This window comes from Chiloscyllium punctatum, chromosome 23 (genome assembly GCF_047496795.1).
Source record: "Chiloscyllium punctatum isolate Juve2018m chromosome 23, sChiPun1.3, whole genome shotgun sequence".
Classification (NCBI taxonomy): Eukaryota; Metazoa; Chordata; class Chondrichthyes; order Orectolobiformes; family Hemiscylliidae; genus Chiloscyllium; species Chiloscyllium punctatum.
Window position 1 is genome coordinate 47,221,110 of NC_092761.1, and position 72,089 is coordinate 47,293,198.

Consider the following 72,089-nt stretch of genomic DNA (forward strand, 5'->3'; position numbering starts at 1 on the left):
GCCAGTTTCTGCTGTGTGAATGAGTTTAATTATTGACCTGTACCTGCCAATGTCTGCTGTGTGAATGAATTTAATTATTGAGCCATACTTGCCAGTGTCTGCTGTGTGATTGAGTTTAATTATTGACCTGTACCTGCCAGTGTCTGCTGTGTGAATGAGTTTCATTATTGACCTGTAACTGCCAGTGTCTGCCGTGTGAATGAGTTTAATTATTGACCTGTACCTGCCAGTGTCTGTTGTGTGAATGGGTTTAATTATTGATCTGTACCTGCCAGTGTCTGCTGTGTGAATGAGTTTAATTATTCATCCATACCTGCCAGTTTCTGCTGTGTGAATGAGTTTAATTATTGATCTGTACCTGCCAGTTTCTGCTGTGTGAAGGAATTTAATTATTGAGCCTTACCTGCCAGTGTCTGCTGTGAGAATGAGTTTAATTATTGACCTGTACCTGCCAGTTTCTGCTGTGTGAATGAGTTTAATTCTTGATCTGTACCTGCCAGTGTCTGCTGTGTGAATGAGTTTAATTATTGACCTGTACCTGCCAGTTTCTGCTGTGAATGAGTTTAATTCTTGATCCGTACCTGGCAGTTTCTGATGTGTGAATGAGTTTAATTATTGATCCGTACCTGCCAGTTTCTGCTGTGTGAATGAGTTTAATTATTGATCTGTACCTGCCAGTTTTTGCTGTGTGAATGAGTTTAATTATTGATCCGTACCTGCCAGTTTCTGCTGTGCGAATGTGTTTAATTATTGACCTGTACCTGCCAGTTTCTGCTGTGTGAATGAGTTTAATTATTCATCCATACCTGCCAGTTTCTGCTGTGTGAATGAGTTTAATTATTGATCTGTACCGGCCAGTGTCTGCTGTGTGAAAGAGTTTAATTATTGACCTTTACCTGCCAGTGTCTGCTGTGTGAATGAGTTTAATTATTGACCTATACCTGCCAGTGTCTGCTGTGTGAATGAGTTTAATTATTGACCTGTAGCTGCCAGTGTCTGCTGTGTGAATGAGTTTAATTATTGATCCATACCTGCCAGTTTCTGCTGTGTTAATGAGTTTAATTATTGATCTGTACCTGCCCGTTTCTGCTGTGTGAATGAGTTTAATTATTGACCTGTACCTGCCAGTTTCTGCTGTGAATGAGTTTAATTATTGATCCGTACCTGGCAGTTTCTGCTGTGTGAATGAGTTTAATTATTGAGCCATACCTGCCAGTGTCTGCTGTGTGAATGAGTTTAATTATTGACCTGTACCTGCCAGTTTCTGCTGTGAATGAGTTTAATTATTGATCCGTACCTGGCAGTTTCTGCTGTGTGAATGAGTTTAATTATTGATCTGTACCTGCCAGTTTCTGCTGTGAATGAGTTTAATTATTGACCTATACCTGCCAGTGTCAGCTGTGTGAATGAGTTTAATTATTGACCTATACCTGCCAGTGTCAGCTGTGTGAATGAGTTTAATTGTTGATCTGTACCTGCCAGCGTCTGCTGTGTGAATGAGTTTAATTATTGACCTGTACCTGCCAGTTTCTGCTGTGTGAATGAGTTTAATTATTGATCTGTACCTGCCAGTTTCTGCTGTGTGAATGAGTTTAATTATTGATCCATACCTGCCAGTTTCTGCTGTCTGAATGAGTTTAATTATTGATCTGTACCTGCCAGTTTCTGCTGTGTGAATGAGTTTAATTATTGGTCTGTACCTGCCAGTGTCTGCTGTTTGAATGAGTTTAATTATTGAACTGTACCTGCCAGTGTCTGCTATGTGAATGAGTTTAATTCTTGATCCGTACCTGGCAGTTTCTGCTGTGTGAATGAGTTTAATTTCTGACCTGTACGTGCCAGTTTCTGCTGTGTGAATGAGTTTAATTGTTGATCAGTACCTGCCAGTTTCTGCTGTGTGAATGAGTTTAATTATTGACCTATACCTGCCAGTGTCAGCTGTGTGAATGAGTTTAATTATTGATCTGTACCTGCCAGTGTCTGCTGTGTGAATGAGTTTAATTATTGATCTGTCCCTGCCAGTTTCTGCTGTGTGAATGAGTTTTATTGTTGATCTGTACCTGCCAGCGTCTGCTGAGTGAATGAGTTTAGTTTTTGATCTGTACCTGCCAATGTCTGCTGTGTGAAGGAATTTAATTATTGAGCCATACCTGCCAGTGTATGCTGTGTGAATGAGTTTAATTATTGACCTGTACCTGCCAGTTTCTGCTGTGTGAATGAGTTTTATTATTGATCCACACCTACCAGTTTCTCCTGTGAATGATTTAATTATTGACCTCTACCTGCCTGTCTCTGCTGTGTGAATGCGTTTAATTATTGATCTGTACCTGCCAGTTTCTGCTTTGTGAATAAGTTTAATTATTGATCTGTACCTGCCAGTTTCTGCTGTGTGAATGAGTTTAATTGTTGATCTGTACCTGCCAGCGTCTGCTGTGTGAATGAGTTTATTTATTGACCTGTAACCTGCCAGTTTCTGCTGTGTGAATGAATTTAATTATCGATCTGTACCTGCCAGTTTCTGCTGTGTGAATGAGTTTAATTATTGATCCATACCTGCCAGTTTCTGCTGTCTGAATGAGTTTAATTATTGATCTGTATCTGCCAGTTTCTCCTGTGTGAATGCGTTTAATTATTGGTCTGTACCTGCGAGTGTCTGCTGTTTGAATGAGTTTAATTATTGAACTGTACCTGCCAGTGTCTGCTATGTGAATGAGTTTAATTCTTGATCAGTACCTGGCAGTTTCTGCTGTGTGAATGAGTTTAATTTTTGACCTGTACGTGCCAGTTTCTGCTGTGTGAATGAGTTTAATTGTTGATCAGTACCTGCCAGTTTCTGCTGTGTGAATGAGTTTAATTATTGACCTGTACCTGCCAGTTTCTGCTGTGTGAATGAGTTTAATTATTGATCCGTACCTGCCAGTTTCTGCTATGTGTATGAGTTTAATTATTGATCCATACCTGCCAGTTTCTGCTTTCTAAATGAGTTTAATTATTGATCTGTACCAGCCAGTTTCTGTTGTGTGAATGAGTTTAATTATTGATTCTTACCTGCCAGTTTCTGCTATGTGTATGAGTTTAATTATTGATCCATACCTGCCAGTTTCTGCTTTCTAAATGAGTTTAATTATTGACCTCTACCTGCCAATTTCTGTTGTGTGAATGAGTTTAATTATTGATCTATACCTGCCAGTGTCTGCTGTATCAATGAGTTTAATTATTGACCTGTACCTGCCAGTGTCTACTGTGTAAATGAGTTTAATTATTGACCTGTACCTGCCAGTGTCTGCTGTGTAAATGAGGTCAATTTTTGACCTGTACCTGCCAGTGTCTGCCGTGTAAATGAGTTTAATTATTGACCTGTACCTGCCAGTTTCTGCTGTGTGAATGAGTTTAATTATTGATCTGTACCTGCCAGTGTCTGCTGTGTGAATGAGTTTAATTATTCATCCATACCTGCCAGTTTCTGCAGCGTGAATCAGTTTAATTATTGATCCATACCTGCCAGTGTCTGCAGTGTGAATGAGTTTAATTATTGATCCATACCTGCCAGTGTCTGCAGTGTGAATGAGTTTAATTATTGATCTGTACCTGCCAGTTTCTGCAGTGAATGAGTTTAATTATTGTTCTGTACCTGCCAGTTTCTCCTGTGAATGATTTTAGTTATTGTCCTCTCCCTGCCAGTCTCTGCTGTGTGAATGAGTTTAATTATTGCCCTGTATCTGCCAGTGTCTGCTGTGTGAATGAGTTTAATTGTTGATCTGCACCTGCCAGCGTCTGCTGTGTGAATGAGTTTAATTATTGACGTGTCCCTGCCAGTTTCTGCTGTGTGAATGAGGTTAATTATTGATCTGTACCTGCCAGTTTCTGCTGTGTGAATGAGTTTAGTTATTGACCTGTACCTGCCAGTTTCTGCTGTGTGAATGAGTTTAATTATTGACGTGTACCTGCCAGTTTCTGCTGTGTGAATGAGGTTAATTATTGATCCGTACCTGGCAGTTTCTGCTGTGTGAATGCGGTTAATTATTGATCTGTACCTGCCAGATTCTGCTGTGTGAATGAGTTTAATTATTGACCTGTACCTGCCAGATTCTGCTGTGTGAATGAGTTTAATTATTGATCTGTACCTCACAGTTTCTGCTGTGTGAATGAGGTTAATTATTGATCTGTACCTGCCAGTTTCTCCTGTGTGAATGAGTTTAGTTATTGACCTGTACCTGCCAGTGTCTGCTGCGTGAATGAGTTTAATTCTTGACCTGTACCTGCCAGTTTCTGCTGTGTGAATGAGTTTAATTATTGCCCTGTACCTTCCAGTGTCTGCTGTGTGAATGAGTATAATTATTGACGTGTACCTGCCAGTTTCTGCTGTGTGAATGAGTTTAATTATTGATCTATACCTGCCAGTGTCTGCCGTGTCAATGAGTTTAATTATTGACCTGTACCTGCCAGTGTCTGCTGTGTGAATGAGTTTAATTATTGATCTATACCTGCCAGTGTCTGCCATGTCAATGAGTTTAATTATTGACCTGTACCTGCCAGTGTCTGCTGTGTAAATGAGTTTAATTATTGATCTGTACCTGCCAGTTTTTGCTGTGTGAATGACATAATTATTGATCTGTACCTGCCAGTTTCTGCTGTGTGAATGAGTTTAGTTATTGACCTGTACCTGCCAGTTTCTGCTGTGTGAATGAGTCTAATTATTTTTCTGTACCTGCCAGTTTCTCCTGAGTGAATGAGCTTAGTTATTGACCTGTACCTGCCAGTGTCTGCTGTGTGAATGAGTTTAATTATTGATCTGTACCTGCCAGATTCTGCAGTGAATGAGTTTATTTATTGTCCTGTACCTGCCAGTTTCTGCAGTGAATGAGTTTAATTATTGACCTGTACCTGCCAGTTTCTGCTGTGAATGAGTTTAATTATAGACCTGTACCTGCCAGTTTCTGCAGTGAATGAGTTTAATTTTTGATCTGTACCTGCCAGTGTCTGCAGTGTGAATGAGTTTAATTATTGACCTGTACCTGCCAGTTTCTGCAGTGAATGAGTTTAATTATTGATCTGTACCTGCCAGTTTCTGCTGTGAATGATTTTAGTTATTGACCTCTACCTGCCAGTCTCTGGTGTGTGAATGAGTTTAATTATTGATCTGTACCTGCCAGTGTCTGCTGTGTGAATGAGTTTAATTATTGCCCTGTACCTGCCAGTTTCTTCTGTGTGAATGAGTTTAATTATTGCCCTGTACCTGCCAGTGTCTGCTGTGTGAATGAGTTTATTGATCTGTACCTGCCAGCTTCTGCTGTGTGAATGAGTTTAATTATTGCCCTGTACCTGCCAGTGTCTGCTGCGTGAATGAGTTTAATTCTGGACCTGTACCTGCCAGTTTCTGCTGTGTGAATGAGTTTAATTATTGCCCTGTACCTTCCAGTGTCTGCTGTGTGAATGAGTATAATTATTGACGTGTACCTGCCAGTTTCTGCTGTGTGAATGAGTTTAATTATTGATCCATACCTGCCAGTTTCTGCTGTCTGAATGAGTTTAATTGTTGATCTGTACCTGTCAGTTTCTGCTGTGTGTATGAGTTTAAATATTGATCCATACCTGCCAGTTTTTCTGTGTGAATGAGTTTAATTATTGATCTGTACCTGCCAGTTTCTGCTGTGTGAATGAGTTTAATTATTGATCCATACCTGCCAGTTTCTGCTGTCTGAATGAGTTTAATTATTGATCTGTTCCTGCTAGTTTCTGCTGTGTGAATGAGTTTAATTATTGATCTGTTCCTGCCAGTTTCTGCTTTCTGAATGAGTTTAATTATTGATCTGTACTTGCCAGTTTCTGCTGTGTGAATGAGTTCAATTATTGACCTGCACCTGCCAGTTTCTGCTGTGTGAATGAGGTTAATTATTGATCTGTACCTGCCAGTCTCTGCTGTGTGATTGAGTTTAATTATTTTTCTGTACCTGCCAGTTTCTGCTGTGTGAATGAGTTTAGTTTTTGACTTGTTCCTGCCAGTGTCTGCTGTGTGAATGAGTTTAAGTATTGATCTGTACCTGCCAGTTTTTGCTGTGTGAATGAGTTTAATTATTGACCTGTCCCTGCCAGTTGCTGCTGTGTGAATGAGGTTAATTATTGATCTGTACCTGCCAGTTTTTGCTGTGTGAGTGAGTTTAATTATTGATCTGTCCCTGCCAGTTGCTGCTGTGTGAATGAGGTTAATTATTGATCTGTACCTGCCAGTTTCTGCTGTGTGAATGAGTTTAATTATTGACCTGTACCTGCCAGTTTCTGCTGTGTGAATGAGGTTAATTATTGATCTATACCTGCCATTGTCTGCTGTGTCAATGAGTTTAATAATTGACCTGTACCTGCCAGTGTCTGCTGTGTAAATGAGTTTAATTATTTATCTGTCCCTGCCAGTTTCTGCTGTGTGAATGAGTTTAATTATTGATCCATACCTGCCAGTTTCTGCTGTGTGAATGAGTTTAATTATTGATCTGTACCTGCCAGTGTCTGCTGTGTGAATGAGTTTAATTATTGACCTGTACCTGCCAGTTTCTGCTGAGTGAATGCGTTTAATTATTGACCTGTACCTGCCAGTTTCTGCTGTGTGAATGAGTTTTATTTTTGATCCATACCTGCCAGTTTCTCCTGTGAATGATTTTAGTTATTGACCTCTACCTGCCAGTCTCTGCTGTGTAAATGAGTTTAATTATTGATCTGTACCTACCAGTTTCTGCTGTGTGAATGAGTTTAATTATTGATCTGTACCTGCCAGTGTCTGCTGTGTGAATGAGTTTAATTATTGCCCTGTACCTGCCAGTTTCTGCTGTGTGAATGAGTTTTATTATTGCCACGTACCTGCCAGTGTCTGCTGCGTGAATGAGTTTAATTCTTGACCTGTACCTTCCAGTGTCTGCTGTGTGAATGAGTTTAATTATTGATCTGTACCTGCCAGTTTCTGCTGTCTGAATGAGTTTAATTGTTGATCTGTACCTGCCAGTTTCTGCTGTGTGTATGAGTTTAATTATTGATCCATACCTGCCAGTTTTTGCTGTGTGAATGAGTTTAATTGTTGATCTGTACCTGCCAGTTTCTGCTGTGTGTATGAGTTTAATTATTGATCCATACCTGCCAGTTTTTGCTGTGTGAATGAGTTTAATTATTGATCTGTACCTGCCAGTTTCTGGTGTGTGTATGAGTTTAATTATTGATCCATACCTGCCAGTTTCTGCTGTCTGAATGAGTTTAATTATTGATCTGTTCCTGCCAGTTTCTGCTTTCTGAATGAGTTTAATTATTGATCTGTACCTGCCAGTGTCTGCTGTGTGAATGAGTTTAATTATTTTTCTGGACTTGCCAGTTTCTGCTGTGTGAATGAGTTTAATTATTGACCTGTACATGCCAGTTTCTGCTGTGTGACTGAGTTTAATTATTTTTCTGGACCTGCCAGTTGCTGCTGTGTGAATGAGGTTAATTATTGATCTGTACCTGCCAGTTTCTGCTGTGTGAATGAGTTTAGTTATTGACCTGTACCTGCCAGTTTCTGCTGTGTGAATGAGTCTAATTATTTTTCTGTACCTGCCAGTTTCTGCTGTGCGAATGAGTTTAATTATTGATCTGTACCTGCCAGTTTCTCCTGAGTGAATGAGCTTAGTTATTGACCTGTACCTGCCAGTGTCTGCTGTGTGAATGAGTTTAATTATTGATCTGTACCTGCCAGTTTCTGCAGTGAATGAGTTTATTTATTGTCCTGTACCTGCCAGTTTCTGCAGTGAATGAGTTTAATTATTGACCTGTACCTGCCAGTTTCTGCTGTGTGAATGAGTTTAATTATTTATCTGTACCTGCCAGTTTCTGCTGTGTGAATGAGTTTAATTATTGACCTGTAACTGCCAGTTTCTGCTGTGTGAATGAGTTTAATTATTTATCTGTACCTGCCAGTTTCTGCTGTGTGAATGAGTTTAATTATTGATCTGTACCTGCCAGTTTCTGCTGTGTGAATGAGTTTAATTATTGACCTGTACCTGCCAGTTTCTGCAGTGAATGAGTTTAATTATCGACCTGTACCTGCCAGTTTCTGCAGTGAATGAGTTTAATTATTGATCTGTACCTGCCAGTGTCTGCAGTGTGAATGAGTTTAATTATTGACCTGTACCTGCCAGTTTCTGCAGTGAATGAGTTTAATTATTGATCTGTACCTGCCAGTTTCTGCTGTGAATGATTTTAGTTATTGACCTCTACCTGCCAGTCTCTGGTGTGTGAATGAGTTTAATTATTGATCTGTACCTGCCAGTGTCTGCTGTGTGAATGAGTTTAATTATTGCCCTGTACCTGCCAGTTTCTGCTGTGTGAATGAGTTTAATTATTGCCCTGTACCTGCCAGTGTCTGCTGTGTGAATGAGTTTATTGATCTGTACCTGCCAGCTTCTGCTGTGTGAATGAGTTTAATTATTGCCCTGTACCTGCCAGTGTCTGCTGCGTGAATGGGTTTAATTCTTGACCTGTACCTGCCAGTTTCTGCTGTGTGAATGAGTTTAATTTTTGCCCTGTACCTTCCAGTGTCTGCTGTGTGAATGAGTATAATTATTGACGTGTACCTGCCAGTTTCTGCTGTGTGAATGAGTTTAATTATTGATCCATACCTGCCAGTTTCTGCTGTCTGAATGAGTTTAATTGTTGATCTGTACCTGTCAGTTTCTGCTGTGTGTATGAGTTTAAATATTGATCCATACCTGCCAGTTTTTCTGTGTGAATGAGTTTAATTATTGAACTGTACCTGCCAGTTTCTGCTGTGTGAATGAGTTTAATTATTGATCCATACCTGCCAGTTTCTGCTGTCTGAATGAGTTTAATTATTGATCTGTTCCTGCTAGTTTCTGCTGTGTGAATGAGTTTAATTATTGATCTGTTCCTGCCAGTTTCTGCTTTCTGAATGAGTTTAATTATTGATCTGTACTTGCCAGTTTCTGCTGTGTGAATGAGTTCAATTATTGACCTGCACCTGCCAGTTTCTGCTGTGTGAATGAGGTTAATTATTGATCTGTACCTGCCAGTCTCTGCTGTGTGATTGAGTTTAATTATTTTTCTGTACCTGCCAGTTTCTGCTGTGTGAATGAGTTTAGTTTTTGACTTGTTCCTGCCAGTGTCTGCTGTGTGAATGAGTTTAAGTATTGATCTGTACCTGCCAGTTTTTGCTGTGTGAATGAGTTTAATTATTGACCTGTCCCTGCCAGTTGCTGCTGTGTGAATGAGGTTAATTATTGATCTGTACCTGCCAGTTTTTGCTGTGTGAGTGAGTTTAATTATTGATCTGTCCCTGCCAGTTGCTGCTGTGTGAATGAGGTTAATTATTGATCTGTACCTGCCAGTTTCTGCTGTGTGAATGAGTTTAATTATTGACCTGTACCTGCCAGTTTCTGCTGTGTGAATGAGGTTAATTATTGATCTATACCTGCCATTGTCTGCTGTGTCAATGAGTTTAATAATTGACCTGTACCTGCCAGTGTCTGCTGTGTAAATGAGTTTAATTATTTATCTGTCCCTGCCAGTTTCTGCTGTGTGAATGAGTTTAATTATTGATCCATACCTGCCAGTTTCTGCTGTGTGAATGAGTTTAATTATTGATCTGTACCTGCCAGTGTCTGCTGTGTGAATGAGTTTAATTATTGACCTGTACCTGCCAGTTTCTGCTGAGTGAATGCGTTTAATTATTGACCTGTACCTGCCAGTTTCTGCTGTGTGAATGAGTTTTATTTTTGATCCATACCTGCCAGTTTCTCCTGTGAATGATTTTAGTTATTGACCTCTACCTGCCAGTCTCTGCTGTGTAAATGAGTTTAATTATTGATCTGTACCTGCCAGTTTCTGCTGTGTGAATGAGTTTAATTATTGATCTGTACCTGCCAGTGTCTGCTGTGTGAATGAGTTTAATTATTGCCCTGTACCTGCCAGTTTCTGCTGTGTGAATGAGTTTTATTATTGCCACGTACCTGCCAGTGTCTGCTGCGTGAATGAGTTTAATTCTTGACCTGTACCTTCCAGTGTCTGCTGTGTGAATGAGTTTAATTATTGATCTGTACCTGCCAGTTTCTGCTGTCTGAATGAGTTTAATTGTTGATCTGTACCTGCCAGTTTCTGCTGTGTGTATGAGTTTAATTATTGATCCATACCTGCCAGTTTTTGCTGTGTGAATGAGTTTAATTGTTGATCTGTACCTGCCAGTTTCTGCTGTGTGTATGAGTTTAATTATTGATCCATACCTGCCAGTTTTTGCTGTGTGAATGAGTTTAATTATTGATCTGTACCTGCCAGTTTCTGCTGTGTGTATGAGTTTAATTATTGATCCATACCTGCCAGTTTCTGCTGTCTGAATGAGTTTAATTATTGATCTGTTCCTGCCAGTTTCTGCTTTCTGAATGAGTTTAATTATTGATCTGTACCTGCCAGTGTCTGCTGTGTGAATGAGTTTAATTATTTTTCTGGACTTGCCAGTTTCTGCTGTGTGAATGAGTTTAATTATTGACCTGTACCTGCCAGTTTCTGCTGTGTGACTGAGTTTAATTATTTTTCTGGACCTGCCAGTTGCTGCTGTGTGAATGAGGTTAATTATTGATCTGTACCTGCCAGTTTCTGCTGTGTGAATGAGTTTAGTTATTGACCTGTACCTGCCAGTTTCTGCTGTGTGAATGAGTCTAATTATTTTTCTGTACCTGCCAGTTTCTGCTGTGCGAATGAGTTTAATTATTGATCTGTACCTGCCAGTTTCTCCTGAGTGAATGAGCTTAGTTATTGACCTGTACCTGCCAGTGTCTGCTGTGTGAATGAGTTTAATTATTGATCTGTACCTGCCAGTTTCTGCAGTGAATGAGTTTATTTATTGTCCTGTACCTGCCAGTTTCTGCAGTGAATGAGTTTAATTATTGACCTGTACCTGCCAGTTTCTGCTGTGTGAATGAGTTTAATTATTTATCTGTACCTGCCAGTTTCTGCTGTGTGAATGAGTTTAATTATTGACCTGTAACTGCCAGTTTCTGCTGTGTGAATGAGTTTAATTATTTATCTGTACCTGCCAGTTTCTGCTGTGTGAATGAGTTTAATTATTGATCTGTACCTGCCAGTTTCTGCTGTGTGAATGAGTTTAATTATTGACCTGTACCTGCCAGTTTCTGCAGTGAATGAGTTTAATTATCGACCTGTACCTGCCAGTTTCTGCAGTGAATGAGTTTAATTATTGATCTGTACCTGCCAGTGTCTGCAGTGTGAATGAGTTTAATTATTGACCTGTACCTGCCAGTTTCTGCAGTGAATGAGTTTAATTATTGATCTGTACCTGCCAGTTTCTGCTGTGAATGATTTTAGTTATTGACCTCTACCTGCCAGTCTCTGGTGTGTGAATGAGTTTAATTATTGATCTGTACCTGCCAGTGTCTGCTGTGTGAATGAGTTTAATTATTGCCCTGTACCTGCCAGTTTCTGCTGTGTGAATGAGTTTAATTTTTGCCCTGTACCTTCCAGTGTCTGCTGTGTGAATGAGTATAATTATTGACGTGTACCTGCCAGTTTCTGCTGTGTGAATGAGTTTAATTATTGATCCATACCTGCCAGTTTCTGCTGTCTGAATGAGTTTAATTGTTGATCTGTACCTGTCAGTTTCTGCTGTGTGTATGAGTTTAAATATTGATCCATACCTGCCAGTTTTTCTGTGTGAATGAGTTTAATTATTGAACTGTACCTGCCAGTTTCTGCTGTGTGAATGAGTTTAATTATTGATCCATACCTGCCAGTTTCTGCTGTCTGAATGAGTTTAATTATTGATCTGTTCCTGCTAGTTTCTGCTGTGTGAATGAGTTTAATTATTGATCTGTTCCTGCCAGTTTCTGCTTTCTGAATGAGTTTAATTATTGATCTGTACTTGCCAGTTTCTGCTGTGTGAATGAGTTCAATTATTGACCTGCACCTGCCAGTTTCTGCTGTGTGAATGAGGTTAATTATTGATCTGTACCTGCCAGTCTCTGCTGTGTGATTGAGTTTAATTATTTTTCTGTACCTGCCAGTTTCTGCTGTGTGAATGAGTTTAGTTTTTGACTTGTTCCTGCCAGTGTCTGCTGTGTGAATGAGTTTAAGTATTGGTCTGTACCTGCCAGTTTTTGCTGTGTGAATGAGTTTAATTATTGACCTGTCCCTGCCAGTTGCTGCTGTGTGAATGAGGTTAATTATTGATCTGTACCTGCCAGTTTTTGCTGTGTGAGTGAGTTTAATTATTGATCTGTCCCTGCCAGTTGCTGCTGTGTGAATGAGGTTAATTATTGATCTGTACCTGCCAGTTTCTGCTGTGTGAATGAGTTTAATTATTGACCTGTACCTGCCAGTTTCTGCTGTGTGAATGAGTTTAATTATTGATCCGTACCTGCCAGTGTCTGCTGTGTGAATGAGTTTAATTATTGACCTGTACCTGCCAGTTTCTGCTGTGTGAATGAGTTTAATTATTGATCCGTACCTGCCAGTGTCTGCTGTGTGAGTGAGTTTAATTATTGATCTGTCCCTGCCAGTTGCTGCTGTGTGAATGAGGTTAATTATTGATCTGTACCTGCCAGTTTCTGCTGTGTGAATGGGTTTAATTATTGATCCATACCTGCCAGTTTCTGCTGTGTGAATGAGTTTAATTATTGACCTGTACCTGCCAATGTCTGCTGTGTGAATGAGTTTAATTATTGACCTGTACCTGCCAGTTTCTGCTGTGTGAATGAGGTTAATTATTGATCTATACCTGCCATTGTCTGCTGTGTCAATGAGTTTAATTATTGACCTGTACCTGCCAGTGTCTGCTGTGTAAATGAGTTTAATTATTTAACTGTCCCTGCCAGTTTCTGCTGTGTGAATGAGTTTAATTATTGATCCATACCTGCCAGTTTCTGCTGTGTGAATGAGTTTAATTATTGATCTGTACCTGCCAGTGTCTGCTGTGTGAATGAGTTTAATTGTTGACCTGTACCTGCCAGTTTCTGCTGAGTGAATGCGTTTAATTATTGACCTGTACCTGCCAGTTTCTGCTGTGTGAATGAGTTTTATTTTTGATCCATACCTGCCAGTTTCTCCTGTGAATGATTTTAGTTATTGACCTCTACCTGCCAGTCTCTGCTGTGTAAATGAGTTTAATTATTGATCTGTACCTGCCAGTTTCTGCTGTGTGAATGAGTTTAATTATTGATCTGTACCTGCCAGTGTCTGCTGTGTGAATGAGTTTAATTATTGCCCTGTACCTGCCAGTTTCTGCTGTGTGAATGAGTTTTATTATTGCCACGTACCTGCCAGTGTCTGCTGCGTGAATGAGTTTAATTCTTGACCTGTACCTTCCAGTGTCTGCTGTGTGAATGAGTTTAATTATTGATCTGTACCTGCCAGTTTCTGCTGTCTGAATGAGTTTAATTGTTGATCTGTACCTGCCAGTTTCTGCTGTGTGTATGAGTTTAATTATTGATCCATACCTGCCAGTTTTTGCTGTGTGAATGAGTTTAATTGTTGATCTGTACCTGCCAGTTTCTGCTGTGTGTATGAGTTTAATTATTGATCCATACCTGCCAGTTTTTGCTGTGTGAATGAGTTTAATTATTGATCTGTACCTGCCAGTTTCTGCTGTGTGTATGAGTTTAATTATTGATCCATACCTGCCAGTTTCTGCTATCTGAATGAGTTTAATTATTGATCTGTTCCTGCCAGTTTCTGCTTTCTGAATGAGTTTAATTATTGATCTGTACCTGCCAGTGTCTGCTGTGTGAATGAGTTTAATTATTTTTCTGGACCTGCCAGTTTCTGCTGTGTGAATGAGTTTAATTATTGACCTGTACCTGCCAGTTTCTGCTGTGTGACTGAGTTTAATTATTTTTCTGGACCTGCCAGTTGCTGCTGTGTGAATGAGGTTAATTATTGATCTGTACCTGCCAGTTTCTGCTGTGTGATTGAGTTTAATTATTGACCTGTATCTGCCAGTTTCTGCTGTGTGAATGAGTTTAATTATTGATCCGTACCTGCCAGTGTCTGCTGTGTGAATGGGTTTAATTATTGATCCATATCTGCCAGTTTCTGCTGTGTGAATGAGTTTAATTATTGACCTGTACCTGCCAATGTCTGCTGTGTGAATGAGTTTAATTATTAATCCGTTCCTGCCAGTGTCTGCTGTGTGAATGAGTTTAATTATTGATCCATACCTGCCAGTGTCTGCTGTGTGAATGAGTTTAATTATTGACCTGTACCTGCCAGTTTCTGCTGTGAATGAGTTTAATTATTGATCCGTACCTGGCAGTTTCTGCTGTGTGAATGAGTTTAATTATTGGCCTGTACCTGCCAGTGTCTGCTGTGTAAATGAGTTTAGTTATTGATCTGTACCTGCCAGTTTCTGCTGTGTGAATGAGTTTAATTATTCATCCATACCTGCCAGTTTCTGCTGTGTGAATGAGTTTAATTATTGACCTGTACCTGCCAGTTTCTGCTGTGTGAATGAGTTTAATTATTCATCCATACCTGCCAGTTTCTGCTGCGTGAATCAGTTTAATTATTGATCCGTTCCTGCCAGTGTCTGCTGTGTGAATGAGTTTAATTATTAATCCGTTCCTGCCAGTGTCTGCTGTGTGAATGAGTTTAATTATTGACCTGTACCTGCCAGTTTCTGCTGTGAATGAGTTTAATTATTGATCCGTACCTGCCAGTTTCTGCAGTGAATGAATTTAATTATTGATCTGTACCTGCCAGTTTCTGCTGTGTGAATGAGTTTAGTTATTGACCTGTACCTGCCTGTGTCTGCTGTGTGAATGAGTTTAATTATTGACCTGTACCTGCCAGTTTCTGCTGTGTGAATGAGTTTAATTATTGACCTGTACCTGCCAGTGTCTGCTGTGTGAATGAATTTAATTATTGAGCCATACCTGCCAGTGTCTGCTGTGTGATTGAGTTTAATTATTGACCTGTACCTGCCAGTTTCTGCAGTGAATGAGTTTAATTATTGACCTGCACCTGCCAGTTTCTGCTGTGTGAATGAGTTTAATTATTGATCCATACCTGCCAGTTTCTGCTGTGTGAATGAGTTTAATTATTGATCTGTACCTGCCAGTTTCTGCTGTGTGAATGAGTTTAATTATTGATCTGTACCTGCCAGTTTCTGCTGTGTGAATGAGTTTAATTATTGACCTGCACCTGCCAGTTTCTGCTGTGTGAATGAGTTTAATTATTGATCCATACCTGCCAGTTTCTGCTGTGTGAATGAGTTTAATTATTGATCTGTACCTGCCAGTTTCTGCTGTGTGAATGAGTTTAATTATTGATCTGTAACTGCCAGTGTCTGCTGTGTGAATGAGTTTAATTGTTGATCTGTACCTGCCAGTGTCTGCTGTGTGAATGAGTTTAATTGTTGATCTGTACCTGCCAGTGTCTGCTGTGTGAATGAGTTTAATTGTTGATCTGTACCTGCCAGTTTCTGCTGTGTGAATGAGTTTAATTATTGATCTGTAACTGCCAGTGTCTGCTGTGTGAATGAGTTTAATTGTTGATCTGTACCTGCCAGTGTCTGCTGTGTGAATGAGTTTAATTGTCGATCTGTACCTGCCAGTTTCTGCTGTGTGAATGAGTTTAATTATTGACGTGTACCTGCCAGTTTCTGCTGTGTGAATGAGTTTAATTATTGATCCGTACCTGCCAGTGTCTGCTGTGTGAATGAGTTTAATTGTTGATCTGTACCTGCCAGCTTCTGCTGTGTGAATGAGTTTAATTATTGACGTGTACCTGCCAGTTTCTGCTGTGTGAATGAGTTTAATTGTTGATCTGTACCTGCCAGTTTCTGCTGTGTGAATGAGTTTAATTATTGATCCATACCTGCCAGTTTCTGCTGTGTGAATGAGTTTAATTATTGACCTGTACCTGCCAGTTTCTGCTGTGTGAATGAGGTTGATTATTGATCTGTACCTGCCAGTTTCTGCTGTGAGAATGAGTTTAGTTATTGACCTGTACCTGCCAGTGTCTGCTGTGTGCATGAGTATAATTGTTCATCCATTCCTGCCAGTTTCTGCTGTGTGAGTGAGTTTAATTATTGATCTGTACCTGCCAGTTTGTGCTGTGTGAATGAGTTTAATTATTGATCCGTACCTGCCAGTGTCTGCTGTGTGAATGAGTTTAATTATTGACATGTACCTGCCAGTTTCTGCAGTGAATGAGTTTAATTATTGAACCGTACCGGCCAGTTTCTGCTGTGTGAATGAGTTTTATTATTGATCCATACCTGCCAGTGCCTGCTGTGTGAATGAGTTTAATTATTGATCTGTACCTGCCAGTTTCTGCTGTGTGAATGAGTTTAATTGTTGATCTGTACCGTGCCAGTTTCTGCTGTGTGAATGAGTTTAATTATTGACCTGTACCTGCCAGTTTCTGCTGTGTGAATGAGTTTTATTATTGATCTGTACCTGCCCGTGCCTGCTGTGTGCATGAGTTTAATTATTCATCCATACCTGCCAGTTTCTGCTATGTGAATGAGTTTAATTATTGATCTGTACCTGCCAGTTTCTGCAGTGTGAATGAGTTTAATTATTGATCTGTACCTGCCAGTTTCTGCTGTGTGAATGAGTTTAATTATTGACCTGTACCTGCCAGCGTCTGCTGTGTGAATGAGTTTAGTTATTGACGTGTACCTGCCAGTTTCTGCTGTGTGAATGAGTTTAATTGTTGATCTGTATCTGCCAGCGTCTGCTGCGTGAATGAGTTTAATTATTGACCTGTACCTGCCAGTTTCTGCTGTGTGTATGAGTTTAATTATTGATCCATACCTGCCAGTTTCTTCTTTCGAAATGAGTTTAATTATTGACCTGTACCTGCCAGTTTCTGCTGTGTGAATGAGTTTAATTATTGATCTGTACCTTCCAGTGTCTGCTTTGTGAATGAGTTTAATTATTGACCTGTACCTGCCAGTGTCTGCTGTGTGAATGAGTTTAATTATTGATCAGTACCTGCCAGTTTCTGCTGTGTGAATGAGTTTAGTTATTGACGTGTACCTGCCAGTTTCTGCTGTGTGAATGAGTTTAATTATTGACCTGTACCTGCCAGTTTCTGCTGTGTGAATGAGTTTAATTATTGATCCGTACCTGCCAGATTCTTCTGTGTGAATGAGTTTAGTTATTGACGTGTACCTGCCAGTTTCTGCTGTGTGAATGAGTTTAATTATTAATCTGTACCTGCCAGTTTCTGCTGTGTGAATGAGTTGAATTATTGATCTGTACCTGCCAGTGTCTGCTGTGTGAATGAGTTTAATTATTGATCTGTACCTGCCAGTGTCAGCTGTGTAAATGAGTTTAATTATTGAGCCATACCTGCCAGTGTCTGCTGTGTGAACGAGTTTAATTATTGACCTGTACCTGCCAGTTTCTGCTGTGAATGAGTTTAATTATTGATCCGTACCTGCCAGTTTCTGCTGTGTGAATGAGTTTAATTATTGATCTGTACCTGCCAGTTTCTGCTGTGTGAATGAGTTTAATTATGGACCTCTACCTGCCAGTGTCAGCTGTGTGAATAAGATTAATTATTGATCTGTACCTGCCAGTCTCTGCTGTGTGAATGAGTTTAATTATTGACCTGTATCTGCCAGGTCTGCAGTGTGAATGAGTTTAATTATTGATCTATACCTGCCAGTGTCTGCTGTGTCAATGAGTTTAATTATTGACCTGTACCTGCCAGTGTCTGCTGTGAAAATGAGTTTAATTATTGATCTGTACCTGCCAGTTTCTGCTGTGTGAATGAGTTCAATTATTTATCCATACCTGCAAGTTTCTGCTGTGTGAATGAGTTTAATTATTGATCTGTACCTGCCAGTTTCTGCTGTGTGAATGAGTTTAATTATTTATCCATACCTGCCAGTTTCTGCTGTGTGAATGAGTTGAATTATTGACCTCTACCTGCCAGTGTCTGCTGTGAAAATGAGTTTAATTATTGATCTGTACCTGCCAGTTTCTGCTATGTGAATGAGTTCAATTATTCATCCAAACCTGCCAGTTTCTGCTGTGTGAATGAGTTTAATTATTGATCTGTACCTGCCAGTTTCTGCTGCGTGAATCAGTTTAATTATTCATCCATACCTGCCAGTTTCTGCTGTGTGAATGAGTTTAATTATTGACCTGTACCTTCCAGTCTCTGCTGTGTGAATGAGTTTAATTATTGATCTGTACCTTCCAGTTTCTGCTGTGTGAATGAGGTTAATTATTGATCTGTACCTGCCAGTGTCTGCTGTGTGCATGAGTTTAATTATTCATCCATACCTGCCAGTTTCTGCTGTGTGAATGAGTTTAATTATTGATCTGTACCTGCCAGTTTCTGCTGTGTGAATGAGTTTAATTATTGATCCGTACCTGCCAGTGTCTGCTGTGTGAATGAGTTTAATTATTCATCCATACCTGCCAGTTTCTGCTGTGTGAATGAGTTTAATTATTCATCCATACCTGCCAGTTTCTGCTGTGTGAATGAGTTTAATTATTCATCCATACCTGCCAGTTTCTGCTGTGTGAATGAGTTTAATTATTGATCTGTACCTGCCAGTTTCTGCTGTGTGAATGAGTTTAATTATTGACCTGTACCTGCCAGTTTCTGCAGTGAATGAGTTTAATTATTGAACCGTACCGGCCAGGTTCTGCTGTGTGAATGAGTTTAATTATTGATCCGTACCTGCCAGTGTCTGCTGTGTGACTTGAGTTTAATTATTGATCTGTACCTGCCAGTTTCTGCTGTGTGAATGAGTTTAATTATTGATCCGTACCTGCCAGTTTCTGCTGTGTGAATGAGTTTAATTATTGATCCGTACCGGCCAGTGTCTGCTGTGTGAATGAGTTTAATTATTGATCTGTAACTGCCAGTTTCTGCTGTGTGAATGAGTTTAATTATTGACCTGTACCTGCCAGTTTCTGCTGTGTGAATGAGTTTAATTATTGACCTGTACCTGCCAGTGTCTGCTGTGTGAATGAGTTTAATTATTGATCTGTACCTTCCAGTTTCTGCTGTGTGAATGAGTTTAATTATTGACCTGTACCTGCCAGTGTCTGCTGTGTGAATGAGTTTAATTATTGATCTGTACCTTCCAGTTTCTGCTGTGTGAATGAGTTTAATTATTGACCTGTACCTGCCAGTGTCTGCTGTGTGAATGAGTTTAATTATTGATCTGTACCTGCCAGTGTCTGCTGTGTAAATGAGTTTAGTTATTGATCTGTACCTGCCAGTTTCTGCTGTGTGAATGAGTTTAATTATTGGCCTGTACCTGCCAGTGTCTGCTGTGTAAATGAGTTTAGTTATTGATCTGTACCTGCCAGTTTCTGCTGTGTGAATGAGTTTAATTATTCATCCATACCTGCCAGTTTCTGCTGTGTGAATGAATTTAATTATTGATCCGTAACTGCCAGTTTCTGCTGTGTGAATGAGTTTAATTATTGACCTGTACCTGCCAGTTTCTGCTGTGTGAATGAGTTTAATTATTGATCTGTACCTGCCAGTTTCTGCTGTGCGAATGAGTTTAATTATTGACCTGTACCTGCCAGTTTCTGCTGTGTGAATGAGTTTAATTATTGTTCCGTACCTGCCAGTGTCTGCTGTGTGAATGAGTTTAATTTTTGATCCAAACCTGCCAGTTTCTGCTGTGTGAATGAGTTTAATTATTGACCTGTACCTGCCAGTTTCAGCTGTGTGAATGAGTTTTATTATTGATCTGTACCTGCCAGTTTCTGCTGCGTGAATCAGTTTAATTATTCATCCATACCTGCCAGTTTTTGCTGTGTGAATGAGTTTAATTATTGACCTGTACCTGCCAGTCTCTGCTGTGTGAATGAGTTTAATTATTGATTTGTACCTGCCAGTTTCTGCTGTGTGAATGAGTTTAATTATTGATCTGTACCTGCCAGTGTCTGCTGTGTGAATGAGTTTAATTATTGCCCTGTACCTGCCAGTGTCTGCTGTGTGAATGAGTTTAATAGTTGATCTGTACCTGCCAGTGTCTGCTGTGTGAATGAGTTTAATTATTGACCTGTACCTGCCAGTTTCTGCTGTTTGAATGAGTTTAATTATTGATCTGAACCTGCCAGTTTCTGCTGTGTGATTCAGTTTAATTATTTTTCTGTACCTGCCAGTTTCTGCTGTGTGATTGAGGTTAATTATTGATCTGTACCTGCCAGTCTCTGCTGTGTGAATGAGTTTAATTATTTTTCTGTTCCTGCCAGTTTCTGCTGTGTGAATGAGTTTAGTTATTGACTGGTACCTGCCAGTTTCTGCTGTGTGAATGAGTTTAATTATTGATCCGTACCTGCCAGTGTCTGCTGTGTGAATGAGTTTAATTATTGACCTGTACCTGCCAGTTTCTGCTGTGTGAATGCGTTTAGTTATTGACCTGTACCTGCCTTTGTCTGCTGTGTGAATGAGTTTAATTATTGATCTGTACCTGCCAGTTTCTGCTGTGTGAATGAGGTTAATTATTGATCTGTACCTGGCAGTTTCTGCTGTGTGAATGAGTTTAGTTATTGACCTGTACCTGCCAGTCTCTGCTGTGTGAATGAGTTTAATTATTTTTCTGTTCCTGCCAGTTTCTGCTGTGTGAATGAGTTTAGTTATTGACTGGTACCTGCCAGTTTCTGCTGTGTGAATGAGTTTAATTATTGATCCGTACCTGCCAGTGTCTGCTGTGTGAATGAGTTTAGTTATTGACTTGTACCTGCCAGTGTCTGCTGTGTGAATGAGTTTAATTATTGACCACTACCTGCCAGTTTCTGCTGTGTGAATGAGTTTAATTATTGATCTGAACCTGCCAGTTTCTGCTGTGTGAATGAGGTTAATTATTGATCTGTACCTGCCAGTTTCTGCTGTGTGAATGAGTTTAGTTATTGTCCTGTACCTGCCTGTGTCAGCTGTGTGAATGAGTTTAATTATTGACCTTAACCTGCCAGTGTCAGCTGTGTGAATGAGTTTAATCATTGACCTGTACCTGCCAGAGTCTGCTGTGTGCATGAGTTTAATTATTCATCCATACCTGCCAGTCTCTGCTGTGTGAATGAGTTTAATTATTGATCCCTACCTGCCAGTTTCTGCTGTGTGAATGAGTTTAATTATTGACCTGTACCTGCCAGTTTCTGCTGCGTGAATCAGTTTAATTATTCATCCATACCTGCCAGTTTCTGCTGTGTGAATGAGTTTAATTATTGACCTGTACCTGCCAGTCTCTGCTGTGTGAATGAGTTTAATTATTGATTTGTACCTGCCAGTTTCTGCTGTGTGAATGAGTTTAATTATTGATCTGTACCTGCCAGTGTCTGCTGTGTGAATGAGTTTAATTATTGCCCTGTACCTGCCAGTGTCTGCTGTGTGAATGAGTTTAATAGTTGATCTGTACCTGCCAGTTTCTGCTGTGTGAATGAGTTTAGTTATTCACGTGTGCCTGCCAGTGTCTGCTGTGTGAATGAGTTTAATTATTGACCTGTACCTGCCAGTTTCTGCTGTGTGATTCAGTTTAATTATTTTTCTGTACCTGCCAGTTTCTGCTGTGTGATTGAGGTTAATTATTGATCTGTACCTGCCAGTCTCTGCTGTGTGAATGAGTTTAATTATTTTTCTGTTCCTGCCAGTTTCTGCTGTGTGAATGAGTTTAGTTATTGACTGGTACCTGCCAGTTTCTGCTGTGTGAATGAGTTTAATTATTGATCCGTACCTGCCAGTGTCTGCTGTGTGAATGAGTTTAATTATTGACCTGTACCTGCCAGTTTCTGCTGTGTGAATGAGGTAAATTATTGATCCATACCTGCCCGTTTCTGCTGTGTGAATGCGTTTAGTTATTGACCTGTACCTGCCTTTGTCTGCTGTGTGAATGAGTTTAATTATTGATCTGTACCTGCCAGTTTCTGCTGTGTGAATGAGTTTAATTATTGATCTGTACCTGCCAGTTTCTGCTGTGTGAATGAGTTTAATTATTGACCACTACCTGCCAGTTTCTGCTGTGTGAATGAGTTTAATTATTGATCTGAACCTGCCAGTTTCTGCTGTGTGAATGAGGTTAATTATTGATCTGTACCTGCCAGTTTCTGCTGTGTGAATGAGTTTAATTATTGACCTGTACGTGCCAGTTTCTGCTGTGTGAATGAGTTTAGTTATTGTCCTGTACCTGCCTGTGTCTGCTGTGTGAATGAGTTTAATTATTGACCTTAACCTGCCAGTTTCTGCTGTGTGAATGAGTTTAATCATTGACCTGTACCTGCCAGAGTCTGCTGTGTGAATGAGTTTTATTATTGATCCATACCTGCCAGTTTCTCCTGTGAATGATTTTAGATATTTACCTCTACCTGCCAGTCTCTGCTGTGTGAATGAGTTTAATTATTGATCTGTACCTGCCAGTTTCTGCTGTGTGAATGAGTTTAATTATTGATCTGTACCTGCCAGTTTTTGCAGTGAGAATGAGTTTAATTGTTGATCTGTACCTGCCAGCGTCTGCTGTGTGAATGAGTTTAGTTATTGATGTAAACCTGCGAGTTTCTGCTGTGTGAATGAGTTTAATTATTGATCTGTACCTGCCAGTTTCTGCTGTGTGAATGAGTTTAATTGTTGATCTGTACCTGCCAGCGTCTGTTCTGTGAATGAGGTTAGTTATTGGTGTGTACCTGCCAGTTTCTGCTATGGCAATGAGTTTAATTGTTGATCTGTATCTGCCAGCATCTGCTGTGTGAATGAGTTAAATATTGATCCATACCTGCCAGTTTCTGCTGTGTGAATGAGTTTAATTATTGATCTGTACCTGCCAGTTTCTGCTGTGTGAATGAGTTTAATTATTGACCTGTACGTGCCAGTTTCTGCTGTGTGAATGAGTTTAATTATTGATCTGTACCTGCCAGTTTCAGCTATGTGTATGAGTTTAATTCTTCATCCATACCTGCCAGTTTCTGCTTTCTAAATGAGTTTAATTATTGATCTGTACCTGCCAGTTTCTGCTGTTTGAATGAGTTTAATTATTTTTCTGTACCTGCCAGTTTCTGTTGTGTGAATGAGTTTAATTATTGACCTGTACGTGCCAGTTTCTGCTGTGTGAATGAGTTTAATTGTTGATCTGTACCTTCCAGTTTCTGCTTTGTGAATGAGTTTAATTATTGATCCATACCTGCCAGTTTCGGCTGTGTGAATGAGTTTAATTATTGACCTATACCTACCAGTGTCTGCTGTGTGAATGAGTTTAATTATCGATCTGTACCTGCCAGTTTCTGTTGTGTGAATGAGTTTAATTATTGACCTGTACCTGCCAGTTTCTGCTGTGTGAATGAGTTTAGTTATTGACGTGTACCTGCCAGTTTCTGCTGTGTGATTCAGATTAATTATTCATCCATACCTGCCAGTTTCTGCTGTGTGAATGAGTTTAATTATTGATCTGTACCTGCCAGTCTCTGCTGTGTGAATGAGTTTAATAATTGATCTGTACCTGCCAGTTTCTGCTGTGTGAATGAGTTTAATTATTGATCTGTATCTTCCAGTGTCTGCTGTGTGAATGAGTTTAATTATTGCACTGTACCTGCCAGTGTCTGCTGTGTGAATGAGTTTAATTGTTGATCTGTACCTGCCAGTTTCTGCTGTGTGAATGAGTTTAATTATTGATCTGTACCTGCCAGTGTCTGCTGTGTGAATGAGTTTAATTGTTGATCTGTACCTGCCAGTTTCTGCTGTGTGAATGAGTTTAATTATTGACCTGTACCTGCCAGTGTCTGCTGTGTGAATGAGTTTAATTATTGACCTGTACCTGCCAGTGTCTGCTGTGTGAATGAGTTTAATTATTGATCTGTACCTGCCAGTGTCTGCTGTGTGAATGAGGTTAATTATTGATCGATACCTGCCAGTTTCTGCTGTGTGAATGAGTTCAATTATTGACCTGTACCTGCCAGTTTCTGCTGTGTGATTCAGTTTAATTATTTTTCTGTATCTGCCAGATTCTGCTGTGTGATTGAGGTTAATTATTGATCTGTACCTGCCAGTTTCTGCTGTGTGAATGAGTTTAGTTATTGACTTGGACCTGCCAGTGTCTGCTGTGTGAATGAGTTTAATTATTGACCTGTACCTGCCAGTTTCTGCTGTGTGAATGAGGTTAATTATTGATCGATACCTGCCAGTTTCTGCTGTGTGAATGAGTTCAATTATTGACCTGTACCTGCCAGTTTCTGCTGTGTGATTCAGTTTAATTATTTTTCTGTATCTGCAAGATTCTGCTGTGTGATTGAGGTTAATTATTGATCTGTACCTGCCAGTTTCTGCTGTGTGAATGGGTTTAGTTATTGACCTGTTCCTGCCAGTGTCTGCTGTGTGAATGAGTTTAATTATTGACCTGTACCTGCCAGTTTCTGCTGTGTGAATGAGTTTAATTATCGATCTGTACCTGCCAGTTTCTGTTGTGTGAATGAGTTTAATTATTGACCTGTACCTGCCAGTTTCTGCTGTGTGAATGAGTTTAGTTATTGACGTGTACCTGCCAGTTTCTGCTGTGTGATTCAGATTAATTATTCATCCATACCTGCCAGTTTCTGCTGTGTGAATGAGTTTAATTATTGACCTGTACCTGCCAGTGTCTGCTGTGTGAATGAGTTTAATTATTGATCTGTACCTGCCAGTTTCTGCTGTGTGAATGAGTTTAATTATTGATCTGTACCTGCCAGTTTCTGCTGTCTGAATGAGGTTAATTATTGATCTGTACCTGGCAGTTTCTGCTGTGTGAATGAGTTTAATTATTGACCTGTCCCTGCCAGTTTCTGCTGTGTGAATGAGTTTAATTATTGACCTGTACCTGCCAGTGTCTGCTGTATGAATCAGTTTAATTATTGATCCGTACCTGCCAGTTTCTGCTGTGTGAATGAGTTTAATTATTGATCCATACATGCCAGTTTCTGCTGTGTGAATGATTTTAGTTATTGACCTGTACCTGCCAGTGTCTGCTGTGTGAATGAGTTTAATTATTGACCTGTACCTGCCAGTTTCTGCTGTGTGAATGAGTTTAATTATTGACCTGTACCTGCCAGTTTCTGCTGTGTGAATGAGGTTAATTATTGATCCATACCTGCCAGTTTCTCCTGTTAATGAGTTTAATTATTGATCTGGACCTGCCAGTTTCTGCTGTGTGAATGAGTTTAATCATTGACCTTTACCTGCCAGTTTCTGCTGTGTGAATGAGTTTAATTATTGATCCATACCTGCCAGTTTCTCCTGTGAATGATTTTAGTTATTGACCTCTACCTGCCAGTCTCTGCTGTGTGAATGAGTTTAATTATTGATCTGTACCTGCCAGTTTCTGCTGTGTGAACGAGTTTAATTATTGATCTGTACCTGCCAGTTTCTGCAGTGAGAATGAGTTTATTTGTTGATCTGTACCTGCCAGCGTCTGCTGTGTGAATGAGTTTAGTTATTGATGTGTACCTGCCAGTTTCTGCTGTGTGAATGAGTTTAATTGTTGATCTGTACCTGCCAGTTTCTGCTGTGTGAATGAGTTTTCTTGTTGATCTGTACCTGCCAGCGTCTGCTGTGTGAATGAGTTTAATTATTGATCTGTACCTGCCAGTTTCTGCTGTGTGAATGAGTTTAATTATTGATCTGTACCTGCCAGTTTCTGCTGTGTGAATGAGTTAAATATTGATCCATACCTGCCAGTTTCTGCTGTCTGAATGAGTTTAATTATTGATCTGTACCTGCCAGTTTCTGCTGTGTGAATGAGTTTAATTATTGACCTGTACGTGCCAGTTTCTGCTGTGTGAATGAGTTTAATTATTGATCTGTACCTGCCAGTTTCAGCTATGTGTATGAGTTTAATTCTTGATCCATACCTGCCAGTTTCTGCTGTCTGAATGAGTTTAATTATTGATCTGGACCTGCCAGTGTCAGCTGTGTGAATGAGTTTAATTATTTTTCTGCACCTGCCAGTTTCTGTTGTGTGAATGAGTTTAATTATTGACCTGTACGTGCCAGTTTCTGCTGTGTGAATGAGTTTAATTATTGATCCGTACCTGCCCGTTTCTGCTGTGTGAATGAGTTTAATTATTGACCTGTACCTGCCAATGTCTGCCGTGTGAATTAGTTTAATTATTGACCTGTACCTGCCAGTGTCAGCTGTGTGAATGAGTTTAATTATTGACCAGTACCTGCCAGTGTCTGCTGTGTGAATGAGTTTAATTATTGATCGATTCCTGCCAGCGTCTGCTGTGTCAATGAGTTTAATTATTGACCTGTACCTGCCAGTTTCTGCTGTGTGAATGAGTTTAATTATTGATCTGTACCTGCCAGTTTCTGCTGTGTGAATGAGTTTAATTATTGATCCATACCTGCCAGTTTCTGCTGTGTGAATGAGTTTTATTTTTGATCCATACCTGCCTGTTTCTCCTGTGAATGATTTTAGTTATTGACCTCTACCTGCCAGTCTCTGCTGTGTGAATGAGTTTAATTATTGATCTGTACCTGCCAGTTTCTGCTGTGTGAATGAGTTTAATTATTGATCTGTACCTGCCAGTTTCTGCTGTGTGAATGAGTTTAATTATTGATCTGTACCTGCCAGTGTCTGCTGTGTGAATGAGTTTAATTATTGTTAGAAACGAAAATCGCTTCTTAATAATCGCTCTAGACAAATTCAGGAAAACAAAGGTTTATTAGCAAGTCTGCAGAAATGGGCACCCTTCTGAGTAAAAGGCGCGCTGAGGCTTACAAAGTTTCTCATTATATACAGCACAAGTCCCTCCCCTCCTTGGTTCTAACGAGCCATGAGGTTCACATTCTTAAAAACATTATTATTCTCCAATTTGCACCCTTATCACAAAGTCTGCAACAAATGTCTCCAGACCCTCCCCTTCCTGGCTCTTAACGAGCCATGAGGTTCACATTCTTAAAAACATCATTATTCTCCAATTTGCACCCTTATCACAAAGTCTGCAATAAATGCCTCCCATGTTCCTAGAGGTGCTGTCTTTCTTCCCCTGTAGTCTTATCAGTCAAGGACTCATCCTTCCCTGCCTGTGTTTATGGTTTCATCAATCAAGGGCCTGTTTGTTTTTACTCTGCTCACAAACTGCATACACTATTTTAAACTATTTTACTTTTGAGTATACAAAATGTTTTAAAAAAGCAAAAGTCTAATGTTTTAGAAAAGAAGCAAAAGTTTTGTCTTTTATTATAGATCAGTCTGTGGTCTAGGCACATCTTAAAGTTTGCACCGAAATTACCTCTCACAATTCCACCCTTTTCTCTTTTTAAGATGTGCCTAGACCAAGATAAACCCCCCCTCCTTAAGGGCCCGGGAAATCTTTGGTCTTTCGCAGCAACATCACTTTAAGTTCCCGTGTCCCATGTTGTGGAAACACCACTGCCTGGAGTCGGGAAATATTTTTCTGAATTAGAAGCTGAATACAGGGAATTAGGCAGGGTAATACGAGAAGAAGAATCACAACCCCCCCAACCATCAGTAGCGCCGTGTGCCACCAACTACCACCTAGGAGACCACCCCACAATCCGATGCCACTAAGAGGACGCCAAGATTGTACTGGCACATGGGCCAATTTCCGAATTTCATCGGAAATTTCCAAAACCGCTTTACCATTATCGTCAATTTCTAGACAGCAGTTAGTCAGGTTAAACTTCCCGCACACGCCCCCCTCCGAGGCCAACAGATAATCCAAGGCAAGTCGGTTTTGATATATAGCAGCCCTCATCTGATTCTGCTGCTTAGCCAGCAACTCCAGGGCCAGGGCAGTCCGGTTAGTAATGACCTCTACGACTGCTTGGAGCCTGATAATACGATTTAACATATAGATAGGAGTACGGTATCCCCATGATCCGTCCTGTGCCCATGTAGCTGGCCCGTAGTATTCAATAATCCGGGACGGTGGCCACTCATCCCCCCAATCACCGACTTGGATATCCCTTGGCGACCTACGGAGGGAGTCAAAGAGTTTAATTCCCAAATCGTCGCCTTCCTCCCGGGGTAATAGGAAGAACGCAGGTCGTATTAGACCCAGGAAGCATACCCCAGCCCATCCCATGGGCAGTTTGGAGTATGCCTGATTACCGCATATCCAAAATAGGCCATCTGGAGCAGGCCCTCCCTGCCTCACAACGTTATCCCACAGCTCCTTTACCACAGGGACGCCCTCATAAGGATCAGGACCACTGCAATTCCAGTAATCAGCCCCCAGCTTGTCAGAGGAGGAATCAGTACGTAATGGAACGCACGAGCCATGATCTCGGTTTGCAATGTACCAAGTAATATCCTCAGGCCACCATACTCGCGTGGTCGCATCCAATACATTCTGACAGGGACTAATCCCTACCTCCACGGTCCCCTTGCCTTCAATACAGAACTGGCCCTCAGGGCTATTTGTCAGTCTCCACCCCTGGCTTTTCCTTTCGTTGACATGAGTCCAAGTGGTTTGCAGCAATTCCCCTATGTCTAAGCTTTGGCCAGTCCACGGCCATTGTTCTGACATATGCGGCCCCCCACAAACCCAGCAATTGCTAACATTTAAAACAGTGGCTATTCTAGAGGTGAGATCAATAAACAGGTTTTGTGTAATATCAGGGAGTTCAATCTTTTCTTCTACCTGTTCGTATACAGATGGCATTTTAGAGAGCACGACCATTCTTTGACGGTCTTGCTCTTTTCCCAACCCCCGATCAGTGTTCTGTACCCTGGTCTCCTTGACTCTGTCAACCTGCTCTCTGAGCAACACGGAAGATGGGTCCCACCTTCCAGTTTTGCTAATACATACCCAGCGCTCATTTATAGGGCATCCACGGATTTTGCCACCGTATCCCTTATTATACACCTGATAATAGGGTCTTCCGCCCTCCCAACATTCATGGGGTGCACTCACATCATAACACCAATCGTCCACATAGGAATGGGACACAAATGATCCCGTGTAGATTCGAATCCCAAGTCTTACTATAGTTCGACATTTGTCACATCTCCCCTCACCCTCCCCCACATACAGGAGTAAACTGATCAATATCCCCACCAATACAGTCCAAGTAGAGTTCATTATTGCTGTCTTTTCAGTTTTACCACCAACGGTTTGTCCCCTTGCTCGCATGTCCAAGTGCTTTCTCCTTCAGGCGGAACAGGCCCCTTTATCCTTGATGCGTGGATCCACCCTTTTTCTTTCGTCCGAACAGCTGCTTCAGTTGTTAACAGAACCAGGAACGGTCCTTCCCACCGCGGCTGGAGCTTTTCGGCCTTCCAGGTCTTAACAAGTACCCAATCTCCGGAGTTCTGCAAAAGAACGGGATAAGGCCAATAAATAGTTTCTGACAAATACATCTCCCCCTTGTAAAGTGGGACATCCATCAACCTTACTCCAATATGGTAATCCGAACAGCATTTCATCGTCTCATACTTCAGGATGCGAGAGTCTGTTAACCAGCGGTGAGCCTTCTGAGCCAGTATGGCACTAACCGAATGTGGGGAATATACTGTGATCCTTCCTCCAAAGGTAAGTTTTCGGGCCTCTTCCACTAACATTGCCGTAGCTGCCACTGCTTGTATACAGGTCGGCCATCCACATGAGACAGGATCTAACATTTTTGACAAAAATGCAACTGGCTGACGTTTCCCTGCCCGCAGCTGGGTAAGCACGCCCTGGGCAATTCCGCCGGCGCTATTGACATATAACTGGAATGGTTCCTTCAGGGTGGGTAAAGCTAATACTGGAGCTCGGATCAGTTTACTTTTAATAATATTAAATCGCTGCTCCTCCTCATCTGACCAGTCCACCTTTTGTCCTTCTTGTCCCAGTTTGTCGTACAAGAATTTTACTAAAGTGGTGTAACTTTCAATCCATATCCGGCAATATCCTACTAGCCCCAGGAATTGTCTGATTTCCTTCTTCGTCCTGGGTATTGGCATACCCGTAATCCCTGATATTCGTTCTGGCGTGATACGGCGATGCCCCTTACTGACTTGATGGCCCAGATATCTTACTACTTGCTCCACAAACTGGAGTTTTGTCCTGGAGACTCGTAGGCCCTGTTTCCCCAGGAAGTTCAGCAGGGCAACGGTGTCTGCCCGTACCTCCTCCTCTCTTGGTCCTGAGAGCAAGAGATCATCGACATATTGGAGCAATTGATTCTCCGCGTTACACCGAAATCCTCCTAAGATCTGCTCCAGTATTTGTCCAAACAAGTTGGGTGACTCCGTGAATCCCTGCGGCAAGACCGTCCATCTTAACTGTCGCTTTTGTCCTGTGGAGGGACTCTCCCATTCAAAGGCAAAAAGGTTCCGACTTTCTTCGTCAAGGGGGCAACTCCAGAAGGCATCCTTCAGATCTATTACGCTGAACCATTCATGTTCGGGGAAATTTTACTCATTAACGTGTAGGGATTGGGTACCACCGGGTACCTAGCCTGGACTACTTCATTCAACCCCCGCAAGTCTTGCACCAGCCTATATGTCCCATCCGGCTTCCTCACAGGGAGTATTGGAGTATTGAAAGGGGACATACATTCCTCCAGTAGTCCATCTGTGATTAATCTTTCTATCACAGGTTGTAACCCCTCCCGTCCTTCCATAGCAATCGGGTACTGTTTCCTTCTTACGGGGCCTCTTCCTGGTAACATGGTGATTTGGAGAGGTTTGATGTTTAAACCCCCTCTGTTCCCTTCTCGGTACCATACTTCCGGGTCTATTTGTTGATCATCTTCTTCGGTGAGGGCGAACAATCTTACCACCATTTCCCCGTTACTTGGTACCGTTCCGATCCCTAGTTTGACCTGCAAGTCTCTTCCTAACAAATTAAACCCCGCCGATGGCAGTAGAAGGAGGTCTCGTTTAGTAGTTCTGTCTTCATACCCAATTTCCACGTCCTCCACCACTGGGACTTGTAATTTCTGTCCTCCAATTCCAGATATCCCCATAACTTTTCCTCCTGCTCGGGTGCCGGGGGGTATTTGGATTATACTTGATCTTTCGGCTCCCGAGTCCACCATAAATGTGATCTCCGATCCTTGGGGTCCTACTTTCAAGTTTACCAGGGGTTCCTGTCTATAGTCCTTTTGCCCCAAGGGTAGGAACCCCCGACCTCCCTAATCTTCCTCCATCAGTGCGTACGACCGCACCTCCCGCTTGTAGCGGGGGCACTCCCGTTTAAAATGTCCCTCTTCATTACAGTAGTAACATCTGAGTATCCTCTTCGTTTCCCTGTCGCGGTCTCGCGCTCCTCCACCCTTCCTTTGTTCCGGCCATGGTTCTCTTTTCCTCTGCTCTTGCCACGACTCTCCCCTTTCCTGTTTCTGCCACGGCTCCCCCTTTTCCCTCCTTCCAGCTGTCATTTGTTGCACCGTTTGCATCATTATCTTTGTCGCCTTCTTCTGCTTCTCATCGTCCCTTCTCACAAACACCTTTTAAGCGTCCCGTAGTAGTTCACTTAGAGATTTACTATCCCAATCATCCATTTTCTCTAACTTCTTTCGTATGTCCGGCCAGGCTTTTGATACAAACTCTACCCGTATGAGTTGTTGCCCCACGTCCGTCTCAGGGTCCACCCCAGCGAACTGCTGCAAGTTCTTCCTAATCCTGTCTAGGAAGTCCGTAGGGGTCTCCTCCGGGTTTTGATGATTACCAAAGGCCTTGGTAAAATTGTGCCCCTTCGGGGCTGCCTGTCTTATTCCTTTTATCCAATATTCCCGCATGTCTCTCATGTTGCGCCGTCCTTCCTCCGTGTTCTTATTCCACTCGGGGTCGGTGAGGGGAAACTTCTGCTCCCCTCCTTCTCCCCCCTCTTTCTCCCAGACCAAGAGCGCAGCTTGTCGTATCATCTGACGTTCCTGGCTAGAGAACAATGTTTTCATGATGGAACATATCTCTTCCCACGTGTAAGTATTCGGACCCAGGAACTGATCTAATTGTTCAGCCAGGCCCATGGGGTCCTCTAGTAGACCCTTCATCTCCCTCCTGAAATTTCGTACTTCAGTACTCGTCAAGGGAACGTTCACATATCCCGTCCTTCCTTCCTCGCCCCCCATGGGCACTTCCCGGAGTGGATTCATTATTGCAATTGAGGTAGGGTTTTGTCCGTGACCCCTTCCAGCTCAAGATCTGGTCTGTACCCCTGAGGTAGCCTGTGATTCCCCCCATTGTCTTCCCCTTCCTCTGACTCATCGTCACCCGAAGGAACATTTTGTGGGGCAGACGGGGTCACGTAGGGCGGTGGTAAGTGATCTAAAGGTTCCCATTCTTTCTGCCTTCTCGAGTCTTCATTAGTTGCCTGCATTTGGCAAGATATCGTAACCGGTAGCCAACAAAAGGCATAATCACTTTCTTCCAGATTATCATCAGGTTTTGAATTGACATATAAAATGAGAGCTTGCCGGACCCAGTCTTCGTCAGTACCGAAGCTAGGCCACCACACTGAGTCGCCCTGAATAGGTTTCTGGGACCACTTTTCACAGTATTTTACCATCTTCCTTCTAGATTTTCCTTTTCTCCCACCCTGATTCCAATTATTTAACATTCTTCCTAACGGACTATCGTCAGGTACCCCGGGGTATGTGTCATTGTCCCTGTTTAAGCCTACCCTTCCCTTAATCGCTTTGGATCCCCTATTTCCCATTGCCGAGGACTTTGTATTTCTCGTATTATCCCGTGATAATCTATCACAATTTAGCCAATTCCCGGACCTTCAGTCCCGTGATCGCCCAGGTTCCTTTGCAGGCACCCCCGGTCTTTGGATTCCTGTGTCCTACGTCTCTGTGACACAGATCACAGGCACCCCGTAGGTCCACGTTCCTCCTCAAACACGGTCTCTGCAAAATCCCTCACAGGCGAGCCCCGGCCTCTAGATACCTGAGTCCCACGTCTCTGTAGAAAAATCCACAGGCACCCCGTAGGTCCCCAGGTCTCCGGAAACACGGTCCCCGCAGGTTTTTTCTTACCTGGGTTCGGTGCACCGAAATTACTCGATCGTTAACCGTCCCCACTGCCTCGGCCACACCCCTCCTTTGTTTTCCTGAGCCTCCCGGGTATCACTCGCTCAAGCCGCGCGGGGCGACAAGCAAGGAATCAGGGACTGCCGAAATCGGCAGGGTGCACCTTCTCCGATGTCCTTCCTCAGCTCCCCTTGCGGCCGGAGTGTTGACCGGATGAGCCCCCAAGTTGTTAGAAACGAAAATCGCTTCTTAATAATCGCTCTAGACAAATTCAGGAAAACAAAGGTTTATTAGCAAGTCTGCAAAAATGGGCACCCTTCTGAGTAAAAGGCGCGCTGAGGCTTACAAAGTTTCTCATTATATACAGCACAAGTCCCTCCCCTCCTTGGTTCTAACGAGCCATGAGGTTCACATTCTTAAAAACATTATTATTCTCCAATTTGCACCCTTATCACAAAGTCTGCAACAAATGTCTCCAGACCCTCCCCTTCCTGGCTCTTAACGAGCCATGAGGTTCACATTCTTAAAAACATCATTATTCTCCAATTTGCACCCTTATCACAAAGTCTGCAATAAATGCCTCCCATGTTCCTAGAGGTGCTGTCTTTCTTCCCCTGTAGTCTTATCAGTCAAGGACTCATCCTTCCCTGCCTGTGTTTATGGTTTCATCAATCAAGGGCCTGTTTGTTTTTACTCTGCTCACAAACTGCATACACTATTTTAAACTATTTTACTTTTGAGTATACAAAATGTTTTAAAAAAGCAAAAGTCTAATGTTTTAGAAAAGAAGCAAAAGTTTTGTCTTTTATTATAGATCAGTCTGTGGTCTAGGCACATCTTAAAGTTTGCACCGAAATTACCTCTCACAATTATTGATCTGTACCTGCCAGTTTCTGCTGTGTGAATGAGTTTAATTGTTGATCTGTACCTGCCAGCGTCTGCTGTGTGAATGTGTGAGTGCTCTTATGAACATCATTGTCATCATCAATTTTTTTTGTCTATTTCTGCAATGTGAGTGAGTGTAGGTATCAATCTGTACTTGTCTGTTTCTACTAGTGTAACAAATTAGCTTAATTCTCTGCCAGCCACTAATATTCTCTGTTACTGTGTGATTCATTCAGTGATAGTGGTTGTTCAGGTTTTGAAGCTGGGTCTTAATTTCTTCTGCATTTTGTGATTTAAGAATTGACGGTGGTTTGGGGGATTGGGCGTGGGGGAGCTGGTGGTGGAGGCTTCATGGTAGGAGAATGTATATTTACCAGATACTAGTCCTGTCTTTCCATGTGGGATTTCAGTTTAGTTTTCTGTATGAACTCTGCAAAAACACACTGAACCTATGTGATTGACAGAATAGGTATGCTCCAGCATTTCTCTTTTCCACGAGGCTTAATTTAATTGTGCTCAGTCTCTTTTTAATATTATGTGTGCAGAGTACAGTAGTCTATATCAGCCACTGCTGGGCACTGAAGGAATCTAACATTTAGCACAATTTGAGAGTTTCTTCATTTTGTATCCAATGTCACTTGTATTTCTGTTTGAATGGAGGAGACTTTGTTTTTTTTGGCACGTCCTTTGGTCCATTTAACAACAAAGTCTCATTTCAGTCATTTTTGTATGAGAAGTGTCCTGCTTTTGAATCCCTACTTCTCTGGAAACAAATTAAATTGCAACATTTGTTTCAGTCTGAAATTTGGCCTGCTTTCTAATTCCTCCAATTTGTTGAAAGCAGCATTTGTTCCATCTCCAATCAAAATCATGGTGAGATATTTGGAAGAGTAATTAACCTGCAATTCAAATTGGGCTAATTTACTGGAATTCATTCGACATCATGCAGTAGTTTCAGTATTTTCTCTTGCAGTGAACAATGAGAATTTACTTTCTGATCAAGCTGATACCATGCATGTAAATCCTATAGGAAGTGCATTCATATACTCAGACTGAAGTATCTCACACACACCCTGTCCTGTTTAACAATTTTAATGAAAGTCTAGCCGTCAACCATGTGACCTTTGTGGCTTGTGATGTTATATTCTTTTGGACGAGGCAAGAGAAAAAAGAAAATGGAAACATAGAAAAGAGTAATTTTGTATGTTTTATTTTCAGCTTTTTTCTTTTAACCCGGCAGTATTTGCACATTATTCTGTACTCACTGTGCACTGACATCATCTCATGACACTCTTTGTTGTGTCAAGAAATCATCAGTTTCCATCCAGCCCTGAAATACATGAAAAAGTAGAATAACTGGCACATTCTGCAACTGTTTGATCTTCTGCGTGAATGCAGAATTAATTTTGTTTGTTCCATGTTCTTGCACAGTTTGTACACTTTTTTGGAATTAATTCTCCATCCATCAGTATGCGCTATTTAATGGGACCGTGGGATTCAGTTTATTGTCAACGAGTCACACTTATCATTATTAAACTCCATTTGCCATTTTTTGGTCCACTTCCCCAGCTGATCAAAATCCTGCTGCAATTTCAGATGATCTTCCTCACTGTCCACAATACCGCCTGTTTGGTGACACCTGCAAACTACATGCCTTGTACATTCTAATCCAAATCATTGATATAGACGACAAACAGTAATGGGCCCGCACCGACCCCTGAGGCATTCCAATAGTCACAGGCCTCCAGTCTGACAAGTATCCTTCCACTATTACCTTCCACTTTCTACAATCATGTGAACTATGTAACCAATTTCACACATTCTAATATGTCCAACACTTCCTCTATTGTGAAATAGACTGTACCCACTAACTTACCGAAGTTCCCAAGTCTTCATGTTTGTTTCCATGGTAAATACAGTGGAGAAATATTCATTGAGGACCTCGTCCATCTCCTGCAGTTCTACACATGCATGTCCACTTTGTTCCTTGAGGGGCCCAATTCTCTCCCTCTAGATATTGTTTTCCTTTGATATACTTAAAGAACCTCATTGGATTCACCCTAATCTTCTCAGCCAAAGCTATTTCACGTCCCCTTTTTGCCTGCCTGATTTCCTTCTTCAGTGAACTCCTGTATCTCCTACATACATTCCCTGATCCCTGCTGCCTGCACTGGAGCCGTGCCTGCTTCTTTTCTCTGGTCAAAGCCTCAATATCTCTTGTCATCTAGGGTTCCTTCTCCTGCCAACCTTGCCCTTCACCCTCATAGGAACATACAGACCTTGAACTCTAGCTATCTCACTTTTAAAGGCCTCCCACTTGCTGGAGATCCTTTTGCCCGCAAACAAACCTCTCCAATCAATCCCTACAAGCTCCTGTCTTGTTCCATCAAAGTTCATCTTGCCCCAGTGTAGCAGTAGAACCAGTGGACCAGTTTTATCCCTCTCCATAACAAAATTTAAACTTAATAGACCCATGATAACCATGCATAGTGACAATTCTTTTGAAGTAAAGGCAGATGTTAATTTTCTCTGTTAGTGTCAAGGAGAAAGTGCAATGAACAAATCAACTGTATTGTGGCTGACTGACCACAGTGATCCCAATAAAGGAATGAGATTTGGCTCATTCACTTGCCCTTTCTTTTGTAGCTGGGACATTATCCAGCCGTGTACAGTGTTGTTGCTTTCCTTTCCTGGTATGCTTGTGTTGTTTTATGATGGAGAGGAGAAAGGCAGGAAGACCTTTATATTCATTCACGAAGGGGAGAAATTTGGAACAGTGAAACTATATTTATTGAAGAAACAACACTGTTGGAATCTTCTTGTAAATAAAAACAAAGTAAGCAGCTTGATAAATTCTCCTGATTTGGTTAAATCTGTCTTTCTCCACTGTTTTGAAAGATAATTATTTGATTATACTGATAAAATGACATCAGGTTTGTGTGTGTTTTGTGCAATACTTCAAAGGGAGGATCAAGAGGAAAACAAGGTCCTTTGAAGAACAATTAACCAAATTTGAAAAGAAAGGTATATACCGGCATGGTGGCAGAGGGCAGCACGGTGGCACAGTGATTAGCACTGCTGCCTCACAGCGCCAAAGACCCGGGTTCAATTCCCGCCTCAGGTGACTGACTGTGTGGAGTTTGCACATTCTCCCCGTGTCTGCGTGGGTTTCCTCCGGGTGCTCCGGTTTTCTCCCACAGTCCAAAAATGTGCAGGTTTGGTGAATTGGCCATCCTAAATTGCCTGTAGTGTTAGGCGAAGGGGTAAATGTAGGTTGGGTTGCGCTTCAGTGGGTCATTGTGGACTTGTTGGGCCAAAGGGCCTGTTTCCACACTGTGAGTAATCTAATATTTCCGCAAGGTGAAGAAACTGAGGGATAATGTTGGGATAAAGAAAACAATGACATCGCTTCTGCCGCTGTGATTCATTTATGGAAACAGAATAATGATAGAATTGTTCGCTGGTTGTTCCTGACCAGTGCAAACTGAATGGGCTGAAGATCCAAAAGAATTAACTCTGATTTCTCTTCACACACACACTGCTAGACCTGTTGAATTTTTCCAGCTGTTTCCGTTTTAGTGTATGGAAGTCATTTATTGATTTTTTGGGTCTATGTATGGGATAAAGGTGTAATTCTATCCTTTGCAGTTATTAGTAAACAAAATTAAAGTGTGATTTGTTCTTTACTTCTTTACTTTGGGCAGCACGGTGGCACAGTGGTTAGCACTGCTGCCTCACAGCGCTGGAGATCCGGGTTCAATTCCTGCCTCAGGCGACTGACTGTGTGGAGTTTGCACATTCTCCCCATGTTTGCGTGGGTTTCCTCCGAGTGCTCCGGTTTCCTCCCACACTCCAAAGATGTGCAGGTTAGGTGAATTGGCCATGGTAGATGTACATGTAGGGGTATGGGTGGGTTACGCTTCGGCGGGGCGGTGTGGACTTGTTGGGCCGAAGGGCCTGTTTCCACACTGTAAGTAATCTAAAAAAACTTTTGATAACTCTCATCCTATCTGTGAGCTCAGCTTCCTTCTATCTCTGTATTTAACATCTATTTTATGTACTTTTGTCAAATCCATGTCATAGTAGAATTGCTATTTTAAACCTTATTCATTACTTTAAATATGCTCTTAATAAATGTAGATTTGATTTATTTGCTGAGTATATATCATGGATGAGGATTCGGTCTGTCCCCTTCAAAATATCAATGGGCTATAAATGACAACTTATTGGAAATTGGTTGGTGTGCATTATGAATGGAAGGAAATAAAACAATAAACTTGCATTTCCTTCCTGGTATTTGGCTCTTGTTTTGAACATACCTCTCTGGAAATTGAATCAAACTAACAGTGAGCTCAATCTGCACACGGTCATGGGAAAGGACATTCTCCACTCCGGCAGTGAGAATGTACTTGCTGTTTGTTAGAAGGCGCTGGTCATAGAGATGTACAGCATGGAAACAGACCCTTCGGACCAACCCGTCCATGCCATCCAGATATCCCAACCCAATCTAGTCCCACCTGCCAGCACCCGGCCCATATCCCTCCAAACCCTTACTATTCATATACCCATCCAAATACCTCTTAAATGCTGTAATTGTACCAGCCTCCACCACTTCCTCTGGCAGCTCATTCCATACACGTACTACTCTCTGTGTGAATATGCAAGATTCTGAGCAGACTCTCCCTTGTGGAAGAGTGTTATAATCTCAGAGAGGAGTTGCTCATTTAAGACAGAAATGAGGAAGAATTTCTTCTCTCAAAGTTTGGTGATTTCATCAAAGTCTTTACAGCAGAGGGCCATCAGGCCAGGGTTGTTAAGTATATTCAAAGCCCAGTAGACAGATTTCTATTATTAAGGCAATTAGGATTATGGGAATTGTAACAGAGTGGAGTTGAGTGCTATCAAATCAGCTACAAACTGAACGCTCCTATGTCTTATGGCTCTTAATTCTTGCTTTCACTTTTTTTCCACCCCAGTTTTTCATTTATGGTGTTTTATGCATGTCACTGTGCTTTACCTTTTATTTTGTATATAGCTTTTTTCATGCTTTTCACTCGTGTTGAATATTGATCTAAGTGCACAAACATCTGGTCTACAAAAAAATTGTATTGCTCAGATATTTCAAAGGGCTTTGCTGCAAGAAGGCACAAAAAGTGAAAGTGGAGGTGGAGCGGATAGATGGGACCCCCAAATGATCCTTCCACATTCGACAGATATTTACCTGTACCTCTACCAATGTCATCTCCTGTTTCCGTTGCACCCAACGTGGTTTCCTCTACATCGGGGATACAGGGTGCCTTCTTGCGGATTGTTTCAGAGAAAATCTCTGGGACACCTGCAACCACCAATCCCACCAGCCCTTGGCTGAACACTTCAAATCCCTCTCCCACTTCTTCAAGGACATACAAGTCCTAGATCTCCTCAATCGCCAAACCTGACGCCTGGAGAAAGAATGCTTCATATTCCACTGTGGGACCCTGCAACCACACGGCACTAATGTGGATTTCAACAGTTTCCTCATTTCCCCTCACCTCCACATCATCCCAGTCCCAAGTCTCCAACTTGGCACTGTCCTCCTGACCTGTCCATCACCTTGCCCATCTATCTACTCCATCTCCCCAACCTATCACCTTCTCCCTCACCTTTATCTGCCTAACACTTCCTCAGTGACCTTACTCCCCAACCCCACCCCACCTCCCATTTATCTCTCAGACCCTCAGCCTACAAGTCTCATTCCTGATAAAGGGCTAATGTTCAAAACATCGATTCTCCTGCTCCTTGGATGCTGCCTGACTGGCTGTGCTTTTCCAGCATCACATTCTCAACTACCTTCATATTTGATCCTCTCCTTCCTTATTTCTCTTTGTTATCCTCTGTTTGTTTTGTAGCCTTGCCAATATTCTGATTTCCCAGTAATCTTAGCCACTTTATAGGCTCTCTCTTTTTCTAAGATACATTTCCTGGATTCCTTTGTCAGCCATGGCTGTCTATTCCCCTCCACCAACTCCCCCCCTCCCCCACCGCCACCCTGCCCCACCCCCCGCCCTGAATAATCTTTCTTTTCTTTGGGACTTCTGTACTGTCTTCAATTACATTCTGCCATCGTGGCTCTACTGTCTTACCCACTAGGCTCTGCTTCCAGTCGATTTTCGTCAGTTCCTCTCTCATGCCCCTGTAATGGTCTTTATTTGATTGTATTACATCTGATTACATCTGATTTTGCCTTCTATCTTTCAAACTGCAGACTGAACTCTGATCGCTGCCTCCTAAGTGTTCCCTTACTTTAAGATCTTTTATAAAGTCTGGCTCGTTACATAACACTAAGTCCAGAATAACCTGCTCCATTTTAGGCTCCATCACAAGCTGTTCCAAAAAGCTATCCTGTAAGCATTCCATGAATTCCCTTTCTTTCAATCCACCGGCAACATTATTCACCCAGTCAATTTGCATATTGAAGTCACCCATGATCACCCTGACCTTGCCTTTTTGACATAACCTATCTATTTCCTGGTACATCATGCACCCCTGGTCCTGACCACTGCTGTGAGGTCTGCACATAATTCCCATTATGGTATTTCTTTGCCTTTTTGGTTCCTCAACTCCACCCACACAGACTCCACATCATCTGACCCGATGTCATTCAGTGCCATAGGTTTAATTTCATTCTTAACTATCAAGGCAACCCCACCCCCTCTGCCCACCTCCCTGTCTTTTTGAAGTTATAAATCCTTGGATGTTTAACTGCCCATCCTGAAGCCCCTGCAACCACATCTCTGTGATGCCTACCACATCATAATCATTTGCGATGATTCATACCGTTAATTCATTTACTTTGTTACGAATACTATGCAAAGTGCTAACTTTCTTATCATTATTAGAGACATTGAAAATCATAAGATGTCCTAAGTTATTGCTCCTTTTTGCTGCATTCCTGGTCTGCATCGAGCTGAAATCCACCTGCACACGTGTTATCCTGCTGTTCATCTTTCCATTTAACTCCACGATCCCTCTCGCTTTCCTTTTCCCTTTCCCCTGACTCAGAATTTTAAAGTTCTCCTGACCACCCTATTTATCCTTTTAGCTAGAACACTGGCTCCAGATCAGTTCGAGTTGAGACTGTCCCATCGATACAGATCCCCATGGTTCCAAAACTGATGCCGATGCTGCATGAAATGGAATCCCTCTTTCCGACATCAATCCCTCAGCCATGTGTTTACTTCCCTAACTTTCTTATCCCAACGCCAACTGGCACGTGGCTCAGGCAGTAATCTGGAGATTATGACTGTACATCAATTTCCTTCTTAGTGCTTGATAATCCCCAAACAGGTCCTCCACCCTAGCTTTGTTGACGTTGTTAGTCCTGACATGGACCACAACAACTGGATCCTCCCCCTCCCACTTCAATATCCTTTCAAGCCGGTCAGAGATGTCCTGCACCCTGGCACTGGGCAGGTAACACACCATGTGGGACTCCCGATCTGGCTTGCAAAGGATACTATCTGTCCCCCTAATTATAGAATCCCCTATAACAGCTACCTGTCTTTGTTCTCTCCCCCCCCCCCCACCCCCCCACCGAATGGTCTTCTGCAACATAGTACCGTGATGAGCTGGCTCATCCTGTCCACAGCCCTTTCCCTTATTCGTACAGGGAGCAAGAATCTCATACCTGTTGGGCAAGGTCAAGGGCTGAGGCTCCTGCACTCCTGAACTCAGCTTCCCCCTACCTGCCTCACTTACAGTCCCGCTCTGATGTCCCTGATCACTAACTGAATGTGAATTACTTAATCTACCAGGTGTGACTGCCTCCTGAAACAAAGCATCCAGGACCTCTCCCCCTCCTGGATGTGTCGCAGTGTTTGAAGCTCAGATTCCAGATCATCAATTCTGATCCAGAACCAACACTTGCTGCAGATGTGGTCACTGCCGTTCACAATGGGATCAGCCAGCTCCCTCATCGTACAGCTACAGCACTTCACCTGTCCATCCATCTCTACTTATTTCATTACTTTATACAAATTTATGAGTTAAATAATTTCTAGTATTTTTCAGCTGCAGTCTTACTCAGTTAACCAATTCAACTTTTAATCAATCACATGATACACAGAAATATAAATTGAAAAGCCTTACCTTAACAACACACGAGGAGTCCTTGTTGGTTAGAGCTACCTCTGGAACAGAAATGGTGGGCTCTGCTCGTCGAGCTAAGTTTTTTTGAAACTTTAAGTGGTGACTCACCTTCCCTGTTGGCCCCCCAATATATTCACACAAAGAACAACTTCTAATAACAATTGTGGCCTTCTGCCATCTGCTGGATGAATGGGAGCAGTGCAAGGCAGGAACTGTCGTTCAGCCTGATTTTAAACTGCAATGAATAACTTCAGTTAGACAAAAAAAAACTGCAGATGCTGGGAATCCAAAGTAGACACGCAGGAGGTTGGAGGAACGCAGCAAGCCAGGCGGCATCAGGAGGTGAACAAGTCAACAGTTTAGGTAGAACCCTTCTTCAGGAGGAGGGGTGGAGATGATGGGAGCTGCAGTTAAAGGTGTGGGGTGGGGGAGGAATGAGGGAATGATAACATTGGTATGGTACTGAAAGGTTACAATGATTACAAGATGTTATGATAATCAAATTTAAAGTTCGAAAATCTCTGCTGCACAGTCATTCTAACAGAGCTGTAAATCAGAGATGGTAGCAAAGAGTTGACCAGTGCAGCTTGTCCAGCTATGAACGGGACAGGGGTGTGATGGGAACCGCTCAGCAGGGTTAGAGGATCAGACACAGTCACAGAGGGAGGGAAATTCCCTGTCTAGAGATGGGAAAGGGGGAAGTGAACTCAGAAAGAGTTTGTGGCTGTGAGGGGGATCCAATGGGAATGGGTATTGAAAGTGTCCTTTCAGATGAATGGAGACGTTGTCCAAATGTGTTTCCCCAGATTCGGTCACAAATAAGGCTTTCTCCCATCCTCATCAGCGTTGCTGATGCTGCCAATCAAGGAAAAAACCAGCTTCTTTTTATATTCATCTGTGGGACGTGGGCATCGCTGTCTGGGCAGCCTTGATATCCCATCCCTATTTGTCCCTTGAGAAGGTGGTGGTGAGCTGCCTTCTTGAATCACTGCAGTCCACTTGTTGTGGGTTGTCCCAGAATGCATTAGGGGGGGGAATTCCAGGCTTTTGACCCAATAACTGTGAAGGAACGGCGGTATATTTCCAAGTCAGGATGGCGAGTGGCTTGGAGGGGAACTTGCAGGTGGTGGTGTTCCCAAGTACCTGCTGCCCTTGTCCAACTAGGTGGAAGTAGTCACAGATTTGCAAGATGTTGTCCAAGGAGCTTTGGTGAATTTTTGCAATCATCTTGTATATAGTACACACTGCTGCTACTGAGTGGAGGGATTGAATGTTTGTAGATGTAGTGCCAGTCAAGCGGGTTGCTTTGTCCTGGATGGTGTCAAACTTCTTGGGTGTTGTTGGAGCTCGACTCATCCAGGCAAATGGGGGATATTCCATCACACTCCTGACTTGTGCCTTGTAGATGGTGGATAGACTTTGGGGTGTCAGGAGTTGAGTAACTCGCTGCAGTATCCCTCATCTCTGACCTGCTCTTTTAGCCACTGTGTTTATGTGATGACTCCAGTTTCATCTCTGGTCATTGGTAACCCCAAGGATGTTGATGCTGGGGGAGGGGGTTGCGGGGAGTGGTGGTAATACCATTGAATGTCAAGCGGTGGTAGTTAGAGTGTCTCTTATTGGTGATGGGCATTGTCTGGCATTTGTGTGGCACAAATGTTACTTGCCACTTGTCGGATCAAGCCTGGATATTGTCCAGATCTTGTTGTATTTGAGCACGGACTGCTTCAGTATCTGAGGAGTCGCAAATGGTGCTGAACAGTGTACAAGTATCGGCGAACATCCCCACTTCTGACCCGATGACAGAGAGAAGGTCATTAATGAAGCATCTAAAGTTTGTTAGGCTGAGGACACTACCCTGAGGGACTTATTGCTGAGCAGGTGCTGAATGATAGCCCTGTTGGTGACCCCTTCCATCACTTTACTGATAATGGAGAGTAGACTGATTGGACAGTAATTGGATGGGCTGGATTTGCCCTGCTTTTTGTTTACAGGTCATGCCTGGGCCATTTTCCACATTGTCGGGTAGATGCCAGTGTTGGAACTGTACTGGAAGAGCTTGACCAAGGGAGCAGCAACTTCTGGAGCACACGTCTTCGATACTATTGCTGGAATGTGATCAAGGCCCATTGCCTTTGCAGTATCCAGTGCTTCCAGATGTTTCTTGATATCACGTGGAGTGAATCGAATTGGCTGGAGACTGGTATCAGTGATGCTGGGGAACACTGGAGGAGCTCAAGGTGGACCATCCACTCGGCACTTCCGATTGAAGATTGCTGCGAATGTATCAGCCTTATCTTTTGCACTAATGTGTTGGCCTCCTCCATCATTGAGGATCAGGATATTGTGGAGCCTCCTCCTCCAGTGAGTTGTTTAATTGTCCACTATTGCTGCATGTGGAAGGATGTAGAGTATAGATCTGATCCATCGGTTGTGTGATTGCTTAGCTCTGTCTTTCACTTGCTGTTTATGCCGTTTTGCATGCAATTAGCCCTGTTTGGTAGCTTTACCAGGTTGACACCTCATTTTTAGTAATGCCGATGCTGTTCTTAGCATGCCCTCCTGCAGTCTCCATTGAACCAGTGTTGATGCCCTGGCTTGATGGTAATGGTTGAGCGGGGGATATGCCAGGCCATGAGGTTACAGATTGTGCTGGATTAAAGTTCTGCTGCTGTTGATGGCCCACAGTGCCTCATGGATGCCCAGTCTTGGTTTGAAGTCTGTCCCATTTAGCACGGTGATAGTGCCACACAACACAGTGCAGGTTATTCTCAATGTGAAGGTGAGAATTCATCTCCACAAGGACATTACAGTGGTCACTTTTACCTGTACTGTCATGGACAGATGCTTCTGCAGCTGAGAGATTAATAAGGATGAAGTCAAGTATGTTTTTCGCTCTAGTTGGTTCCTTCACCACAAGTCTAGCAGTTATATCATTTAGGACCCAACCAGCTCGATCAGTAATGCTGCTGCCGAGCCACTCTTGGTGATGGACACTGAAATCCCCCAGCCAGAGTACGTTTTACCCCCTTACCACCTTCAGTGCTTACTCCAAGTGTTGTTCAACATGGAGAGGTACTGATTCATCAGCCGAAGGAGGACAGGACGTCGTAACCAGTAAAAGTTTTTCTTGCCCATGTTTAACCTGAAGTCATGAGACCTCATGAAGCCTGGAGTCAATGTCAAGGACTCCCAGGACAACTCCCTCCCAAATATATCCCACTGTACCGCCACCTCTGCTGGGTTTATGCTCATGGGACAGGACATTTCCAGGAATGGTAATCTGTGAGGTCTGATTCCATAAGGATGGCTGTGTCAGGCTGTTGCTTGACTAGTCTGTGAGACAGCTCTCCCAATTTCAGCACTAGCCCCCAGATGTTGGTAAGGAGGGCATCGCATGGTCGACAGGGCTGTTTGTGCTTTTGCTGTTGTCTTTCCCTGTTCCAAGGTCGATGCCAGGTGGTCCGTCTGGTTTCATTTCTTTGTTGTGACTTTCTAGCGATTGATGCAACTGAGTGTCTTGCTGGGCCATTTCAGAGGACAGCTGAGAGTTAACCACATTGCTGTGGCTCTGGAGTCACATGTAGGCCAGACCAGGTAAGGATGGCAGATTTCCTTCTCTAAAAGTGAACCAGTTGGGGTTTTCTGATAACTGAAATGGTTTCATGGTCATCAGTCGACCATTAATTTCAGATTTTTGAAAAAATGAATTAGGTTTCTACCATGACAGGATTTGAACCCAGAACACTATTCTGGGTTTCTGGATTAATTGCTGAATGATCATACCACTAGGCCAATGCCTCCGATTAGCTCCAGGCCTGGGTTCTCTCAGTCTGTGTCTGACATTATCTGGTAACTTGGTTAAGGGAAAGACAGGACAAGTTCCCAAGAAGGCCGCTAAGAAAGTGTTGAAGAAGGTGTCAGCGAAGGGTGGCAAGAGGAAGTGAAGGTCCAGGAGAGAAAGTTACTCCATCTACATCTACAAAGTGTTGAAGTAGGTTCACCCCGACACCGCCATCTCCTCCAAGGCCATGAGCGTCATGAACTCGTTCGTCAGCGATCTTTTCGAGCAGATCGCGAGGGAGGCTTCCCGCCTGGCCCAGTACAACAAGCGCTGCACCATCAGCTCCCGGGAGATCCAGACCTCCGTGTGGCGGCTGCTGCTGCCCGGGGAGCTGGCCAAGCACGCCGTGTCGGAGGGTACAAAGGCAGTGACCAAGTACACCAGCTCCAAGTGAAACACCGCATTGGACTGAAACACACACCCAGCCAGAACCCAACGGCTCTTTTCAGAGCCACCCACCACTTCCCTGAAACAGCTGAAAAATTGTGTCTTCAACATTGATCTGTTTTATTTTGTGGAACATGTTCTGATGTCTGCTAGGTTTGTGCTTTTTTCTCTGTGCCTGCCTTTGCTTCTGTTTATTTGACAAAGATACTCGAGCAGTTCAGGAATGACAAACCAGCGAACAAACAGCATTTGTCCGATTTGTCTGAATGAAGCTTTCTGATGTTAATGAGGGGCTTTCAAACTGAACTGAGATAAAACTAGAGCAGGGTCTGAACTGGAATAGCAAAGGGAGCTTTTGCTGAAGTCAGATCAAGTGCATATGGTTGGACCAGAGTCCTTTCGAGTTCCCTACATGCCCTCATCCCAATTACTTCTCGTGTAGGTGACTTCTACTGCCTTCCAAAGATACACAAAGCCACTATACCAGCACGTCCCATCGTATCAGGTAATGGGACCCTGGGTGAGAACCTCTCTGGCTATGTTGAAGGCATTTTGAAACCCATTGTACAGGGGACTCCCAGCTTCTCTCACGACACTACGGATTTCTTTCAGAAACTCAGCACCCACAGATCAGTCGAACCAGGAACATCCCTCATCAAAATAGACGTTTTAGCACTCTACACCAGCATCCCCCACAATGATTGCATCATGGCAACAGCCTCAGTACTCAACACCAATAACTGCCAATCTTTGAGCACTGTCCAACAAATCATCCACTTTATCCTCGACCACAACATTTTCACATTTGACAACCAATTATTCATCCAGACACACGGAACAGCCATGGGGTCCAAACTTACACCCCAATATGCCAACATTTTCATGCACAGGTTCAAACAAGAGTTCTTCTCTACACAGGCCCTCCAACCAACACTATAAACCGAGTACATTGACAACATTTTCTTCCTATGGACCCATGGTGAGGATTCACTGATAAAACTCTACAGTGATATCAACAAGTTTCATCGCACCATCAAACTCACCAGAGACTACTCTCTACTATCTGTCTCATTTTTGGACACATCTCCATCAAGGACGGACACCTCAGCACCACACTCTACCGCAAACCCACAGACAACCTCACAATGCTACACTTCTCCAGCTTCCACCCAAAACATATTAAAACAGCCAACCCCCTATGGACAAGCCCTACACATACACCAGATCTGTTCAGATAAGGAGGAACATGTCAGGCACCTGGAAGTACTCAGGGATGCTCTCATAAGAATGGGGTACGATGCTCAACTCATCGGCCGTCAGTTCCGACGTGCCACAGCAAGGAACCGTAATGACCTCCTCAGGAGACAGACACGTGCTGCAACCGATAGGGTACCCTGCATTGTCCAGTACTTCCCAGGAGCTGAAAAACTATGCCATGTTCTTCGCAGCCTGCAACACATTATCAATGAGGATGAGCACCTCGCCAAGACTTTCCCCACATCTCCACTGCTCGCCTTTAAACAACCGCCAAACCTCAAACAGATCATTGTTTGTAGCAAGCTGCCCAGCTCTCAGGACAACTCCATACAACCCTGTCACGGTAGGTGCTGCAAGATGTGTCAGAGTGTTGACACAGATACCACCATTATGCATGGGGACACCTCCCATTATGTACATGACAGGTACTCATGTGACTCAGCCAATGTTGTCTATCTTATACACTGCAGGCAAGGATGCCCTGAGGCAAGGTACTTTGGTGAGACCAAGCAGAGGCTACGGCAACGGAAGAATGGATACCGCACAACAATCAACAGAGGAGTGTTCCCTCCCCTCGGAGACCCATCAGTGGTCTGGGACATTCAACCTCGGACCTTCGGGTGACCATCCTCCAAGGTGGACTTCGGGACAGGCAGCAACACAAAGTGGCCGAGCAGAGGCTGATAGCCAAGTTCGGTACCCATGGGGAGGGCCTCAATCCGGACCTTGGGTTCATGTCACACTGCAGGTGACCCCATTGAGTAAAAACAATGACTGCAGATGCTGGAAACCAGATTCTGGATTAGCGGTGCTGGAAGAGCACAGCAGTTCAGGCAGCATCCAAGGAGCAGTAAAATCGATGTTTCGGGCAAAAGCCCTTCATCAGGAATACAGGAGAGAGCCTGAAGGGTGGAGAGAGTATTTTACTTTGCTGAAAAACTGCATGAATCCATGTCAGGTGACACCATTGCATATACACACACACAGACACTCTCTCTCTCACACACACACACATACACACACAAACACAGACACACACACACACTCTTACAGACCCATACACTCACGCACACGCTGTCTCATTTGCTCACACATATACTCCCAAACTCACACATACACCCTCTGACAGACTTATACCCCTTTACACTCCCACTCACACACGTACACACGCTGTCACAGACACGCACACACAGTTTGTGGGGTGAATTTGCACTTGCAGAATTCCATTTTACTTTGCTGAAAAACTGCATGAATCCACGTCAGATTCGGTCAATCCATATTTTAGATTAGAATCAGTCTGACCATTGTGACACAGATAGTCTCACACAAGGCACCTCATACCTTCAATATATTATCTGGGCCGACATGACATCAATTGTTAAAGTTCACTTGAGAGTGTAACATTTCAAAAACGTTCTGCAATTTACATTCTGCGATTTACTTATGAAAGAACTCAAACATGTTCATTCTAAAAGATGAGAGACTTAACAAAGAAGCCAGGTCTTTTTCAATATACAATTTCAGTTATATCACACTGTAAACTTTTGCTATAAATTTTGTGTTTTACAATCTTAAACTCCACAACCACCTGATGAAGGAGCAGCACTCTGAAAGCTAGTGCTTCCAAATAAACCCGCTGGACTATAATCTGGTATTATGTGATTTTTAACTTTTCTATTCATGTACCCATCCAGATGCCTGTTAAATGTTGTAATTGTACCAGCCTCCACTCCTTCCTCTGGCAGCTCATTCCATACACTCATGACCCTCGATGTGAAAAAGTTTCCCCTTAGGTCCCTTTTCAATTTTTCTCCTCTCACCCTAAGGTTATGCCCTCCAGTTCTGAATTCACCCACCTCGGGGTAAAGACCTTGTCTTATCACCCTATTCATGCCCCTCATGATTTTATAAAACTTGATAAGGTGTCAGCTTCTGATGCTCCAGGGAAAACAGCCCCAACCTATTCAGTCTCTCCCTATTGCTCAAACCGTCCAACCCTGCCAACATCATTGTAAAACCTTTCTGAACCCTTTCAAATTTTACAACAGCCTTCCTCTTGGAGGGAGACCAGAATTGCACACAATATTCCAAAATTCCTGTGATGAGGAACAAGGTTATTTTGTCCTTGGGTTCTTTTTTAAGAGAAGACACAAAGGCCAAAGGATCTGGGAAGAGCCTAGTTTAACAACGGCTGGGGCATGGCCCGTTCTCCCAATTCAGGTTTTTATTTTCTAGTTTGGTTTAGCTGTAGCAGTCACAAGATGCTGCAGGCCAGAAAGATTCCAAGATTCAGCAAGTGGTTCCTAACTGACTTTCTCTCTGTAATCTCATAGATGGTGTCCATAGAATCCCGACAGTTTGGATACAGGCTCTTAGGCCCAACAAGTCCATACCAATCCTCTGAAGGGTATCCCACCCAAACCCACTACCCTATTGCTCTACATTTACCCCTGACTAATGCATCTAACCTACACACCCCGGAACACTACGGGCAACATAGCATGGCTGATTCACCTAACCTGCACATCTTTGGACTGTGGGAGGAAGTTGGAGCACCCAGAGGAAACCCACGCAGACACTGGGAGAATGTGCAAATTCCACACAGACAGTCACCTGAGGCTAGAATCAAACCCAGGTCCTTGGTGCTGTGAGGCAACAGTGCTAACCACTGAGCCACCATGCCAGATGTTGGATATTGTTCCTTCCCGCCCATTTGAGTTTGGCTTTTTTGCCAAGGGGTTATTTATGGGATGTTAATGGATTGGAACAGCTCCTTACTTAAGTTGCTTACTTAAATTCAGATCAGTTACATTTTCCAATTGTAATTCAAAATTCCGTTTTCTTTTGTTCATTTTTCAACTGTAGTATTTAAATAAATTATATTTTGCTTAAAGCTGAGTGGTTTGACCAACTATATCACACCTGGAATATCTACTTCACATTTGCCTTTAAGGTCAGAGAAAGTTCGGGTCCTGGCTAACTTCTTAAGATTTTTCGAGGGGGTCTGGCCTGGTCCAAAACAATTCTCACATATCTGCCCATGTGATTGTAATAACTCCTTCAGGACATTTTGATTTTCTTCTGGAAGGTAACTCAGTAATTTATCTCAATTTTTGAGAACTCGCTTATTATCCAATTTAATTTGAAGAATATGAAATTCAAATTTGTCCAGAGTGGATTGTCACACTGAGATGTAACAATAACCATGTTCTCCTTTTGCAAAAGCTTCCCCATGAAAATACTCTGTTGGCATATTCACATGACACGCTCTGTGATTTTTCCTTCTATCTGGTGTTCTTAATAAATAACTTGCCTCATTCAATCTCCTTTCAAATTGATTAGAGCCCATTAAACCTTGTTTTTAAAGATTCACCAACCACTGAATGTCATACCAACACTGTATCTCCTCGTGCCAAACTACAAATTACTTGTCTACTCCCTGTTTCATTACATGCTTTGTTACTTTCAATTATTGTTTAACCAACTCACCCATTCTATTTGATCTTCTGAAGTTTGGCCCATTTTCCAAACATGTGATCTTTGAACTCTGACTTATCAATTTTTCCTTAATTACTTTCAGTGGTCCTCTTACCTTATGCCAAAAAACTGATTCAATTGGACTGAATTTAACTAATTAATTAGGTGGTATCCCTAGTTGCAAGAAGTACAAATGGAATTTCTTTATCACAATCCCCTGGGTAATCTATGAGTCCTCCAAATGGTCTTTGAAGTTAGATACCTCCATTCTAATTCTCCTTGCAATTCTGGAAGGTAGGCATTTTTTGGCTGAAGCTATTCATAACTTGCTTGAATAATGTTGATGTAATTGATCTGATTGTATTTCTGTGGGTTGTCCATATCTAGTTAAAAAAAAAGTAACTGTTCAACAATCCATTGAGGCATAAAATTGTGCAATAGAAAGGCCTCCAGAAATGTAGCAGACATATCTATTAGGATCAGTGAATATTGTTTCAGGGAGGGGTCCCATGCAATTAATTAAGGCACATGTAAAAGTTTCCTTAAATGCTGGAAAATGTTTTAACTGTGCTGGTTTTATCACTGCCTGAGGGTTTCCTATAACATGGCAAATTCAAACACATCTCAGGCCAATCTCAGATTTTTTTTGTATTTTGGCTTCAGTTTTCCTTATGACCAAAAGGTGCCTGATAAGCTATCTATGAACTTCAACCCATATTTCATCTGCCCAAATATGTAATGGTCTCCATTCACTCATCGAGACTTCATTATGAATGTAGTAACGTTCTGGAATGCACTCAATCTTCTGTGTTTGCTTTTTGACACAACTGCTTAGTTCCTCATCTTCTTGCTGTAATTAACTACTTCCCTGAAATAAAGATATCCATTTTTCCTCTGCCTGTTTTTGTTTTTTTTTTCCTGACCATTTAACCAAGTATTGCTTCTGATAATTGAACTTCCTTAGCTCTTTGATTCCTCCTCCTGCTTCAGCTTGCGGCTCTGTGACCTTGCTGCCACACAGTCAGGACACATCCTGGGATATACTTTCTGGAACATTCCAGTTGTCTGATATTCCACTGGCTTTTCAACCACAGTCGGCATATCTCCCACCCATGACTCAGCTACATAATTCCCAAGGATAAGCTGTAACTCTGCAACAGAGCATTTCTCTATTACTCCTTGCATCACCTCAACACTTTTCCCTGAACTCTCCAACCTGACTGTATATAATGGAACACTGCTCTTCTCATCATGAATTCCACATATTGACACCTTATCTGGTAACAATACTTCCAAAGCTGGTTCGACTTCCTTACCTCCCACCACCAAGCATTGATTTGCTCTTACATCTCTTTAAATCTTAGTTTCTTTACCTATTCCTTCTGGTACATGAGGAGACCTTACCCACACAAGTAAATTCTTTAAAGAGATTCCTTATTAACCAACCCCTGACCAGGCGGTATTCCTTTGCAGCTCTTTAGCTTCCATTAGAATCACTTTTACCATGTTAATAAACACCGCTGTCTTATCTTGATTCATCTAATCTTTTTCATGATGTTTTCTTAAACCACCAATGCTGCAATTTCATAAACAAAAACAGAAACTGCTGGAAAATCTGAGAGGAGAAGTCAAAGTTAACATTTTGGTACCAGTGACCCTTCATCAGAATTGATAGTAGCTGGGAAAAAAGTTTGTTTTTAATACAGAAGACAGGGTGGAGGGGAAGGGAAAAGTAGTAAGGGAAAAGTAGGGAAAAGTTGAGATCAAACTCAAAGACAGAACAGTTTGACAAACAAAGGACTGGATAACAGTCAACCCAGGGGAATGAATGGCTGCCAATGAGGACTATTATTGGCTAACAATGTATCATAGCAGACCACCTCAGCAAATTCTGTACTCAATGCCTCTGTGCCTCCTTCTTCGACGAAAACTCCCAACCTTCCTCCAACCCTTCTCCAACATTCCTACTTCAGTTGGTCACCCCCAACTGGCCATTGTATCTGCCCAACACCTCTTCATTGCTGGTTGCTGACATGACATCAGCCATCTCAATTTCTCCACCCCCCCTCTCGCCCACTCCAACCTCACCCCCTCCAAATGTGCAGTGCTCCACTCGCTCCATCCCAACCCCTGGTTCACCATCAAACCCACTGGAGAATGGACCTCTCCGTCGCATTGGTCAAACACCAACTCTCTGACACCACATCGTATCTCCCCTTTGCCCACAACTCCACCGTGACCAACCATGCTGCAAAAGGAAAACAATAAGCAGGTGTCAGGCAACTTGATTTCACCTTCAGTACATCCTAAAGCTCTGCATATTCGTCCAATTGTTTGGCAGCCTAAGGATCCATCTGGAAAACAATTCACCTGACCTGCATATCTCTGGACTGTGGGCGGAAACCCAAGCTGACACAGGGAGAATGTACAAACCCCACACAGACAGTCGCCCAAGGCTGGAATCGAACCTGGGACTTTGGAGCTGTGAGGCAGCAGTGCTAACCACTGAGCCACTGTGCCACCCTCAGGAGACAATTGGTCGATGGCAACTATGATGTAATTAAGAATAGGTCATGGCGAGAGTGGGTGAGAGCGGCGGGTGGGGAGGATTTGTTGGTGGAGGTGTGAAACGAGGGAATATCTACTTCACTAACGTCTATTAGGGAAGGAATATTTCAGTCCTTACCTGGTCAGATTTACATGTAACTCCAGAGTCAAAGTGATGTAGTTCACCTCTAAATGCCCTGTACGCAATTAGGGATGGGCAATAAACGTTGGCTTTGCCAGAAATACCTGCTTCCCACGTACAATTATTATACATGTCGACGGATTGATTTTGGACTCTTGTAAGCTAAAGCCAATGGAATGGAACTTGGTCTTGGGGGGTGGGGGGGGTGGGAATGAATGACTTCAATCTGCCCTTCTAAACATTTGTGAAGGCTGTTTGAGAAGAGATGGACTCACCTTTGACAGAAAGACATTGATTCAATACTTCATCAGCAGTGCCTGGCTGCAGCATCACCAACAACGAAGAAAAGTTAAAAATCACACAACACCAGGTTATAGTCCAATAGGTTTAATTGGAAGCACTAGCTTCCAATTGATGAAGGAGCTCTCAAAGCTCGTGCTTCCAATTAAACCTGTTGGACTATAACCTGGTGTAGTGTGATTTTTAACTTTGTACACTCCAGTCCAACACCTGCATCTCCAAATCACGACAGTTTTCAAGCTCCACTGATTTTCTGCTGGAGGATGGAAGCTCTTTGTATGATAATACAGATGATCCTGCAGTTAATAATTACAGACACCCACAACACTGACAGAATCCATGATGCATCCTATTTCACTTATAAGTCAAACAGTAACACACACAGGTACACACGCATGACTGCACACACTGACACACACGCATACATTCACATGCAGATTCACACATATTCACACACACAGACACTAACACGTTTGCATACACATAAACTCACATACATTGAGACATGCACACTTCTACACAGTAACGCACATCAACTTACACAGCGATATAAATATGCACTTAAACAACAAGGGAGATACACATATGCAAAAACACTCTTTGTCACACAGACAGACACACACTCTATCACAGGCATATATACATACACAATTGCGCACATACACATAAACAGACTGTCATGCACACGCTCACTCATAGAGATACTGTACACAAACATGCATGCTCACACACATAGTATTATGCATTCACACACTCATTTGAACAAACACACCCAACATTCACACGCAAAATGAGACAATGTGCACTAATACAATGGTGACAGTGTAGGATAACTGATATTTGAGCACATAGCAGTATTCAGCTGCCAGATCCAGCTGCCAACTATTGAGACTCTATAGTTAGGGGGACAGGTAGAAGATTCTGTGGGAACGAGAGAGCCTCGCGGTTGGTGTGTTGCCTCCCAGGTGCCAGGGTCCGTGATGTCTCAGATTGTACTTTCAGGATCATTGAGGGTGAGGGGGAGCAGCCCCAAGTCGAGGTCCACACAGACACCAATTATATAGGTAGGAAAGGGGTGGCAATATAAGGAAGAAATTCAAAGAGCTAGCATGCAAGCTTAGAGCTAGAAAAGAGTTGTTATCTCTGGTTTGGTACCCATGCCACATGCTAGCGAGGAGAGGAAGAAGGAGAGAGAGAATTTGAACATGTAGCTACAGGGATGGTGCAGGAAGTTGGGATTCAGATACCTGGATAATTGGGGCTCATTCTGGGATAGGTGATACCTCTACAAATGGGATGGTCTGCACCTGAGGTAGAGGCGTACCACTATCCTGGGGAGGGGTGAGGGGTGGTGGGATAGGGGGTTAGAGTTTGCTAATGCTCTTCGGGAAGATTTAAACTAATTCAGCAGGGGATTGGAAACCTGAACTGTAGCTCCAGTGTACAGAAGATTGAGAGTAGTGAGGTCACAAATGCAATTTCAAGGTCGCAGGAGTGTACCAGCAGGCAGGAAGATGGTTTGAAGTGTGTCTACTTCAATGCCAGGAGCATCCAGAATAAGGTAGGTGAATGTGTAGTATGGGTTTGTACCTGGGACTTTGATGTTGCGGCCATTTCAGAGACATGGGGATAGCAGGGGCAGGAAAAGTATTTGCAGGTTCCAGGGTTTAGATACTTCAGTAAGATCAGGGAAGGTGTTAAAAGGTGTGGCATTGTTAGTCAAGGACAGTATTACAGTGGCAGAAAGGACATTTGATGAGGGCTGGACTACAGAGGTACTATGGGCTGAGGTTAGAAACAGGAAAGGAGAGGTCACTCTGTTGGGAGTTTTCCATACGCCTCCAAATAGTTCCAGAGATGTAGAGGAAAAGATTGCGAAGCTGATTCTGGATAGGAGTGAAAGTAACAAGACAGTTGTTATTGAGGAATTTAACTTTCTAAATATTGACTAGAAATGCAATAGTTTGATTTGATTTGTCCAATGAGTGCAGGAGGGTTTCCTGACACAGTATGTAGACAGGCTAACAGGAGGCAAGGCTACACTGGATTTGGTACTGCATAAGGAACCCGGTCAGGTGTTAGATTTGGAGGTAGGTGTGCACTTTGATGATAGTCACCACAATTTGGTTACATTTACTTCAGCGATGAAAAGGGATGGGTATATACCACAGGGCAAGAGTTATAGCTGGGGGAAAGCCAATTATGATGTGATAAGGCAAGATTGAGGATGTATAGGCTGGGGCTGGAAACTGCAGGGGAAAGGCACAACTGAAATGTGGAGCTTGTTGAAGGAACAGCTACTGCATGTCTTTGATATGCATGTACCTGTCAGGCAGGGAGGAAGTGGTTTACTAAAGAAGTTGACTCTCTTGTCAAGAGGAAGAAAGAGGCTTGTGTCAAGATGCAACATGAAGGATCAGTTAGGGCGCTTGAGAGTATTACAAGTTAGCCAGGAAGGGCCTAAAGATAGATCTAGGAAGTGCCAGGTGAGGACATGAGAAGTCAATGAAACCCGAAAGTTTTCCCCAGGTATACCAAGAATAAAAGCATGACAAGAGTAAGATTAGGGCCAGTCAAGGACAGTCATGGGAAGTTGTGTGTGGAGTCCCAAGAGATAGGAGAGGTGTTAAATGATTTTTTTTCTGTCCGTATTCACACATGAAAATGACAATATTGTCAAGGAAAATACTGAGATACAGGCTACTAGACAAGATAGGGATGAGGTTCACAAAGAGGATGCGTTAGCAATTCTGGAAAGTGTGAAAATAGATACGACGGCTGGGCCAGATGGGATTTATCTGAGGATTCTCTGGGAAGCCAGAGAGGAGATTGCAGAGCCTTTGGCTTTGATATTTACGTAGTCATTATCTGCAGGAATAGTGCAGGAAGACTGGAGGATCGCAAATGTTGTCCCCCTGTTCAAGGAGGGGAGTAGAGACAACCTTGGTAATTACAGACCAGTGAGCGTTACTTCGGTTGTGGGTAAAGTGTTGGAAAGGATTATAAGAGATAGGATTTATAATCATCTAGTCATGAATAATTTGATAGTCAACACTGTTTTGTGAAGGGTTGGTCATGCCTCATAAACATTATTGAGCTCTTGAGAAGGTGATCAAGCAGGTGAATGAGGATAAAGGTGTTGATGTGGCACATGGATTTCAGTAAAGTGTTTGATAAGATTCCCCTCAGTAAATTATTGCAGAAAATATGGAGGCACTAGATTGAGGGTGATTTAGCCGATTTGGATTAGAAATTGGCTAGCTGAAAGAAGACAGATGATGGTGGGTGATGGGAAATGTCTACTAGTGCTCTACCCCAAGGATCTGTTTTGGGCCCATTGCTGAAGGATAAGTTAGTGAATTTGTGGATGACAGTAAAGTTGGTGGATTTGCAGACAGTGCAGAAGGATGTTGCAGGTTACAGAGTGAGACAGATAAGCTGCAGAGCTGGGCTGAGAGGTGGCAATGGAGTTTAATGCAGGCAACTCTCTGTGTGGAGTTTGCACATTCTCCCCGTGTCTCCAGGTGCCCCGGTTTCCTCCCACAATCCAAAAATGTGCAGGTTAGGTGAATTGGCCATGCTAAATTGTCCATAGTGTTAGGTGAAGGGGTAAATGTAGGAGAATGGGTCTGGGTGGGTTACACTTTGGCGGGTCGGTGTGGACTTGTTGGGCCGAAGGGCCTGTTTCCACACTACGTAATCTAATCTAAGTAATCTAATCTAATCTAATCTAAAAGTGTGAGGTGATTCATTTTGGAAGGAGTAACAGAAGTACAGAGTACTGGGCTAATGGTAAGATTCTTGATAGTGTAGATGAGCAGAGAGATCGCGGTATCCATGATAGGGTTGTTAAGAAGGCATATGATGTGTTAGCTTTTGTTAGTAGAGGGATTGACTTTCAGAGCCATGTTGCAGCTGTACAAAACTCTCGTGTGGCCACACTTGGAGCATTGCATACAGTTCTGGTCGCCGCATTACAGGCAGGATGTGGAAGCATTCGAAAGCATTCAGAGAAGATTTACTTGGATGTTGCCTGGTATGGAGGGAAGGTCTTATGAGGAAAGGATGAGGGAATTGAGGCTGAGGTTAGAGAGCAGGATAAGAGGTGACGTAATAAAGACAAACAAGATGATCAGAGGATTAGATCAGGTGGACAGTGAGAGCCTTTTTCCTCGGATGGTGATGGATGGCATGAAGGGCATAGCTTTAAATTGAGGGATGGTAGATATAGGACAGATGTCAGAGGTAGGTTCTTTACTCAGAGAGTAGTAAGGGCATGGAATGCCATGCCTGCAACAGTAGTAGACTCACCAACTTTAAGGGCATTTAAATGCTCATTGGATAAATTTATGGATGATAATGGGTAGTGTAAAATAGATGGGCTTCAGATTGGTTTCAAAGGTCGGCGCAATATGAGGGCTGAAGGGTCTCTACTGCAGTATAATGTTCGGATATCGGGCATTTGCCCGAAAAGTCGGTTCTCCTGCTCCTGAGATGCTGCTTGATCTGCTGTGCTTTTCCAGCACCACACTCTTGACTTTGACCTCCAGCATCTGCATGTTCTAGATATTCTATGTTGTATGTTCTAGATTGTCTGTCGCAATTCAATACCTACATTGTGAGATAACTAATATACGGACACTCAGCATTGTGCAGCCTGTATATTGTCTACAGTGATATAATAGTACGAGAGCCTGATATTTGAACATTGAGCTGTGTGCAGCCTATGTAATGAACACACAAGTACACCATGAGATAATGGATCCTTTCTAGTCTTAACCATGGGGCAATAAAAAGGTTGTTAACCCTTGGGAATGGGCCTTCTGGATGGAGAGATCCATGTTTGAGGCAAATATTTAACAGACCGATTGACTGTCCAAAATGTTCAAAGATCATTTCCCTTGATATCTCTGAAATGGAAGTATTTCTGTCAATTGTGCTCACCTCCAGGTTTATAACCTGCTTTTGCATCCTTGAGGAGAGATTAGCTGATTCTTACTCTTCAAGAACTAATAACAACAAGCAAGTTATTGAGGGCTCTAGTGGTATCATGGAGCTGTCCCCATTTTTCATCCATGAGATTTGAATTCATGTCCCACATTTCCTTATCAGACTTAGGAAGTACAAAACCAATGTTAAAATGGCAGTGGAGTTTTGATTAGAATTACAAAAGGCTGCTGTCAGTTGAGGCCATCGTTGGTGGGGGTGGGGGGGGGGGGGGTGGTGGTGGGGGTGGGGGGGGTGGGGAGATGGGGGAGAGAATAGCAACAGTCTGTGTTTAAACTCATGGCAATTCTGCTTAGACCTTTAAAAGAGGCTGGGAGATTATGCTGACAGCATCATTTCTTGTTTCCCAATTTTTCAGCTCGAACTTGCCCTTCTGATTACATATCTACTTCAGACATGACATGGTATCACTGAGTGAGCTCCCCTTCACACGGGAGGTTACAGTTAACCAACTCTAAACCAATTTTCCTCATTCTCCAACTTAGTTTTCTCCCAGTTCCCATTAGCATATCTCTAACGGTGACTGAACCTCCCTAATCTCATACATTTCATGAAAGCAGACCTCAAGAACTACTCCCAGTGCCCTGGCACCAATAATGACCCCTTGACTTAACCAGCCGATACGTTGTTGCTAACATTGGCTTAACTATGTGCAAATCAGATGCCTGTCTCCCTTATTCATCGATGATAGCAATTGAAATCCTGGGGCTCTGGAACATGCTGTCAGTCATTTCCATTAATTCTCGACTTGCCTCTTATGTCCCATTCCCAGCACCTCACGCTACTTTTCCACCTCTGTCTTCTTTTGGTCTCCAAATGAGCATCCCTATTGCACTGCCTCTACATGATGATTCTCTCTCTCTGAATCTCATTCACTTTTTCTCTCTTGCTCCCAATGAACCCTTTTCTGCTTTGTAATTCATTTCCCCTGACTCTGCTGTACCCTATTCCTATGCATCATCATTTGTGAAAACAGTCTTTCAACTTACCATCTTCACACTATTGTTGTGTTGACTTGAGGTTGTGTCGCACAGTTGGCTGGATGGCTGGTTTGTGATGCAGAATGATACCAAAAAGAAAGGCATAATTCTTATAGCAGCTACAAAATATATGACGAGGAGTAGGCCATTCGACAGTTAAAACCCTTATTATGAGGTGATACCCTCTGGTCCGAGACTTTCCCACAAGGGGAAACAATATTTATGCATCGAGTCTGTCAAGTTCCCTAAGAATCTTGTATATTTCAAGAAAGTTGCCTCTCGTTCTTCTAAACTCTCCTGTTCCTTGGATACTGCCTGACCTGCTGTGCTTTTCCTTTGCAACACCTTTTTGACTTTGACCTCCAGAATCTGAAGTCTGCACTTTCTCCTTCTCCTAAACTCCAAATGAGTACAGGGCCAATCCATTCAACCTCTCTTCATAAGGCAGTCCCTTCATACATGGGATCATTCTTCTGAACCTTCCCATAAACAAGATGGGCAAGTTAGCCCAGGGTCTGTCAATGAAGTCAGGACAGTGGTCCATCCCCCAGCCATTGAAAGGCTGTACCAGAATCAACTTACCAACTGGAAAGAACAATGCTTTGCAGACCTCCTGCTCAGGGCTCTATCCCAGGCTCAGACTGTCCTTCATCATGAAACCAAAGATCTTAATCGGTTGTGGTGCTGCTGAGAATTATGCTGATACTGTATAAAACTTTGCTGAGTGCAATGTTGGGAGGGATGTCAAAGCACTGGAGGTGTACAGAGGAAATTGAGCAGCATGTTGTCTCAGCTGAAGAGTTTCAGTTATGAAGAGAGATTGGACAGACTGGAGTTGTTTTCCTCAGAACAGAGGAAATTGAGAGGGGACATGATTGAGATGTATCAATGATGAGAGGCACAGACAGCATAGGCAGGAAGAAACAACTCCCCATTAATGGCCAGACGACATAACTGGATTGAGCAGATTACTTTATGAGGAAAGTTTAAACAGAGTTGGCCTGTATTCCATGGGGTTTAGAAAAGTCAGAGGTGACTTAATTGAAACAGATAAGACCATGAATTGACTTGACTGTGTGGATCTCGAAAGGATGTTTCTTCTTGTGGGAGAATTTCGATCAAGATTTCAAAGATTAAAAATAAGATGGAGTCCATTTAAAACAGAGAAGTATTTTTTTCTCTTGAAAGTTGAGAGACTTTGGAACTCCCTTCCACAACAGGCAGTGGATACCGAAACTCGAAAATATTGCTAAGGCAAAGATAGACAGATTCTTGATGACCAAGGGGATGAAAGTGATTGGGTGATATGCAGGAATATGCAGTTAAGGTTAAAATCAGATGAGGCATGCTCTAATTGAATACTGAAGCTGACTTGAATATATTCTCTGAAGGTACATTAAAACACAATCCTCTTTCATGCTAGCTCAGAATAATGTCACAATCTTCTGATCATTGCAAATCAAAAAGCCTAATACATACATCTTCCCCAAAGTTCTCCCTTCTGGTTCAGCTTGCATAATCTCATCAATTTGCTTTAAACAATTTTCACTGTGATATTATTCTCAGCACCATATCAATATCACTATACCCCTCCGATGTCAGGTTATCATTGTTCCTGAAGCAATTACACTAATTTGTGAAAATTTTTCCAAATTCAGAGAGATGTCAGAGGGTATGTATTCATCCTAAAGAGCATTGGCAGAAGCAGGGCAGAGGTATCCCACAGTTGAGATCAAAGCATCAATCATCACGATGGATGGCACACTTCTCTTGAATATGCTTTGCTCATTCATGGGTCAAGCCAGAATTTATTGCCCAGAGGGCAGTTAAGAGTTAACCACATTGCTGTGGGTTTGGAGCCACATGTAGGCCAGCTGTTTCCTTCCCTGAACAACATTAATGAACCAGATGGGTCTTTTCAACAACCAATAATGGATTCATGGTCATCATTAGATTCTTATTTCCAGATTTTACCGAGTTCAAATTACCCCATCTGCCAGGGTGGGATTCGAACACAGTCCCCACAACATTTTCTGGGTCTCTAGATTAGCAGGATAGCAATAATTCCACTAGGCCATTGCCTTCCTCCATATTGCATACACTTGTCATTCCAGACTGAAACAGAACACAAGCCATTGTTCGATTAAAAACAAGACACCTCAACTGTTTTTAATGAATCCTGACTACTTGACGATAGTGTGTTTTTGCTGAGAGTGTGATGGACCAGGCTGAGAAGGAAACATTAATCCTCAATGAATGAAGGAGTTTGCAGATGACAGCAAACTTAGTAACATATTGGACAATGAAGATAGTTATCTAAAAGTACTGAAATGTTGACTGTCCTGTTCCTCGGATGCTGCCTGATCTGCTTTGCTTATGCAGTACTTTTTCGACAGTGTTCACTATAGAAAATGAAAATGTTGGCGAGGAAGATACAGAGATACTTGCATCTAGACTAGAAGAGATTGAGGTTCACAAAGAAGAAGTATTAGAAATACTGCAGAGTGTGAAAATAGACAAGTCCCCTGGGCTGGATGGGATCTATCCTAGGATCCTCTGGGAAGCAAGGGAAGAGATTGCCGAGCCTTTGGCATTGACCTTCAAATCATCATTGTCTACAGGAATAGTGCCTGAGGACTGGAGGATAGCAAATGCGGCTCCCTTGTGAAGGGTAATTACAGACCAGTGAGTCTCACTTCAGTTGTTGGTAAAGTGTTGGAAAGGTTATAAGAGATAGGATTTATAACCATCTAGAAAAGAATAATCTGATCAGGACAGTCAGCACGGTTTTGTGAAGGATAGGTCATGCCTAACAAATCCTATTGACTTTTTTGACAAAGTGACCAAACAGGTAGATGAGTGTAAACCAGTTGATGTGGTGTATATGGATTTCAGCAAGGTGTTCGATAAGGTTCCCCACAGTAGGCTTTTATACAAAATGCGGAGGAATGGGATTGTAGGAGACATAGCAGTTTAGATCAGTAATTGGCTTGCTGAAAGAAAACAGAGGGTTGTAGTTGATGGAACATGTTCATCTTGGTGTCTAGTTACTAGCGGCATTCCGCAAGGATCGGTGTTGGCTCCACTGCTGTTTGTCATTTTTATAAATGACCAGGATGAGGGCTTAGAAGGGTGGGTCAGTAAATTTACGGACAACACTAAGGTCGGTGGAGTTGTGGATAGTGACGAAGGATTTAGTAGGTTGGAGAGAGACATAGATATGATGCAGAGCTGGGCTGAGAGGTGGCAAATGGAGTTTAATGTGGACAAGTGTGAGGTGATACTCTTTGGATGGAGTAATCAGAATGCAAAGTACTGGGCTAATGGTAAGATCCTTGGGAGTGTAGATGAGCAGAGAGCTCTCGGTGTCCATGTACACAGATCCCTGAAAGTTGCCACCCAGATTGACAGGGTTGTTAAGAAGGCATACAGTGTTTTGGCTTTTATTAATAGAGGGATTGAGTTCCGGAACCAGGAGGTTATGCTGCAGCTGTACAAAGCTGTGGTACAGCCACACTTGGAGTATTGTGTACAGTTCTGGTCACCGCATTATAAGAAGGATGTGGAAGCTTTGGAAAGGATGCAGAGGAGATTTACTAGGCTGTTGCCTGGTATGGAAGGAATGTCTTACAAGGAAAGGCTGAGGGCCTTGAGGCTGTTCTCGTGAGAGAAAAGAAGGTTGAGAGGTGACTTAATAGAGACATACAAGCTAATCAGAGGGTTAGATAGGGTGGACAGGGAGAGCCTTTTTCCAAGTATGGGAACGGCAAACACGAGGGGACACAACTTTAAAGTGAAGGGAGATAGGTATAGGTCAGATGTCAGAGGTAGTTTCTTTACTCGGAGAGTAGTAAGGGTATGGAATACTTTGCCTGCAACGGTAGTAGATTCACCAAGTTTAAGTGCACCTAAGTCGTCATTGGACAGGCATATGGACGTTCATGGACTATTTTAGGTGGGATGGGCTTCAAATTAGTATAACAGGGTGGCGCAACATTGAGGGCCGAAGGGCCTGTACTACGCTGTAATATTCTATATTCTATGTTCTACGTACCACACTTTTCCACTCTTGATCAAATGGGCCAATGGAGTAGCAGATGTTTAATTCAGATAAATGTGAGTGTTGCATTTTGATAAGACGTACCAGGGCAGCACTTATGAAGTTAATGTTGGGGCCCAGTGGAGTGTTGTTGAACAGAGAGACCAGGGAGTGCAAGTATATAGTTCCTTGAAATGCATCATAGATAGACAGAGTGTTGAAAGTGTTTGTCACACTTGCCTTCATTGGTCAGAATATTGAGTATAGGAGTTGGGACATCATGTTGCGCTGTACAGGATATTGGCGAGGCCTTTTTTTAAAATACAAGAATGATGGCAGAAATGGAGGGCTTAATTTATATGGAGAGGCTGGATAGGCATTTTTATCCCCCTTTTTAGAGGCTAAGAGGTTACCTGATAGACATTTATAAAATCATGAAGGGCATAGATAAGATGAATAGTCAAGGTATCTTCCCCAGAGTAGAAGAGTCCAAAACTAGAGGGCATAGGTTAAAGGTGAGAGGGGAAGGAGCCTGAGGACACTTTTTCACCCAGAGGGTGGTGTGTAGATCAAATCAACTGCCACAATAAGGTGGTAGAGGTGTGTGCAATTATATTTGGACAAATAAATGAATACAAAACGTTTAGGTGGATGTGGGCAAATGCAGGCAAATGGGCCTAGGTCATTTTGGGAAACCTGGTCGGCATGGAAGCGTGTTTCTCTGCTGCACAACTCTATAACTTCATGAGATGAGAAATCTGGAAAGATCAGACTTCCTGTCCACAAGGCTGGTCCAGACTGTGTCCAATGGGTCATGTTCAAATGCAGCTTTGGACCAGCCTGGCTCCAATGTTCCATCCCGTGCAGGTCACTTAGCAACCACTAGGTGCACAGTAAGACCTCACCAATCAGTTGGGTCACCAAACATTTTGAGGGATGTCTTGACTGATGTGTATGAGATTGTGAACAGTCCTGACAAGGGTGGTGAGCATGGAAAGGATGTGGGACACACCAGGACTCAGGGGTATTGTTTTAAAATTACGGGTCACCCCTTCAGAAGCATGGTAAAGAAAACTCAAGAGGGGTGTGTGACTTTGGAACTCTGTCTCAGAAGGCCGTCTGAGGCATGGGGGTGTTCATTCAATATTTTTACGACGGAGGTGGATAGATTTCCTGTTGGCAGGGAAATGAAGGGTTACGAGACAGTTGGGAACATGGATGTCAAAACACAAAGCAATCAACTATGATTCAGGATTAAAGTACAGGAGCAGAGATGTCTTGCTGCAATTTTATGGGGCCTTGTTGAGACCATTTCTGGAATATTGTGTATAAGTTTGGTCAATGGAGGGGGAGTGCAACGAACATTTACCAGATTGATTCCGAGGGTGACAGTACTGACATCTGCAGTGAACTGGGTGGGTTTAGGTGATAGTTAATGGAGTTAAGAGGAAAGAGATGAGATCTCATTGAAACCTAAAAAAATTGCAACAGAACCAGACAGGATAAATGTAATTCCAGGATATAATTCCTGATGAAGGCCTTATGCCCGAAGCGTTGATTCTCCTGCGCCTCAGATGCTGCCTGACCTGCTGTGCTTTTCCAGCACCACACTCTCGACCCTGATCTCATGCATCTACAGTCCTCACTTTCTCCCAGGATAAATGTCGGAAAGAGGTTCCTTAAGACGGGAAGTCCAGAACAAGGATACAGTTCAAAGATATGCGGTAAGCCATTTAACACTGAAATTACTGCATTCAGACAGTGATGAGCCTCTGGAATTCTCCACACAAGTAGTTGAAGTCAAAATATTAAACATTTTCAAGAAAGAGTTGGATACAGTTCTTAGGGCTAAGGGGATTGAAGGCTATGGGGAGAAAGTGGAATCAGGGGACTGAGTTTGATCAGCCATATTGAGTGGTGTGACTGGCTTGAGGGGCTGAATGTTTTCCTTCTGTTCCTATTCTTTCCTGTCCTTTTACATTCTAGTTGTATTGCATCTACAGGATATGATAAATAGACAAAGTCTCTTCCCTGGGGTGGGGGAGTTCAGAACTAGAGGGCATAAGATTAGGGTGAGAAGGGAAAGATGTAAAAGAGACCTCAGGGGCAAGTTTTTCACACAGAGGGTAGTACGTGTATGGAATGAGCTGACAGAGGAAGTGCTGGAGGCTGGTACAATTGTAATATTTAAAAGGCATCTGGATGGGTATTTGATTAGGAAGGGTTTGGAGGGATATGGGCCGGGCGCTGGCAGGTGGGACTAGATTGGGTTGGGATATCTGGTCAGCATTGACGGGTCGGACCGAAGGGTCTGTTTCTGTGCTGTACATCTCTATGACTCTATGAGTCTAAGTAACCACAACAATTAAACTTATCCTTTCATTTCTCTAATCCTACTGTGGATCAGTGGCTAGTGCCACTGCGTCCTGGGTTCCCGGGTCCCGGGTTCGATCCAGCCTCTTGAGTGCCTGGTCTGTGTGGGAGTTTCTATGTTCATTCTGTGTGCGGGGGCTCTAGGTCCAAAGATGGTATGGGTTTGAAGCATCGGCAACACTGGATGGTTATGGTCTCTTGGGGTGGGTTATAGGGTAATGGGGGAATGAGTCTGGGTTGCAATATCATTTAGAGGGTGCATCAGGGTGGACTTTATGGGCCAAATGGCCTGCTCTAACACTGCAGGGATTCTGTAAAAGGGATGTGGTGTTTTTGGGTTGGCACAGTGGCTCAGTGGTTAGTACTGCTACCTTACAGCAACAGGCACCTAGGTTCAATTCCAGTATCAGCCGTGTGTCTGCATGGGTTTCCTCCAGGTGCTCTGGTTTCCTCCCACAATCCAAAGATGTGCAGGTTAGATGAATTGGCCATGCTAAATTGTCCATTGCGTTCAGGAATCTGTGGGTAAAGTACATTGGTCAGGGGTAAATAACCCATAGGGATTTGGGTGGTCTACTGTTCAGAGAGTCAGGTGGACTTTTTCCACACTGTAGGAATTCTATAAGAAAAAAAACAGTTAAGAAACAGACCCTAAAATTTACCTTCATTCTAACAATGAAGAAAATGTGAAAATATGGAGCACTTTATTCTTGGAAATTTTTCCCAAATATCTCTCTGTCACATCTTTTACTGCAACGTGTTTGTAAATCTCAAACAGTTCAATGTTGCTTAAGCTCTTCCACTTGACCAGGATGTCAAGGTATCTCAGCCAGCTGCACAGACTGCAGCTGGTACCAGGTTCCCTAAGCTCCCTCTCTCACTGAGGGATGCTCCTGAGTGTATACTAGGCCAGTCTGCCTCAGTGGTTCAGTGTGCAGCTGCATCCAGCTCCAACACAGGATATGGCCACCTCTGAGAATGGGAGATTTGACATGCTTTCTGGTACAGGAGATATTCACCATTCCCATGTCTGTCATTGAAGTGGGCGGTGTGTGAGTAAGTGACGACACCAAACTGTGTGGTACTTGTCTCAGAGAGAGTGTGTGTAAGTTACTGCACACACTGCTACAACTGAGCATTGGTGGGAGGGAGCGGATGTTTGTGGATTTCATACTAGTCAAGCAGCCTGCTTTGTCCTGGATGGTGTTGTTGGAGCTGTGCTCATGAGGCGAGTTACTTGCCAGAGGATTCCAAGCCTCTGACCTGCTCTTTGAGGGATAAATGATAGCCATAAGATACAAGAGCCAAAGTAGGCCATTCATCCCATTCAGTCTATTTCATCATTAAATGTGACTGTGGCTGATCTGAACAGCTTTAACTCCACTTTCCTGCCTTTTCCCCATAGCTATTGGTTCCCTCAATGATTAAATCTGTCGACCTCATCCTTGACTATGATCCAGCCTTGGAAACCTTTTGTGGAAAAGAATTCCACAGATTCATTACCATTTGAGACAAAAAAAATCCTCCCCATCTCCATCTTAAATGGGCCACCTCTTATTCTGTGATTATGCCTTTGTAACCAAACTCTCCCATGAGAGTAACACCTATCAGCATCTACTCTGTCATCCCCACTAAGAATCTTGAATGTTTCAATAAGATCACCTCTCATTTTTCTAAATTCCAATGAGTACACATCCAATTAACTCAATCTTTCCTCTTGAGACAGGTCTCTTCATAACTGCTAGCCACATACTGAGTCTTCTCTGGACTGTCTCCAATGCCAGTATATGTTCATTAAATAAGGGTTCCAAAACCCTCGCAGTATTCCAGCTGAGTTCATACTTGTATAGTTTTCACAAAATTTCCATCAGAATTATCAGCAACAAAAAGAATTCAGGTAGGACTTTCACGTCTGAACTTGTCAAACTCAATATGGAGTGTGAAGCATGGCAAATCATGACTACTTTCCATCTTCTACCACCCTCTGTCTTCTATGGGCCAGCCAACTCTGTATCCAAACAGTCACATTTCTCTGTATCCCATGCATCTTTCCTTTCTGAATGAGCCTACCATGGGAAACTTTAGCGAATACCTTGCTAAAGTTCATGTAGCCCACATCTATCGGTCTACCTTCTTCAATGTGTTTTGTTACATCTTCAAATGATTTAATAAGACTTGTGATACATGACCTGCCCTCACAAAGCCAATGCTGACTATCTCTAATCAAACTATGGTTTTCCAAATATTCATAAATCCTGACTCTCAGAATACTCTCCAATAATATGCCTCCAACAGATGATTGGTTTGTAACTCTTAGGATTATCCACATTCCACTTCTTGAACAAGGGAATAAAATTGGCCACACTCCAATCATCTGGCACTACTCCGGTGGACAATGAGGACGCAAAGCTCATCGCCAAAGTTGCAACAATACCTTCCCTCACTTCCTGTCGTAACCTTGGGTATATCCCATCTGTCCCAGGGAGCTGATGCTTTCTCATGCTTTTCAAACTTTTCAACACACCCTCCTTCTTAATATCAACCTGTTCAAGCAAATCAATATGCTTCACACTGTCCTCGCAAAAGACAAGATTCCTGACACTAGTTAATACTGAAGCAAAATATTCATTAAGGACCTCCCCATCTCCTCCAACTCCAGACACAATTTTCCTCCACTATCAGTGAGTTGAGGGGTGCATAGGTTAAGTTATTATATTTTACATTAGGATTAAACCTCGGCACAACATTATGGGTCTAAGGGCCTGTTCGGCGCTGTACTTTTCTATGTTCGATGTTCTATCCCTAAATAACCTGAACTTCACTCTGGCCATCCTCTTGTTCCTCACATAAGTTTTCCTTAATCCTACATGTTAAGGCTTTTTCATGTCCCATGCCAGCTCCCTTAAGTCAATTCCTCAGTTCCTTCCTGTCTTCCTTTGGAGCCTTGTCTGATACTTGCCTCCTCAAACTTATGTAAGTTCCTGTTGTCACAAAGCTGGTTCTGTTGTTTCTAAAAGCTGTCCCTTTTCTCAAGGACACGATGTCCTTGGTTTTCTCAGAGAGGTCATAAACCAGCTCCCGGCTCCATGGTGTCTAGTTTGGTACAGAGATGAAAAAGGATTTTGAGAGGCCTTTTGTTTACATGTTAACAGATGAGACTTCAGGCCAAAGTGGTCATGTTTTAGAAGTGACCTGTAGAATGAAAGGGGAGTGGTCCATCCTGAAAACTGAAGTTAAGTTAGCAGTTCAGCTGTGAGCTGTGTGAAAACAGGCTCCCAGGCTCTCTCTGCTTCTGCCCTTCTAACTTTGGCAGTGTATAAGGGGTTTGCTTATTGGGTCTACAGTGTATAGTCAGAACAGCATAATTAAGTCTAGTTTGGATAGACTGAATTCTGTAGAGGTTCTTTAATCTGTTCTTTGTGTTTCATTGTGTAATTTTGTGAATAAATGTTTGTCTGTTTTAAAAACTGTTAGTCAACCTAGCTAACTTACTGCAGCTAATTTTCACTGTACACTTATTTAAACAAATTGCAAAGTTATGGTCTAGGCTGCCTGCTTAAGAATGTTTTGAGTGGCCTGGCCTAGTCCAGAACACTGCCTAATAGCATTGTAATTTCCTCTACTACAGTCAAGTACTTTCCCATACTGTCTGCTCCTATCCCTCTCCATGACTGTAGTAAAGGTCAGAGAGTTATGATCACTATCACCAAAATGTTGTCCCACCAACAGTTCTGACACCTGGCCTAGTTTGAGGCCAGGCACCAAATCCAATATGGCCTCCCCTCTAGTCGGCCTATCTACATACCGAGTCAGGAGTTCTTCCTGGATACACCTGACAACAAATGCTCCATCCAACCTATTTGAACTAAGGAGATTCCAATCAATGTTAGGAAATTTACATGACAACAACCTTATTACTTGTGCACCTTTCTAATATCTGCTTGCCAATCTGCCCCTCCGTTTCCCTGTTGCTATTGAGGGCCCATTCAAAACTCCCAATAAAGTGACTGCTCTTTTCCTGTTTCTGACTTCCATAAATACTGACTCTGTAGACAAATCCTACTCGATGACCTCCTTTTCTGCAACTTGATACTACCTCTGATTAGTAATGCCATCCCCCCTACATGTTTTACCTCGTATCTCACCCCGACCCCCAACCCGACCATTGCTTTTCAAACGTCTAACTTCTGGAACATCGAACAACCATTCCTCTGCTCTAATGACAAGAAGTCCTTGCTTGTCCAACATGTCCCTAGAATTCAGACCATTGAGTTCAGGCAACATCCTTTTAAATGTCTTTTGCACTCTTTCAAGTTTAATAACATCCTTCCTATAGCAAGGTGACCATAACTGAACACAATGTTCCAAGTGCAGTTGCACCAACAACCTGTCCAAATGCAACGTAACTTCCCAACTTCTATACTCAGTGACTAATGAAGGTCATTGTGCCAAAAGCCTCCTTTACTGCTCTGTCTTCCTGTGCCACCACTTACAGAGAACTGTGAACCGAAAATCCAAGGTCACTCTGTTCTACTACACTCTTTCAGGCCCTACCATTCACCATGAAACTCCTACCTTGAGCTGACTGTCCAAAATGCAAGACCTCACACTCATCTATATTAAACTCCATTTGCCATTTCTTGGCCCAGTTCCCCAGCTGATCAAGATCTGGCTGCAATTTCTGAAAACCTTCCTCACTGTCCACGATACCGCCAATTTTAGTGCCATGGGCAAACTTACTCACCCTGCTTTGTACATTCTTATGCAAATCATTGATAGAGATAACAAACAGTAATGGTTCCAGCACTGACACCTGAGGCTCTCCACCAGTCCAGCAAGTATCCTCCCACTATTTCTCTCTGCTTCCTACCATCAAGCCAATTTTGTATTCAATTTGCCAGGTTGCACTGGATTGCATGCAATTTAACCTTCCAGAGCATCCTATCATGTGGACCCTTATCCAAGGCCTCACTGAAATTGATACAGACTACATCTACCTTGTCAACTTTCCTGCTCACTTCATCAAAGAATTCGAACAAATTTGTGAAGCATGACCTCCCACTCCCAAAGCCATACTGACAGTTCCTAATCAAACCGTCTTTCCAAATGCATATATAACTTGTTCCTCAGAATCGTCTCAAGTCGTGGGTGGCACGGTGGCACAGTGGTTAGCACGACTGCCTCATAGCATCAGAGACCTGGGTTCCATTCCTGCCTCAGGCGACCGACTGTGTGGAGTTTGCACGTTCTCCCCGTGTCTGCGTGGGTTTCCTCCGGGTGCTCTGGTTTCCTCCCACAGTCCAAAGATGTGCAGGTCAGGTGAATTGGCCATACTAAATTGCCTGTAGTGTTAGGTAAGGGGCAAATGTAAATGTAGGGGTAGGGGTAGGGGTGGGTTGCGGGTCGGTGTGGACTTGTTGGGCCGAAGGGCCTGTTTCCACACTGTAATGTAATCTAATCTAATCTAATCTGTAACTTACCCATCACAGATGTTAAGCTTACGGTTCTATAGTTCCCACGTGTTCCTTTGCAGCCCTAATGGCACATTTCTTACTCTCCAGTCTTCCGGGACCTCACCCGTGATTAATGATGATGAAAGTAATATCAGCCAGGGCCCACGTAATTTCTTCTCTACCTCTTTCAGTGTTCTTGGATATATCTGGTCAGGACCAGGAGATTTATCCACCTTCATACTTTGTAATACATCCAATACCTCCTTGACTGGGATATGAACTGACCCCAAGTTATCACCACTAAGTTCCCAAGACTTCCCAAAGTATTCCATGGTAAACACAGAGGATCCCGCCTATCTCC

The 72,089-nt window shown here is 42.7% G+C and overlaps 1 protein-coding gene across 1 annotated transcript; it reads right to left on the reverse strand.

Moving 5' to 3' along the window:
* Positions 1-26,625: 26,625 nt before the first annotated feature.
* Positions 26,626-33,204, reverse strand: LOC140494063 (endogenous retrovirus group 3 member 1 Env polyprotein-like). The gene is made up of 2 exons (XM_072592976.1): positions 32,917-33,204; positions 26,626-29,260 (listed from the first exon to the last, which is right to left on the reverse strand). Exon 2 carries the CDS (start codon positions 29,079-29,081, stop codon positions 27,279-27,281), a length of 1,803 nt encoding a protein of 600 aa, XP_072449077.1. The 5' UTR covers positions 29,082-29,260; positions 32,917-33,204; the 3' UTR covers positions 26,626-27,278.
* Positions 33,205-72,089: the final 38,885 nt, after the last annotated feature.

Bases quoted from the DNA above. Each gene is read 5' to 3' on its own strand.
- LOC140494063 (XM_072592976.1), bottom strand. From the start codon at position 29,081: ATGCGAGCAAGGGGACAAACCGTTGGTGGTAAAACTGAAAAGACAGCA.